The 72,089-nt window shown below is 45.0% G+C and overlaps 1 protein-coding gene across 1 annotated transcript; it reads left to right on the top strand.

The window, feature by feature from the left end:
- Window positions 1–22,129: 22,129 nt before the first annotated feature.
- On the top strand, window positions 22,130–30,497 carry LOC121291313 (E3 ubiquitin-protein ligase TRIM39-like). Its single transcript, XM_041212385.1, has 4 exons — window positions 22,130–22,176; window positions 22,361–22,405; window positions 29,610–29,635; window positions 29,905–30,497. Exons 1-4 carry the CDS (start codon window positions 22,130–22,132, stop codon window positions 30,495–30,497), a joined length of 711 nt encoding a protein of 236 aa, XP_041068319.1.
- Window positions 30,498–72,089: the final 41,592 nt, after the last annotated feature.

Below are 72,089 nucleotides of genomic sequence, written 5' to 3'. Positions count from 1 at the left end.
TTCCCTTACCTGAGGCCACTCTCCCATTTCTGCGAGCAAGCCCTAGCCCTGCAGCTGTTGAAAAACCACCCATGCCTTTTGGCTAATCTGGTAGGTAGAGACCTGCCTGTGAGCCCCTTGAAAAGTGATATGGTGCTGTTGACGAAGCCTGGTGCTGCTAAGTGCGAGTGCTGCCCGAAGCAAGGTAGGCAAACAAACCTTGAAGTCTCAAGCAAAGTGCAGCCCACCAAGTGCCAGCCTTATTTATACTGCTGTGAAACATGTCGGTGTGTTTTCTGGCTGACCTGGGCGGACAATCCAGCATGGGGGGAGATTCCGGCGGTCTGGCCTTATAATGATATGTAGATGTATTAGAATGAGGTCCCCAGTGTCCGATGGCGGGAAACACAGCCCACCATTGCTGGCTGAGCAGACAATCGTAACCTGCTTCCATGACGTTGGGAAACCGATTTTTGGCCATCATCACGTTGCCTGCTCATGCCACCAACATACACGACGGCAGCGGGCACGGAAAATTCCACCCCACATCTCGAATATTGTGTGCAGTTTTGGTCTCCTTATTTAAGGATGGACGTAAATGCGTTGGAAGCAGTTCAGAGGAGGTTTACCAGTTTAATACCTGGAATGAGTGAGTTGTCTTATGAGGAAAGGTTCAACAGACTGGGCTTGTTTCCATTGGAGTTTAGAAGAGTGAGGGGTGGACGTTGAAAGGATGTTTCCTCTTGTGGGTGAGTCCAGAACTAGGCGGTGCTGTTTTAAAATTAGGTGTTGCCCTTTTAAGGCAGAGATGAGGGGAGATTTTTTCTCTGAGGGTTGTGTGACTTTGGAATTGTCTGCCTCAGAAGTGGCGGAGATGTGGTCATTGATTATTTTTAAGGCAGAGCTAGATAGATTCTTGTTAGACAAGGGAATCACTGGCCACGCTAGCTTTCAAGGGGCTATGGTACATATTGAAGCACTCATGCCAGTGTGAAAGGACCTTAGCTAGGTGGCTCTAACAGGGAAAACATCCATCATTAGCTATCACTTGTGCGTCTAAAGATGAAGCTACATCCGGACAGCGCCAGCTCTCATGCATGATTAATGCAGAGGACCCATCATGATATTGAGCCCAAGGATGTCATCGGACATCGGGATGCAGTGATGCAGTGATCTGTTACACTACAGCATTGGCGCAAACCTGACAGTAATGTTACATCTCACTTACAGAGAGTGGTTCAGCAGTTGATTATTGACAAAAACCCATTACGCTGCCTTTATCAGACACCTCCCAAGTTTACGTCCTCCGTTGCCATGGCAGCTGGGAGAGACGTGGCCCAATCGGTTTCAACACAACATTCAGTGACAACTTCTTCCCCTCATAGATGCTGATGACACTCAGGAGATGTACCAGAGCATCACTTTCATAAGCTTTACGGTCCTCCACATTGTCCATATCTCACAGGTCAATATTTGCTATAAAGCCTAAGACACTGATTGCACAATCACATCATGAAATCAATATCGATTAGCGTTCTGTAACCTAACATAGTCAAGGAGCGCTAGGCAGCCGTTCAGGAGCAAAGCAACATCCTCAGAGCTCAATGGCCAGTATCATCAGGATGAGCACACATCACTGACATTCCACACTCATTCCCATCTAGCAGACATCTCAAATATCACTCAGTGAAAACAACTCCCGTCACTCATCATCATGCAAACTAACAAAGGAGTAATGCTCAGCCTTAGTAATATTCAGCTTTAAAAGTGTAAACAAAATAACACCGTAGGGAGGCATGAAAGACTATGGTGCTCAATGAAAATTAAAACTTTAACTAAAACCACACAGTAATAAAATGAAGGCCGTTGCAATGTTACCTGGGTGAAAAGACACAATGTGGCTTGTGATAAGGACTTACAACATGCACAAAGAACAGACTTCAGTGCCACTGAATCAGGATAGTCACTAACCTAGCAAGAACAATTCTCATGAGGTCACATAATGTGCATTGTCCAACCTTCATTCTCATATTGGAATTGCTTTTGTTCATGTGAAACTAAAGATTGACTGAGGTATGATTTAGTTAGACTACATTGAAGTGAGGAACAAGATGGGAGATCATTGGGGGTGAGGTAGCATCTGGCATCCTTGAATGAACGTGGGGCATTGCATCACATTGAAGAGCCATTCAGTACCCGAGACTTTGAGGGATAAAAGCAAAATGTATTTACAAAGGTGAAAAGTATATATAGTGATTGTGCTCTCAGAACTTATTAATTTTTCTTACTCTACCATTATGTCTGGGTACATTCTCAACATCCACAGAAGAGGTGAAGGCAGCCTGCTGATTGCTATGTCCTGTTGTCTGAAATTCCTTTGGCAGGTCTCCTTTGATGGCCTGAGGCCTGGAGTGCCCAGTCTGCTAAGGGTCTCCTGCACAGGGTCAGGTGCACCCTCCTCGGCCTGACCTGCTGGAGTTGGTGGGGTCACAGGCAGACAGGATTTGAAGCAGCAGAACCATCTTGGCAACTCATGGGTGGATGGGCCGGCGGAATCTGACCGACGCTCCTACTCCCTTTGAGTGCCCGAAGGCCACTCCCTGGTTCCCTGAGAACAAGGAGCACCTGGAGGGAGATTGAGGTGACCCCATTCCTGCCTCACCTTGCCACTGCTGGAACACAGTCATGACTGGAGCAATGGAGTGCAGGTCCGAGCAAAAATCTGGCAAAAACTATGCATTTGTAACAATCCCAGCTGAGGTTACCAATGGACAAGCCTGATCCCAGAGTGGAACCCAGCTTGATAGATCCTAACTTTTATTTGTTTGTTTAGGTACGTGGAGAGTGGCTACTGAACAGAGTCACAGGGGTCAGCTGATGAACTTTTAACAAAAGAATAATACATTTATTCAACAAGAAAAGATTAACTATATTACAATATTCATCACCCACAACTATACCTTTACAGATGTATATAGATTTGTAAGGATGGCACAAGTTACAAAAGCTAACTTATACTCTAATATACACAGAAGCTACCGAGTCCATGTAAACATATTCCAACTTGTGGTCAGATGCACCATACTCTGAAACCAAGTGACAGATGCCACCTTAACCAGATGCTATGGATCCATCATCAACTCCTCCCCAGATGTTTGTTATACTATGAGCCAACCAGTCTCACTGAATTCCATCCTTCACATGAGGGTTTCCAATTTCTACTCTCCAAGGCCTTGCCTTGGAATCTTCTCCCAAACTGATGCTTTCTCTCTGATGCCTTCAGCAAGGGTTCACTTCCAGGATTTTAAACTCTCCTTCTGATGTTCCTCTTTCCTGGGTCACCACATGCATTCAAGCTGTCTTTCACACACTCTGTCTCTCTGACTCAGCCCTCAACAGTACGCCAATGCTTCACATGCCCATAGCAAAGAGTTACAGGCCTTCAGCTGTCTCTTTGGACCTTCTTGCCTCTTGCAAACTGTTCTCACTTTAAATCTGTTTTCTTTAAATCTAAAGCTTGGAACCTTTCTCTCTGCCCCTCACTCTTACCTTCACTTAACAGGACTTTTTCCCAGGTCCTGGGAAAAGGACCTGGCCCACCTGTCCTTCCTTTGACTAGAAGGTTTTCTTTGGACTTTCTCTTCTTCCACTCCCCTGGATTTTTGGGGTTTTCCTTAGCTTGGGACTTGCTAACTGTCCCCTTTTAGGCTGCTTTTGCTTTACAGCTGTCTTCAAACAAACTGAACTTAAACAACTTCCAAAATAAAACTGGTGTTTCTCATCTTGTGTGTGTGTCTGTGGGAGGGTCCTGCATCTCTGGGCCCCTGTTGCTAGGCAGTAGCCCAATTCTTCTACCCTTATATGATCACCTTTACTTTATAGGGGTCATAAAACTCCTCATTAGAAATGCAAGCACCCTTTTAAAGTGAACTAAAACTCTATTTGACCTTTCTTAACACAGGTACAGAAATACAAATCAAACTTAGACTTTAAAGCTAAAACTCATTCCTAACACCCACAAATACAAAGATAACTTACTTAAACTATTTCTTATTTCCTAACAGCCTTCTGCTGGATCTGGGTCTCCAAAGTGGCAGCCACCCTTCGAATGGAGACCTTATGCGCTGGCATGCCGGAGCCATGACATCAGAGAGAATGTGGATGGACTCCTCCATCCTTTGATCCAGTCTGTTACTGTCATATGATGTTGTTTGTGCCTGCATGCCATTGTAGTGTAAAGGTGCTCGACAGAGCAAGAGTTAACATGGGACTGGAGAATAGCACTGCCTGCAGTATGATGTATGGAGTCACAAGGCAGTGACTGAGAGAACAGTCTAGACAAAACCTGTGCAGCACAATGCATGGCAGCAGTAACTGGGATTTGTACATAATTAAAGACTAACAATAAAGGGTACATGTTTAAACATACAAATCTCAAGATTATATGAGAGGCATACAGTGAGAGACACCACTGCTGGCCTCTAACTACTCTGCCTGGTGTGACCCTGCCTGACTCTGCATTTCCAACATTTGCCTTACAGCCAATTCCAGAGGCTTATCATCGGACCCGGACTCTGCAGAGGCCTGGTCTCCAGCAGTCCGCTTAGTGTCATAAACGTCGGCTGTAACTGCCTCCGCCTGGTGTGGACTCGTGTTCATGAGGTGATTACCAGATTGTGAATTTAAGCCTCCCCTAGAACTAGGACCCAATGAGGTGTGGGTATGTGCACTAGTGGAGGGTGCAGCTGAGTGTAATGAGGGGTCTTCTACAAATGGGTCCTCAGCATCCTCATCTGAGGCAGACTGGGTGCTGGGCTGAGGCACTGCTGGGGTCTCTTGCTTTGCCTTTTCTTGCTGGTATCTAGAATACAAAGAAGACAGAATTAGTTATTGATTAGGCAGGTTCCTACACCATAGATCACTCACAGTCAGTGTCCACACGTGGCCAATACCAGATGCATCCTCACTGGTTTGTTGGGGGAGGTCAAACCTGCCTTCCATGCAGGAAAGAGCTCAGTGGCCTCCTTTTCGAAGGTAGAGACGTCCCTCAACTCGGGGGGGGGGGGCCCCATCCATCCTTGGCTGTCTCCCTCTTGTTGTGGGCTATCTTGCTCTGCATACAGACAGATGGATTGACTGTGAGCACTATGGATGAAAGAGCAGTTCAGAAGCATGCATGCCTGCTGTGTGTGCTGAGCCCTCCCCAATTAGGGCTAAAGACGCTGTTTGTTCACAATCTTACATGAGATGGTGATGTTAAAGTGGCTGGCAGACAATCAGTGCTGATTTTCCACCTTCTGGTAATTCATGACATCCCTGTGGACTCTAAACCTTAGCATGCCTGATGCCCTTTAAGAGCGAGAGTTTGGAATGAGCAGAAGTTTTGCTTATCCAGGCAGAGCGCATCCAATTATTCATTCTCTTCATGCACTGCAGGTCCTTTTTTGTTTAGAATGGACACTGACCTGCCTAGTGACCTCCTCTTAGCCCGCCAAGGTCAGGTGGGAGGGCCTCCCGCTCCCATCTCTCAGAAACAGGACCTCCCATCTTTCCTGGACGGCCTGGAGAAGAATATCCAAGGAAGCCTCGTTGAACTGTGGAGCAGATGGTTTGCTTCTTTTAGTTGTCAATGGTTTGACTCATCAGTACACACCTGGCCTGCAGTGAGTGAATGTGTGTGCAGGTGCTGTTTAACTATGGCATCAGGACCTTTGACCCCATGAGGTAACGGCAGAGCAGGCAAATCGCTGCCCACCCCATCACAAGATTCAATGAGCTGCTCACTGATACATAATTAATAAGCTGAAAAGCAGGCCAATAGGTGCGAAAACCTGCCCTACCACCCAGCGGGAACCACGCCAATTTTTCTGCCCACCCTTAGACCCAAAGCGGAAAATTCCACCCCTTATTTTGAAACTGTGCCCTCTAGTTCTAGATCCCTGGAGGGGAAACATCCTCTCAGCATCTACCCTGTCCTCAGAATCTTATATGTTTCAATAATAATCTATCATTCTTCTAAACACCAATGAGTATAGGTCCAACCTATAACCTTTCCTCAAAAGACAACCCCTTCTTTCTGGGAATGAACCTAGTGAACCTATCCTGAACTGCATCCACTGCTTAAATAAAGCTCTATAACAATGACCACTGCTTCAGTGCAAAAACAAATAAGCTAAATTCCTTTTAATTACATTGGATTTCAGGATTTTGATGTAGTATTTTGGGATCAGATCCAGATTTCAGTTTGCTTTTCTGTGAAAACACGTTTGCACCCCCCCACCGCCCCCCCCACCCCCCTCATGACATGTAAAAAGTATTAGTTACAATGGGAGAGCAGCAGGATTCCCAAACTAACATGAGCTTGTTCTGACTTAAGCAGCTGCTACAGGCTTTATTCTGCCAGTTGTAAAATTAGAGGAGAAAAGAGTTGCTTTTCTTGTGGTGAATTTTGAAATGTTTGAAGACGAAAGTGACATGAGGTCAAATCATTTATTTTCTAGTTTTTTTTAATTATTCATTTGTGGGGTATAGGTGTCACTGGAAAGTCCAGCATTTATTACCCATCCTTAGTTACCCTTGAGAAGATAATGATGATGAATATTCTTGAACTATTCCAGTCCATTTTATGTAGGTACACCCACAATGCTGTTAGGAAGGGAGAGCTAGGATTTAGACTCAGAGACAGTGAGGGAAAGGTGATGGCATTCCAAATACAGATGGAGAGTGTCATAGAGAAGTTGGTGTTTCCATACACCTGCTGGCTTGTCCTTCTAGGCAGTAGAGGGTCACAGGTTTTGAAAATGCTGTTGACAGACCTTGATAATTGCTGCAGTACATCTTGTAGATGGTACACACACTAACACCATTTGCCGGTGGCGGAGACAGTGAAGGTTCAAGGTAGTGAATGGGATGCCAATCAAGTAGGCAGCTTTGCCCTGGATGGTGTTGATCTGGATGCTGTGGATCTGGAGTTGTGTGTAGGCCCAACCAAGTAAGGATGGCAGATCAACATCCTGAGGGTTACAATTGACCAGAAACTAAACTAGACTAGCCATATCACAGAATCACACAGAATCACAGTGCAGAAGAGGCTCTTCGGCCCATCGCAGTCTTCACCGACACGTGAGAAACACCTGACCTACCTATCTAATCCCATTTACCAGCACTTGGCCCATAGCCTTGAATGTTATGACGTGCCAAGTGCTCATCCAGGTACTTTTTAAAGGATGTGAGACAACCCGCCTCCACCTCCCTCCCAGGCAGCGCATTCCAGACCGTCACCACCCTCTGGGTAAAAAAGTTTTTCCTCACATCCCCCATATATAAATACTGTGGCTACAAGAGCAGATCAGAGGCTAGGAAACCTGCAGTGAATAACTCACCTCCTGACTCCCCAAAGCCTGTCCACCTTCTACAAGGCATAAGTCAGGAGTGTTATTGAATATTCTCCACTTGCCTGGATGAGTGCACCTCCAACACTCAAGGAGCTTGACACCATCCAGGACAAAGCAGCCCACTTGATTGGCACTCCATCCACATTCACTGCCTCCACCACTGACGTACAGTGTTTACCATCTACAAGCTGCGCTACAGAAACTCACCAAGGATCCTTAGGCAGCACCTTCCAAACCCATGACCACTACCATCCAGAAGGATAAGAGCAGCAGACACATGGGAACACCACTGCCTGGAAATTGCCCTCAAGCTGCTCATCATCCTGATTTGGAAATATATCGCCATTCCTTCACCATCGCTGGGTCAAAATCCTGGAACTCCCTCCTTAACAGCACTGTGGGTGTACCTACACCACATGGACACAGTGCTTCAAGAAAGTGGCTCACCACCACCTTCTCAAGGGCAATTAGGGATGGGCAATAAATACTGGCCTAGCCAGTGATGCCTACATTCCGTGAAAAAAAAAGTGGTATTACTAATTCAATATGCACTTGACCGCGTGTAGCTCAGTCTAACAAAATAAGCCATACAGATTTCATTTTTTAAACCAGTAAGGAATTAGTTTTATTACTAAAATTCACTCAGGTAGGGAGATTAAAAAGGTAAAAAATATGTCCCCAATTCCACAACACACACGCATACATGCAAAAAAAAATAGGGTGGAGGAGGATAGGGTGATAAAACTTAAAGTTCACAATTTAAAGAAATATACGATCAAACATTCCTTTAATGATTGGTGGTTCCAGTTTAAAATGCAGCCGTTTAAGCTGAGTTTTCTCCTGGAGATAGTGGTGTAGAGGTGAAGACTTGGAGACAGTTTTAATCTCCTTATTTAACGAAGGATGTAAATGCATTAGTAGCAGTTCAGAGAAGGTTGACTAAACCTATACCAGGAATGGGCAGGTTGTCTTATGAGAAAAGGTTGTACAGGCTCAGCTTTTATCTGCTGGAGTTTAGAAGAGTAAAAGGCGACTTGATTGAAACATATAATATCCTGAGGGGTCTTGACAGGGTGGATGTGAATCTGAAATAAGGGGTCACTGTTTAGAAATAAGGGACCGCTCATTTAAGACAGAGATGAGGAGAAATTTTTCCTCTGAGGGTAGTGAGTGTTTGGAACTCTTTTCCTCCAAAGGTGGTGGAAGCAGGGTCTTTGAATGTTTTCAAGGCAGAGGTAGATAGATTCTTGATATACCAAGGGGGTGAAAAGTTATCAGGGATAGGTGGGAGGTTACAGTCAGATCAGCCATGACCTTATTAAATCGAAGGGCAAAGTGACCTACTCCTAATCATAACTAATGTTTGTATATCCTTTAAAAACTCAATTTGCAGCAGGTATGCTTCCAGTCGGTTATAGAAAAAAGGGTGCAGCTTTGGAGGGAGATCTCGGAGAGGAGGAGGGTAGGGCTGTTGCTTCTTCTGTCCTTGGATCAATCTCTCATGAATTTTCAAGATGGTTTTCTCACAGCGCAGTGTTGGTTCCTGTGATGGTTTCTCTCCCTATTCTCTGATTTTAGCCATTCATGCTGCCTTTTTCCATACTTGGGAGTAAAGATGGCTGCTGTCATATGACTAACTTTCAGACTGCACAGTCATTGTCTACTCTGGCAGTGGGGTTCTCTCTCCCCCTTTGTTAGAACCTCTATAGATCAGTGGTGGTCTTCAACAGTCGATTAATTCCTTGTTTTTCTTTATTCTTTCAGTACCCAAAACACACCTTGCCCAGTTAACCCCGTAAAGGTCCTCCTCATTAACTTCTGGGGACTTGTGTAAAATTGGAAGAGCTATCCTACAGAATAGTCAATAAACAGCCAGATACAGTCATATTCACTAAATTATGTCCTACAGTCAGTGTCCCAATGCTCCATCATCATCTGTGTGTATTTCCTGTCTGACAAGCAGAACAGACCCAGCAGAGGTCACTGACAAGGCCAGCATTTATTGCCCATCCCCAAGTTGTTTGGTCTATTGTGTCTGTTGATGCAGGTGGTTGTAACTATAGAGCAACAGTTTCTCAATAATCCAAATCATAAATGATCATGACACAGTACAGGGGATGTTTAAGATGAAAAAAACAGGTAGATCTAGTTGTAATGAGGGAATAGGTCCAATTCTGGCCAATGGAGAGTTTTCCAGAGCCTTTTTCCACATAAATGTCCTTTTTTTGACACACCCCATACTGGGTCAGAGATGTGGGATCATGGCAGAAGTTACACTGAGAGAATAGTATTGGGTCAATGGACCAATAGATCAGCCATGATCTTATAGAATAGGCGAGAGGGGCCTAATGACTAACTCCTGTTCCTAATTCATATGTTCATATGGACCTTTTTTCCTCTTCCCAGCTTTTGTTATTATTTGTTAGAATCTTGGAAAAACCATCAAATTTATAATTTTAACCTTGTAAGATAATCACCATTAATAAATTCTGCAAGCAAGTGAGAGAAAACAACTGGTGAAACCAGGGCAGGGTAAACCGGATAAAATAGCTTCCGCAAAGAGTGAGGAATAACTGATACATAGATGTCTCTGTACACACAACTTGTGAAAAGATCGAGAACAAGAGGACACAGATTGAAAATAATTGGCAGAAGAAGCAAAAGCAATACGAGAAAAAAGACTTTTTCACACAGCGGGAGTGGGATTTTCCTGCTGCCCACCACTGAGGGGGTTGTCCGGTCCTGATGAAAGTCAGTGGGCTTTTAGCTGGGCCGCCGAATCTCCCATGGCAGGTCTCGTCATGATGGAGCCAGGAAATCCCGGCCCAGTAAGGTCTGGAATGCACTGCCTAAGAGTGTGGTGGAGGCAGGTTCAAGCATTCAAAAGGGAACTAAACTGTTATTTGAAAAGGAAGAATGTGTAGGGTTATGGGGAGAAAGCAGGAGAGTGGCTGGAGGTGAATTGGTCATTTACCTGCAGCAGCTCCATCTAATGGCTTTTAGTGATACTGCAGCAACATTGTTCTATTAATTAGATCAAATTCTTAACAAAAACAGAAAGTGCTGGAAAAATGCTCAGCAGATCTGGTCTTTGGAGCGACAAGCAGAAATGATGTCTCGAGTCAAATATAACTTCAGATGATTTCGAGTATCCGCAGTATTGTGCTTTCATTACCATAGATCTTTTATTTAATTTATTCATGGATGTAGGGATTGCTGTCTGGGCCTGCATTTATTTCCCATCCCTAATTGCCCTTGAGAAAGTGGTGGTGAGCTGCCTTCTTGAACTGCTGCAGTCCATGTGGTGTAGGTACAGCCACAGTACTGTTCCAGGATTTTGACCCAGCAACAGTGAAGGAATGGTGATATATTTCCAAGTCAAGATTGTGAGTGGCTTGGAGGGAAACTTCCAGGTGGTGGTGTTCCCATGTGTCCACTGCCCTTGTCCTTCCAGATGGTAGTGGTCGTGGGTTTGGAAGGTGCTGTCTAAGACGCCTTGGTGAGTTGCTCCAGTGCATCTTGTGTTCGTCGCTGGAGGGAGTGAATGTTTGTGGAAGGGTGCCAAGCAAATGGGCGACTTTGTCCTGGGGATGGTCTCGAACTTCTTGAGTGTTGTTGGAGCTGCACTCATCCAGGCAGTTGGAGTGTATTCCATCACACTCCTGACTTGTGCCTTGTAGATTGTGGACAGGCTTTGGGGAGGCAGGTAATGAGTTACTCACTAGAGGATTCCCAGCCTCTGACTGGCTCTTGTAGCCACAGTATTTATATGGCTAGTCCAGTTCAGTTTCAGCTGAATGGTATCCCCCCAGGATGTTGATAGTGTGGGAGTCAGCGATGATAATACCACTGAATGTCATTGAAATCTATCAAATTGTTAGATTGTATATAGTTCACTTGAGGCAGCAACACTAGTCAGCAAAACAGTAAACCTAAAACCACAAACTGCCTATGGATTTATTTTTAACTGAGTAATTCCTCAGCATCTTTATGTTATTTGGTAAGAACAGGAGGCCAATCAGGCCCTCGAATTTATTTTGATGCTCAATGCGATCAGTCAGTCTCATTTACTGCTTAAAGGCGTTATCAAAACTTTAGCCACTACTATCCGATGATAGGCTCTGCAGGTTTACTCTGTATCGATGTTTAATTAAGCTGTGAGTCGGAACATTTTTTTGAAAATAAAAATCTTATTTTGCATGGAGCAACACCGCCATCTGCAGGCCGAGATCGGAATCCACAGATTTATTTTTTCTAGCATTACCGGTTCTGGTCACTTGGCGGTGCTAGAATACCGTAATTCTTTTTCGAATTTTTGGGAAATGATTCTGTTGACTGGTTTCTTAACTTGCAATAACTGGCGAAGGGTTCATTACTGTTTGTACCAGTGAATGGTTCCATTTGTCTGTGTAGATATTAGGAATGGGCAGCAATTGCTGGCTTTGTCATTGACACCCACCTGTTCTGAACTGCCGCCATGCCCTGAGATTGGGTTCATCTGTCTCAGACACTAGGCATGGGATTTGGTTCTTAGACAGACTGTAGAGATACTCTAGTATCTGCTTAACAATTGCTTATCAGTACTACTTCTAAAAAGGTTACAGAGTGGGCATGTAGCTCTTAGGCATGACTCCAACTTCTCTCTTGAGAGTCTAATTCATGACTGACTTGTGTCAGTGATACATCATCATCTATGTCATCTATTAGCATATTCCATTTGTTAACCCTACATACTACACGTTAACCCTTTATACTACACCACCCCCCACCAAGTATATTATCCTACTTTTTAACAACAACATGAAACTATGCCTTTAACTTATTTACATTGCATTTCTATAACTCCTTTTTTACAATTACAGATTTGCCTCAACTTCATATCCCACTCTTCCCCTCCCCAAGTCACAGTGCTGGGGGATTCAATCTCCCACAGTGTTCTTGGCCCTTAGGGGAGACAGCTTGGAGACATAAAAGCTTTCTCCTGCATCAGGTAGGAAGGACATCACCACCTGCAGAATAGGACAACACTATCATCATTGCTGTCAGCATTGCTGGGAAGCTGAGTGTAGGCTTTGGGATAACTGAATGGCAAGGACAAGAAAGACTTTGCAACAAAAGACTGTTTCAAATGAGTAAACTGAAGAGAATTGACCTTTAGACCCTCTGGGACTAGAGGAGGAGAACTCAAGACATTGAGGAACTTGTTGGTCCCTCGAAGGACTCTGGGAAGGACCTTCAGAAGAGGAATGATCTTCAAATCCAGGGAAAATTATCACAGCTGGATCATCGACTGCTGGATCGAAGACTGAAAAGGCTTTGAAGATCAGAGATTTCGATGAATTTAGATGATGAAGGAAAAAACAATCAGTAAGTCTGTCAGGAAAAGAAGAAGAGGTGATATCCCAGTGATTTTCCGGGAGAGCCGTCTACTTTCTGTCGGCTGTGGTAAGAGAGCCACGCTTCTCTCTGTTCCACTATGGGCAATGGGAAGATCCACTCAGAATATGGAGACAAGACAGCCTCATCTTCTGTAATGAGAGGAATTTCTTGTAGATAATCAACTCTGGAACAAGATTGCTGTACAGGATTCTGCAGCTTCAGAAGTGTAAAGATTCTGCTGCAGCTTCTGTGCTGACCTCCAGCTCTGAAGAGAAGACGACTTTCATCTGGGACTGAAGTGTGGGTGGCAATTGACTTTCACCCTGGGCAGGCACCAGCTCTCTAACAATGTGATCCTCTATGGATCTGAGCTGGACTCAGGCAAAGCATTCTCTGTGGAAGATTCTTCATGAGCAACAGGAGATAAAGTATGAATACATCAATAGATTCAGTGGAACTAAAATCTGAATGCTGCTCAGCCACCGAAAACACAGCCAATTCTTCTAAAAGGACAACAGAGACATTATAAGGTCCACCCAACAGCCAGGGAGGTGAATCATCCTTTAGGATTTCAACCTCCAGGAGATCACACAATACTGCAAGGGATTCTTCCTCATCACTCTCGAGGAAGATCCAATTCAGGTCCAGTGGGTCTTCATGGGGACGGTCACTGTCTGCTGCAGTGTCTCCTATATCCGCCACCTCTGACCTTACTTCATGAAGACCTGAGCGATTCATAACTTCAATCTCTACCCTGGGCCTAGTGGATGGTGTCTCTGTGAAAGAAAGGAACTTACTGCTCAGTGTAGAAACTTTCTCAGCTTCTGAAGGCTAAATTTCCATGGCTTCAAAATAAAAGGTTGAAGATTGTTGCATGAAGGACAGTGAGTTTTTCAAATGATGAACATTGTCTGGTTTTTCTAGGATTGCTAGAAGTATTACATTGCCACTCAATAACTAGGATGTGTGCTGATTGTGAAGGACATGGAGAGAATGAATGATTTGACACCCCTTGTAGCTGAGAGGGGCAATAATCCTGCCTCTAATTGGAAGGTCACTGCCACCTGGACCTTGTAACTTGATGTCTAATGGGTGAAGGGTCATTGGCTGAAGCCAGTCAAGGTCATTTGTAAATATATCAACAGCTGCTCCAATATCCAAATTTAAAGTAGTAATATACAGTAGTAAAGTAGTATTGGGGTTTATAGTAGTAAAGTAGTATTGAAGCCTTGGACTTGGACCGTAACTGATCAGTAGTCTGGATTACTATCTACGTCCTCTAGGAACTCTGTAGGGTCATCAGTTCCTCGACTTTCCATTTCTTGGAAGGAATGTGTTTTGTAAATATTCGCTGGTTTGTGACTTCGATTTGTAAAGGACATTTTTTAAATTTTTGTTGGACTGTGACTTTAAGATTGGACTGTGGCTTTAAAAACCTACAGCGGCTGCAATTTAAAAAAACATGTTCCCTGAAGCAGGAAGAGAAAATCTTCACTGTTGCTACTTCTTGGAACAGCATGTGCCAGGTTGGATGATGGTCTCAGAAAGGTCATGGTTTAAGAGAGAACTGCCTAGCAACAGCGTTTGATTGGCTGCTGACCAGGTGACCAGGATTTTGTGATAGCAGTAGCCAGGAGGAGGATCCCAACCTGCCAAGAGGGAAGACCGAAAAACCTCTCTCCTGTGTTTTTGGCAAAACTCCAATAATTCTGCCATAGTAATTAGCTGGCTATTCCTCACATCTCCGTATCCTGTTTTTTGAGGACACCTGTCAAGAGAAAAGGGGAGAAATCACGAGTAGAGACAGTAAGTAGGTTTTCAATCAGTAAACTACAGACTGGAGGTGCTGAAAGATCACCTCGTGTTAGCAATACAAGTCTGCAAGGAACTTGGAAGACTTCAAGAAAAATCAACACATCTAATCCTGTACTCCGGATTAGTGTTATTGAACAGTTTTTACCACTTCCTTAAAATGCTTGTTCTGTGTGTCTTATGTGTGTGTGTGTGTGTGTGTGTGTGTGGGTGGAGGGGTTAAAAAGGGGTGGAGTAAGTTATAGAGTTAAGAGTTCGCCGTTCATATCTCTTCCTTTTGTCATTGGTTAAGAACAATTTGTTTAATAAACAGTTATTTACTTGTTAAATTTACAAACCTGGCACTTGTATTCTGTTAATCTAAATTAAATTAAATTACACTGTTCGGTAAAATTGGGGCAATTTGGTGGTCTGATTAAACTTTCTCACATTTGTCACGCCTCGGGCAGCAGTGGGGCTTGACACTACAGCGCACTATCCCCAGTGAGTCGTGATAGATCAAAATTGCTGGATTAGCAGAAACGCTTGAAATGTCCAGTTTTGCCACACTGAAGCATTCCACGCCCCCTGCTGGGCAGTCTTGTTCTCTATGCTGGGTTTTCACACCACAACGCAAGCATCTCAAAATGGCCGCCAGTGTGGAGGTTCCTGTCCTTATGGTTTGATTGGCGGCCTTTCAAAAGGGGGGGAGTTGGAAGGGGTAGGGCCGCTGCCCATGGGCCCACCCAATCTATGAAGTCATGTGAAGCCTTGGTGTTGTCATGAGTTATAGACCGATTAAATGCTCCAAGCTTGGCCTGTCTCACATTCTGAATCGCTTGACCCAATGTAAGATCATCTTTGGTCTGCAGAAAGTCAGAGAGTTTCTCATTTTGAACACCCCTGATTATGTGATCACAGATTAGCTCGTCCTTCAGTGCCCCATATCTGCAAAAACTAACAAGGCGATCTGGGTTGTCAGGAATAATTTAGTCGATGCCCTAGGTCATTGTGAGTGCTGGGTAAAACGTGCCCTTCCAATTACTAAATTTTTGCTTTGGTTTCAAAGGCTTTAATATTGCAATTAAGATCTGTGATGGACTTCTGTACACTCTGCTTTAGGAGGGCACCGTCTGCTATTGGACCTACTGCATAAAGAAAAGAACTAACTTGGAGTTTTGTCTCTTTTTCATGAAGCCCTGATGCTGCTTGGTACCAGAGAAATTGGTGTTTCCATAACTTCCCCTGCTGGTCTCTCTGTGATCCCTCGAGACAGTCAAACGGGCAGGACAAGGGCAGGGATTGCTCACCACCTACGGTCATTGTTACCTCTCTCCACGATGCTTCCTTCCACCACCAAAATTTCTCAAGCTGCTTTCAAAGGTTTCTTCACTCTGAGGTTCCTTCAATAACACTAAAGTGTGTTTTTACATCGACATCTCCATCGCTGCCACCATGTTCTGAGTTTGGGTCCTTCTGTCTTGGACTCTAGGCATGGGACTTGGTTCTTAGACAGACTGTAGGCATACTCTGATGACTGATTAACACTTGTTTATTAGTACCACATCTAAACAGGTTACAGAGTAGGCAGGTTGCTCCTAGGCATGATTCCAACCTCTCTCTCTTGAGAGTCTAAGACATGGCTGATGAGTGTCAGTGCTCCATCATCATTTACTTTATACATTAGCATATCCTATATGTTAACCCTTTCTACTACACTGCCCACTTACTCCCCACCCACTCACGCACCCACCCACCCATTCACTCACTTACTCGCTCATCCACCCACCCACCATCTCCCACACTCACCTGCTCACCCATGCGCTCACCAGCTCCTTGACTCACTCATTCACCCACCTGCTCGCTCACCCACTAACCCACCCACCAGTTCACCCACCCACCCACTTGCTCGCTCACCCACTGACCCACCCACCCACTTAGCTGCCCAACCACTTGCTTACTCACCCACTCACTCACCCACTGACCACCCAACCACTGACCCGTCCACGTGTTCACCCACCCAGCCATTCACTCACCCACCTGCTGAAAACCTTTGAGACATTTAAAAACTTACCTGAATACAGCAGCTGATGTAGTAAAAGGGGGCATGTCCTCTGTGCTACTTCTCTTTGCCGGTGTTTCCTGTCGGTGTCTGTGCTCATCCATTGCTGCTGCAGCCAGGATCGGAAGTCCCAGCTGGAAGTGCCTCAAACAGGGTAAGTGTGCAGAGATCTTCATGGACAGCAGCAATGCGCACAGTGTCACCGCTGATCGGAAAATCAGGCCCATTGGGTCTTCTTGCCCTCAGTGAAGTGAGTCTTCATCTCATCATCTCCTTTAACCAGCTGCTGCTGGAGAAGAAACAGAGTGTAGTTTCTACAATCCACCCCAGGGGACCACAACCCATTTCTGCTGGATGTTGAATGGTTTGCACTGCCTTCCGGGCATGTCCACAGTAACTTTCCTGGTGCCCAGCTGGCAAAAAAGCTGAGGTGGCAGGGCATGGTGCCATCCCTGTGTCAGGAGAGAAGGCTGCATGATCAATGGCAGAGGCATTCATCGGAAAGGAAGGATCGTCCTTATGGAAGAAGGATGTGTCCGAATAAAAGCACCTGGAGGTGGTATTCCTGGATATTCCAGGACAAATCCGGCTCCTTATACAGAAGAAGAATGTGGAGGTGGAGACCTCTAGAGGCAGGGAGGTCTCCGCCATCTGCACTCACCCAGAAGGAAAGGGAGGGACCACACCTGAAAAAAGGAGGATCATTCTGCATTGGAGTATCTCTCTACGGGAGAGGAACTGGTGTGCTAATGATGGATCAAATTTCCCACATTCCTTCACACCAGCAGCAGGGGCTGTCCTCTCTTCCAGAATGTAGGATTAACCCCAATGCTCAGGCTGCATATCACTGGGGAGAGGGTTTAAGCCTTTGGAAGAGTCATGTATGATGAGAATTTATCACCGCTTGTAACCATCAAGGCTGGGTGTTTGAATGGACAAAGCTACCAAGGCTGAGTCTGCCCTGTTGGCACCAGACATCACCCAGGAATGTCTTGACTAATCGATGATGATGATCATGATTGGTCATTTGCTGGTGGTGGTGGGGAAGGGGAGGGGCTATGGTGCCATGTGCCTTGTTGGGATTGGGGATGGTCTTGCTCCAAGTTTTGCCATCCAGCCGAGGCCCTGAGTTACATTGTCCAGGGGCAAGGGAGGGCCCGAGACCATTGCTGCCCCAAGACCAGATCTCCTGCAAGACCCTAAAGAAAACGTCTCCATCAAAGATTCTAGTGGGGTTAGCGGTGGGGAGGTGTGGAGAGAGCTGGGTGGGGAAGGGTTGGAGCCCCTTGTTGAGGCAGAACCACTTGAAGTGTCCAATCAACTCACTGCACTCTGTGTGATGGGCCGATGGGCCACAGGGGATGATAACATGAAGGATGATGGTGACTCGGTACTGGGAATGATTCCGGGACCATTGCCAGTGAGGACAGTGAATTCCCTAATGCCCTGAACAGAGCCCTCCCTCACCATCAAGGAATTCCCAAAGTTTCCTTGGAGCTGCCGATATCATTGATGACTGTTACTCATTGCTCTTTCGGTCAATCCACACACATCATCAAGGCATTGGACAAAGGCCAGCATGTTGACCAGGTTGGGCTGTGTTGGCTGATGTAGTTTCTCACTGAACTGCAATGGGAATGGGTCAGGTTATGGCCCCACTCCAGCATCACATTAGGCAGAGGCTGCACTAGATTCTACAATCACCCTCAATATTAACAACAGCAGAGAGACCCACAGCAGGTTCAGTCTCCAATCCTTTGGGAAGGGAAGTATGCAGTGTGTGGTCTGCAAGCTAACATGTCATTAATCCTTTTAATGTATAATCACTTTTTAACCATGTAACTGTTTCTTTATTTCTTTTACATTAATTAATGTAGACCGGTTGTGATGTAGTCCTGTGTGCAGAGTTTGTCTCATAGTGTAAAATGGAACATCGAGGTGAAAGGAGAACCACAACCAAAGACACTTGAAGAACTGCTTTGTGGGTATGAAGACTCATGGCAGGATGGGTAATTTAGCCAAGACAAAACCTTGCTAGAATTAACAAGTCCTGAAAAATGAATTAAACTGCAGAAGTTCTTGCATCAGGACAAAAATACAGACCTTCCCCCTTTAGAGCTAATAAACATGCCTCCTGCGCTCGAGCTTTGGAGATTGATAACAGTGTTCGAGATAACAATGTGGAGTCAGGCTGGCTCTGTTACTTCAAGCGAGAACCTTAAAATTCCTGAGAGGGGTCCATATAGAACACATCTGGACAAGGAACTATGGACTCACTGTCTTATATTGGAAAGGATAATTAAAACCAGGTATTACCTTATATGGCACAGGGCCATTGCGAAAAAGGTATAAAAAACGAACCCACAGCGACATTATTGCTGCAGTGGTTAGAGTGACCAGATCACTCACTCAGAAGTCACATGTGGAGGGTTCATCAGGGGATTGACCACTGAGACGGACTGGGGCTCACAGGAAAGATAAGCAACTGGTATTATTGTGAGTATGTACTATTGTTTAGTGGTTTAATAAAGATGTACCACATAAAGTGGAAACTATATCCAAGTTGTTGTGTGCCATTGATACCAGAGTAGAGGTAAGAACTTTTAAAAAAGGTAGACCCATCCCCTTCCCATAGTACCTTTTCCATGCAAATGCAGGAGATGTAACAACTGCCATTTTAGCTGCTCTCTCCTCATTGTCCAAAGACCCAAACACTCTTTCCAGATGAAGCAGTGATTTACATGTACTTCTTTCAATCTAGTCTACAGTATTCACTGCTCACAATGTGGTCTTCCCTACACCGAGGAGACCACATGCAGATTGGGAGATCACTTTGCAGAACACTCCATTCAGTCCGGACGGATGAACCTGATCTTCCAGTGACCTGTCAATTTAATTCTCCACCTTACTCTTACTCTGATATCTCTGACCATGGTCTGCTGGATTGCTCTAGTGAAGCTCAATGTAAGCTTAAGGAATAGGACCTCATCTTTTGATTAGGTACCTTACAGCCTTCAGGACTCAACATTCAGTTCCAAACCCTAATTTTTTACCCCATTTTATTTCCTTATCTTTGCAAATTCCGGTATTTCTTTTAATTTTTCTTTCAGTCAGTAGCGCACAAAAGACACGTCTTTTGTTTCCTTGAGATAAAAACAAAAAACTGCGGATGCTGGAAATCCAAAACAAAAACAGAATTACCTGGAAAAACTTAGCAGGTCTGGCAGCATTGGCGGAGAAGAAAAGAGTTGACATTTCGAATCCTCATGACCCTTCAACAGAACTGATCTTTCTTTACAAGGAGAGGGAAATATAAGCTGGTTTAAGGTGTGGGGGGTGGAGGGGGGCGGGGGTGTTAGGATAGGAGCAGAACATCAAAAGATGTCACAGACAAAAGAACAAAAGAACACAGAGGTGTTGAAGTTGGTGATATTATCTAAACGAATGTGCTAATTCAGAATGGATGGTAGGGCACTCAAGGTATAGCTCTATGGGGGGTGGGGGAGCATAAAAGATTTAAAAATAATGGAAATAGGTGAGAAAAGAAAAATCTATATAAATTATTGGAAAAGAGAAAAAAAAACAAAAGGAAGGGTGAAGAAACAGAAAGGGGGTGGGGATGGAGGAGGGAGCTCAAGACCTAAAGTTGTTGAATTCAATATTCAGTCTGGAAGGCTGTAGAGTGCCTAGTCAGAAGATGAGGTGCTGTTCCTCTAGTTTGCGTTGGGCTTCACTGGAACAATGCAGCAGGCCAAGGACAGACATGTGGGCAAGAGAGCAGGGTGGAGTGTTAAAATGGCAAGCGACAGGGAGGTTTGGGTTATTCTTGCAGACAGACCGCAGGTGTTCTGCAAAGCGGTCACCCAGTTTACGTTTGGTCTCTCCAATGTAGAGGAGACTGCATTGGGAGCAACGAATACAGTAGACTAAGTTGGGGGAAATGCAAGTGAAATGCTGCTTCACTTGAAAGGAGTGTTTGGGCCCTTGGACGGTGAGGAGAGAGGAAGTGAAGGGGCAGGTGTTACATCTTTTGCATGGGCATGGGGAGGTGCCATAGGTGGAGGTTGAGGAGTAGGGGGTGATGGAGGAGTGGACCAGGGTGTCCTGGAGGGAACGATCCCTATGGAATGCCGCCGGGGGGGTGAAGGGAAGATGTGTTTGGTGGTGGCATCATGCTGGAGTTGGCGGAAATGGCGGAGGATGATCCTTTGAATGCGGAGGCTGGTGGGGTGATAAGTGAGGACAAGGGGGACCCTATCATGTTTCTGGGAGGGAGGAGAAGGCATGAGGGCGGATGCGCGGGAGATGGGCCGGACACGGTTGAAGGCCCTGTCAACGACCGTGGGTGGAAAACCTCGGTTAAGGAAGAAGGAGGACATGTCAGAGGAACTGTTTTTGAAGGTAGCATCATCGGAACAGATGCGACGGAGGCGAAGGAACTGAGAGAATGGGATGGAGTCCTTACAGGATGTGGGGTGTGAGGAGCTGTAGTCGAGGTAGCTGTGGGAGTCGGTAGGCTTGTAATGGATATTGGTGGACAGTCTATCACCAGAGATTGAGACAGAGAGGTCAAGGAAGGGAAGGGAAGCATCGAGATGGACCATGTGAAGCTGAGAGGGGTGGAAATGGGAAGTAAAATTGATAAATTTTTCTAGGTCCAGACGAGAGCATAAAGCAGCACTGGTACAGTCATCGATGTCCTGGAGAAAGAGTTGTGGAGGGGGGGAACCCGAGTAAGAAAAGAACAAGGAATGTTTTGCATACACCACAAAAAGACACAGGCATAACTGGGGCCCATGCAGGTACTCATAACCACCCTCATTATTTGGTGGAAGTGAGACACATTAAAGGAGAAGTTATTCAGTGAGAGAACAAGTTCAGCCAGACGGAGAGCGGTGGTGGATGGGGATTGTTCAAGCTTCCGTTCAAGGAAGGAGTGGAGTGTCCTCAAAGTATCCTAGTGGGGAATGGAGGAGTAGAGACACTGGACGTCCATTGTGAAGAGGAGGCATTTAGGGTCAGGAAAATGGAAATTGTTGATATAACGTAGGGCATCAGAGGAATCACAAATTTGGTGGGAAGAGATTGGACTAGGGGGAGAGAGAATGGAGTCAAGATAGGAAGAAATGAAATCCATGGGTAGGAACAGGCTGACATGATGGTCTGTTGGGACAGTCCTGTTTGTGGATTTTGGGAAGGAGGTAGGAGCGGGTTGTTTGGGGTTGAGAGACTATGAGGTTGGAAGCTGTGGTGGGAAGATGTACAGAGGAGATGAGGTCAATGACAGTCCTGAAAACAATGACTTGATGTTCAGTGGTGGGGCCATGGTCAAGGGGAAGTTGGAAAAAGTGTTTGAGAGTTGGTGCTCAGCCTCTGCGAGGTAAAGGTCAGTACATCAGACAACAACAGCACCACCCTTGTCGGCGGGTTTGATAACAAGGTCAACGTTAGACCTGAGAGAACGGAGTGCAGCAAGTTCAGAAGGAGACAGGTTGGAATGGGTGAGAGGAACAGAGAAATTAAGATGGTTGATGTCCCGCCGGCACTTCTCAATGAAGGGATCAAGAGCAGGTAAGGGACCAGAGGGAGGGGCCCAGGTAAAGGGAGAATCCTGGAGGCGGGTGAAATGAGCTGTGGAACAGGGGGATGACTCCTTCTGAAAGAATTGAGCATGGAGATGAAGGTGACGGAAGGAAAGTTCAGCATCATGCCGAGCCCAAAATTCATTGAGGTGAATTGAATTCACTCTTTACAGATCTGTTGGAAAAAGGCGGAAAATCTTCGATCAGGTTGTGGAAAAGTAAGAGGTGAGTCTCAAATATTTTTTAATTTCGGGGAAAGGGTCCATTCCCAGTGGGATTGGGTGGTTTTTACTCAGGCTGAAAGGCCCTGCTCAAATACAAGGAATTAATCGGGGACCTGCTGGAGACTGTCCAGTGAAAAGTTGAAAACTTTCTAAAATGTCTCTAATCACCTTCACAGAGTCTGGAACTGGCTCCTATCAGTACAAGGGGACTGGAGGGAGAGGGAATTTTACACATTAAACCGTCAGAGTCAAACACCGCGACCAGGAAGAGAGACGGAAATAAAAAGGAGGAACATAATCTTGTGTCAGCCATTACATGAAACTTTACTCACTGATGTTAATATTTAAAGTCAAATAATTCAACCCTGTAGATAGTTGTGGCGCCTCCTTTCTTGAAATAAATCATGAATTAAAAAGTTTCTCTTGTGTTAAAACCATCCTCCAATGACATTCTCTCTCAGCAGTGACTTCAGGTGCCTGGGCCCGAAACTCTGGAGTTCCCTCCCTAAACCTCTCCACTTCACTCTCCTCCTTCAGTATGGTTCTGAAAACCTCTCATTTTGACTAAGCTTTTGCTCAATTAACCTGATATTGCTTCCCTGCTTTTGCGTTCAATACTTCCATTTATGAAGCCCAAGATTCCATATGCTTTTCTAACTATTCTCTCAATATGGCCTGCTACCTCCAGAGATCGATGGACATGAGCCCTTGTCCCTTTTCCCCTTCACACTCTGTAGAATTGTACCATTGAGTCTATATTGCCTCTCCTTATCCCTTCTGGCAAAATGCATCACGTCACATTTCTGTGTATTAAATTCAGCCTGTCACTTGTCTGCCTGTTGTGTTTGTGTATCCCGTTGCAGGTGATTCCAGTAATCTCCACTGTTTGCCACATCTGTTTTGGAATCATTGGCAAATTTTGAAATTTTACTCCTGTCTTCCAATATACAAGTCATTTCTATATATCAAAAAAGAGTAGAATTTGCTCCAACCATGCTAACTTTTTCCACTTTCATTACCTCCTCAAAGACTCAGCATTGGCTCATTACAAGCAGAACCTTAATTACACTATCCTGCCAAAGTTCCCACCTAACACGCCACTGGGGCTAATATTATATCTCCTTCCCATCTCACTCACTAGCAGCCCCTCCAACTTTCCTACCACTGTTGACTCTGTAGACTCTGCCAGTGAGTTATCTCTCACTGCCTCTCTTTGCATCTCTCTCAGAATGTCAGAAAATCACTTCTGAACAAGGCCCTTGTCATCCTTGAGCTTTTTGTGGATGATTGCATGGACCTCATGCCCTGGATGGAAACCTGCCTGAGGTGTGATGACACCTTCCCCCGAAGTGAATTCTATACATCTGGCTATACTTCCAAAACTTGCCTCACCAAGACGAGTAATTTTCTCACCAAGAACCTTCACTGCTTTCCTCTCTCAGCCTCTGCACCAAACAACTTATCCTCCTCCTGATGAAAGGTCATCAGCCTGAAATGTTAACTTTGCTTCTCTCCACAGATGCTGTCAGGCTGGCTGACAGGTGGTTCCAGCTTTTTCTGTTTTAATTTCTCACCATTGGTGATTCTCACCTCCATCTTAACTCATCATGGCCTCTCTCCTCTTAAATTCACGGCCATCTTATCCTCCCTTAATCTCATCTTTATACGAAGAGAAGATTGAGAGTTGACTTGATCCTCCTCCTCCTTTAACTACTATGCCCTAAGAGGGTGCTGACCACCATGGACTTCCATTGGATTGGTCCATGATCATGCTTGGCAAGGTACTGCAGTGGTTTGCCATTGCCTCCTGCAGTATGGCTGAACAGGAAACTACCGCTTTTACTTGTTACTGTCAGGCATACTGGAAGGATTTGCAGGCTGATAATCAACCTGTTGGCCACGTTATGAATGCATCTTCTGTGGCCATCGAGGTAACTTGATAGAAGTCTGTCATATTATGAAGGGGTTCAATAGTTAAAAGTGGAGAGGATATTTCCATGTGTGGGACAGTCCAAAATTAGGGGCTAGAAATACAAGATAATCACGAATAAATCCAGCGTAGAATTTGTGAGAAACTTCTTTCCTTAGTGAGTGGTGAGAATGTGGATCTCACTTCCACATGTGAAATGGCTGAGGTGAATAGCATAGATGCATTGAAGGGGAGGCTAGAAAAATACATGGGAGAGAAAGGAATAAAAGGATTTTTTTTAGGGTGAGATGCGTAAATAGAGTGAGAGGAGGCTTGTGTGGAGCATAACCGCTGGTATAGCCTGGTTGGGCTGAATGGCCTGTTTCTCTGCTGTAAATTCTATTCAGTAGCATGTTTTTGTGGTGAAGGTACATTTTGGGAACGCAGTTCTGTTTTCCTGGTCACCGATCTCTACTCATTAAACCTAAGCAACAATTGGGGACTTATTTTCTCTTTCTCTGTCCTCGAAACAGTTGTATTGGCACCAGTGACATTCCAATATCTCTCCCAAGTGCCCATTATTAATGTTTAACCCTTGATTGTGAATGTTGGCAGACTCTTCAGCCAGACAGGCATCACAGCCAAGCCTGATCTTGTCTTCAGCTTGTGAACCTACAGTATGGTTTAATGGTAAAGACCAGGAATGTGAGTGATTGCCGATATTTCTCCTCGTAATGTGAGGCAGTGAAATATTTTGGTCCCTGTCCTGGCTCAGATCAATTAACATGAGAAGTCGGGGATCAAACTGGGGACTGTTCTGGTCTGTATATTCACTGGATAAACTTGTTGGGCCATCGTAAGAGTGGGTTTATTGTTGATAGTTTTGAGCATTTATTCTCATACAGCAATATTAGACCAGTATGAGAACAAGAGAGGCTGGGACAGCAGCAGGAGTTTGTAATAATGATTTTAAGCCTCTCTCTCACTTTAACAATTTTGCTATATAACAAATACACGTGGAGTGGTTTTGGGGATGAGGTACTTTATGGAGGGAGAAGGGGAGGATTTCACTCACATACATCTGGAGGAACAGGGAATGATTAATCACAACATTGCCGAAGTGTCTCAAACAGCACATGGCATCAAAAGCCCAATCCTATTGCCTGACAAATCTTTTCAGGGGAAAATAGGGGTCAGGATGAAAAGAAGGAATTTTATACTATTGATAGTGCTGGCATTTGTACATTTTGTATAACTAGTCTATCCTTTTACTATCTGACCAAATCACTCAATTTCATCTCATAGCAGCAAATATAATTGCATTAGAAGCAGCTCAGAGAAGGATAACTTTACTGATTCCTGGGATGAAGGGATTAGTTTATGAGCAAAGGTTGAGCCTATAGTTGGAGTTTAGAAGAACGAGAGGTGATCTTATTGAAACATATAAGTTCTGAGGGACTTGACAGGGTGGATGCTGAGAGGATGTTTCCCCTTGGGGGAAGTGTAGAACTATGGGAAATAGTTAAAAAATTAAGGGTCTCCCATTTAAGACTGAGATGAGGAGCATTTTTTTCACTCAAGGGGGTCATTGTCTGTGGAGTTCCCTTCCCCAGAAAGCAGTGGAGGCAGGGTCATTGAATATATTCAAGACTGAGTGAGATTTTTGTTTTGAAAAGAAGTCCAGGGTTTTGGGGTGGGTGGGGGAGGTGTTGTGTGCTGGGGGCAGATAGGAAAGTGGAGTTGAGGCCACAATGAGATCAGCCATGATCTTATCGAATGGCAGAGCAGGCTCGAGGGGTTGGATGGCTTACTGCTGCGCCTAATTCATGTGTTCTTGTGTAATAATACTTATGTAGCAACTTTAACATAGAAAAGACTCTAAGGCACGTCGGAGGAGCATTTTAAAACAAAGAATGATATGAAGCCGCAGAAGACGATATTGGAACAGGTGGCCAAAAGCTTGTTTAAAGAGGTAATTTTTAAGGAGAATCTTAAAGGAGGAAGGCAAGATGGAGAGGTGAAGAGTTGTAGGGATGGTATTCCAGGGTTTAGATCAGCTTTTTATTCCTACATTTTTAGCAAAACCAAATTCAAATTTTCAAACTGCCATGGTAAGATTTGAATCCCATTCTCTGGATTAGTCTAAGCTATTTAATGACTAGACCAATATCATAACCATTACCCATACCCTCTTCTCTAGTACTTAGCCAATAATTCTCTCAACCTCAAAGTGAAATGGTCCTGAGTGACTTTGCTTCATAATGCTAACTTTGTAAGTCTTAACTCATGTGCCTTGGTATTTGAACCTTTCACTATAGTGGGCAAGGTGCCTGGATGAGTTTTATCAATTTCCTTTTTCATTTTAAAAAGTTTAAATTGCATCACCTCAAATTCACCCCATTCCAAGGAAAACAACTTCTTCAGTGTGAATTCCTGATACCTTCTGACGATGAAGTGTTGATTTTTTCTCCTGTTATTGGATCTTGTTATCTATAACTTTATTGATTTCAGCCACCCCAACTTGCCATTTAATAACTTGGGTTTTGATAAGACTTAACCAATTAAGGCAAAAGCAAGACTCTGGATAGTAAATTTTAAAGAACTTTATTAAGGGAAAGAAGGATACTTAGCTAAAACGTTTTACAACTTTATGAGGGTGATCAGTCCATAGGAGCACAGCCTTCCTAGAACGTTATTTTGTTATTCATTCACAGGATGTAGGCTTTGCTGGCTGGGCCAGCATTTATTGCCCATCCCTAGTTGTCCTTGAGAAGGTGTTTGGAGATGCCTTTATGAACTGCTGCAGTCCATGTGGTGTAGTTACACCCACAGTGCTGTTAGGAAGGGAGTTCCAGGATTTTGACCCAGCGACAGTGAAGGAATGGTGATATATTTCCAAGTCAGGATGGTGACTGACATGGAGGGCAACTTCCAGGTGGTGGTGTTCCCATCTATTTGCTGCCTTTGTCCTTCTAGATGGTAGTGGTCTTGGGTTTGGAAGCTGCTGTCGATGCAGCCTTGGTGAATTCCTGCAGTGCATCTTGTAGATGGTACACACTGCTGCTACTGTGCATCGATGGCGGAGGGCGTGAATGTTTGTGGATGTGGTGCCGATCAAGCGGGCTGCTTTGTCCTGGACGGTGTCAAGCTTTTTGAGTGTTGTGGGAGATGCACTCATCCAGGCAAGTGGTGAGTATTCCAGCACACTCCTGACTTGTGCCTTGTAGATGGTAGACAGGTTTTGGTAAGTTAGGTGATTTATTCAACAAGCAGCACTTGTTTAGCAATAATCTACTCACTGACGCCCAGTTTGGGTTCCGCCAGGGCCTCTCAGCTCCTGACCTCATTACAGCCTTGGTTCAAACATGGACAAAAGAGCTGAACTCCAGAGGTGAAGTGGAAGTGACTGTTCCTGACATCAAGGCAGTATTTGACAAGTGTGGCATCAAGGAGCCCCAGCAAAACTGGACTCAATGGGAATCAGGGGAACACTCTTTGCTGGTTGGAGTCATACCTAGCACAAAGGAAGATGGTTATGGTTGTTGGTGGTCAGTCATCTCAGCTGCAGAGCACAATTCCTAGCCTCTGACCTGCTCTTATAGCCACAGTATTTATAAGGCTAGTCCAGTTCAATTTCTGATCAATGGTAACCCCCAGCATGTTGATAGTGTGGATTCAGTGAGGGTAATGCTATTGAACATCAAAGGGAGATGGTTGGATATTCTCTTGTTGGATATGGTCATTGCCTGGCACTTGAGGCATGAATGTTACTTGCCACTTGTCAGCCCAAGCCTAGATATTGTCCAGGTCTTGCTGCATTTGGATATGGACTGCTTTAGCATCTGAGGAGTCGCGGGTGTTGAACATTGTGCATTCATCAGCGAACATCCCCATTTCTGACCTTCTGATGGGAGGAAGGTCATTGATGAAGCAACTGAAGATGGTTGAGCCGAGGACACTACCCTGAGAAACACCTGCAATGATGTCCTGGAGCTGAGATGACTGACCTCCAACAGCCACAACCATCATCCTTTGTGCTTCCAGCCAGCAGAGAGTGTTCCCCCTGATTCCCATTGAGTCCAGTTTTGCTGGGACTCCTTGATTGTTCAGCTTCAATTAGAAATTGGAACTCCTGAACATTTTAAAGATGCTACTCTCAGGATATGGACAATGCTAATGGAGGCCACATGTATTGCCAATCCCTGATTACCTTAAGGAAATTAAGAGTTAATGACATAGTGTGGACTACAGTCTCATGAAGGACACGATGAACCACGTGAATATTTACGACAATCCAGCAGCTTTCATGGTCAGGCTTTTCTGATGCTGGTTCACACATTAACAGATTGAATGAATTCAGTTTCATACCTTGTCACAGTGGGATTTGAATTCTCAGCATGATTTTAACCTAATCCTAGAGCAGGGAAACTCCACCACCCCCCCGCCCCCCGGGTACAGGCAGACCCCCATGTCCCCCGGGCACAGCCGACTCTACGTAGCCCCGGGTACGGGCCAACTCACACGTCCCCCCCACCCTGGGCACAGGCCGACCACCACGTACCCCCCCCGAGCACAGGTGCCCATCTGGAGTAGAGATCGATCCCTTAGCAGAGGCAACCCCCCCCGTGCCTCCCACACCTGAGCAGAGGCCAAGCCACCTGTGCACCCCCGACTGAGCTGTGTTGATCCCCGAGAAGAAGCCGAACCCCCCGCCGCGCCCCCACCAAGCAGAGGCTGAATACCCTCTCGCTTCAAGGCAGGGGCCAAATGCCGACCTTACCCTGAGTAGACACCAAACCTGCTCACTTCCCCAAGCAAAAGCCACCTCCTGCAGAACCCCCACTAAGCAGGAGCCGAACCCCCCGCTGCGCCCCCTCCCCGAGCAGAGGCCGACACCGACCCACTGAGCAGAAGCCGAGCACCCCCCCCCCCCCGTGCCTCTGCCCTGATCAGAGAGCATCACTCTCAGCCCCACAAGCAAAGGCAGGCCCTCTCCGCCCACCCCGTTCCCTACCTCGAGCAGAGGCTGAAACCCCAGTACCCCCCGCCCCCCTCAGCAGAGGCCAATCCTGTTGCTGCCCCCCACCCAGCCCCCCAGCAGAGGCCTAACCTCCCTGGTGCCCCCCCAGGCAGAGGCTGAACATCCATGCGCCCCCGCCCCGAGCAGAGACCAACCCTCAAAGCCCCCTGAGCCGGGACCAACACCCCCCCACCCCAGTGACTCTCTCCTCCCCGATCCCCAGTGACTCTCTCCTCCCCGATCCCCAGTGACTCTCTCCTCCCCGATCCCCAGCGAGTCTCTCCCCCGATCCCCAGTGACTCTCTCCTCCCCGATCCCCAGCGAGTCTCTCCCCCGATCCCCGGCGAGTCTCTCCCCCGATCCCCGGCGAGTCTCTCCCCCGATCCCCGGCGACTCTCTCCCCCGATCCCCAGTGAGTCTCTCCCCCGATCCCCAGTGAGTCTCTCCCCCGATCCCCAGTGAGTCTCTCCCCCGATCCCCAGTGAGTCTCTCCCCCGATCCCCAGTGAGTCTCTCCCCCGATCCCCAGTGAGTCTCTCTCTAATTCTCTGCTTTTCTCTCGCAGTCTCTGTGAACCTGGATGTGGAAACAGCGAGTCCCTGGCTCGAGGTGTCTGAGGATCTGAAGAGTTTGAGACGGACCCGGACCTGGAGGAGTCTCCCTGACACCGGGAAGAGGTTTACAGACTGGCTCTGTCCCTGTGTCCTGGGATCAGAGGGATTCACATCGGGGAGACATTACTGGGAGGTGGAGGGGAATCGGCGCTGGAGACTGGGAGTAGCCGCAGAGTCTGTGGAGAGGAAGGACAGGGTCAGTCTGAGCCCGGAGACTGGATTCTGGATCATTGAGCGGGTTGGGGATGAATTTTATATAAAATCCTCTCCTGAATCCCGTCTCCCTGTCGGTCAGATCCCCGGGAAGGTGGGAGTTTATCTCAGTTATGAGTCTGGGACAGTTTCATTTTACAGCGCGGACACCAAGTCCCATCTCCACAGCTTCACTGGGAATAAATTCACTGAGAAACTTTATCCTTTCTTCTGCACTTGGAATGAAAACCAGATTCTGAGAATCTGCTTCGGTTCTGATTGGATCCGGAAAAGGGGCGGGGCCTCGGGGGGGGGTCGCATCACCCCTGACGTCACTACGACGACCCCGTGATTAGGGTCACAGGTCAGGGTTTGGGTGTTAGAAACCATCATTGATAACAGGTTGTCAATAAATGTGTCATTTAATTTCCAAATTGTAAAATCCCAATCAGACTGTAAATAAAACCAATACAAATATCAATGTCAGAGGATTAAAATAAAATGTAAATTAAATATCTTGTGTGTCTCCTTCCTTCATTTACTCCCTGCTTCAGTCAGTCAAACCGCCCAGTCCCATCCTCCATCTCTTCACCTGTTTCCCAGTCTGTAGCCGGAATTTCTTCTGTGTTTCCATTTCTCACACTGAGTTCTTATTGGGAAATTGTTCAAAATGTTCAAGCAACCCCAGGTTAGCAGTGTGGCCCATCCAGGACCCTCCACCCTTTCCCGTCCCTCAAACCCAATTCCGTTTTCTAATCCCAATCCCGGCCATGTATTCACCATACCACCCTAAACCTTCCTCTCTCTGATGCTGAATGTCCAGTACTCAGCAAAGGTCTTGGTTTCATACCCTTACATCCTCACCTTAATGAATTCCAGGCTCGGCATGATGCTGAACTCTTCTTCCGCTTCTTTTGTCTCCGTGCTCACTTCTTTGGACAGGAGTCCTCCCACTGTTCAACGGATCCTTTCACCTGCCTCCAGTATTCTCCCTCCACCTGGACCCCTCCCTGTGACCTCTTACTTGCCCTTAATCTTTTCATTGAGAACTGTGTGTGTGACATCGGCTGTCTCAATTTCTCTGCTCCTCTCACCCATTCTAACCTGTCTCCTTCAGAAGTTGCTGCACTCTGTTCTCTCAGATCCAACCCTGACTTTGTTGTCAAATCTGCTGACAAGCATGGTGCTGTTGTTGTCTGGTGCACTGACCTCTACCTCGCAGAGGCTGAGTGCCAACTCTCAGACGCTTCCACCTACCTCCCTCTGGACCATGACCCCACCACCGAACATCAAGCCATTGTTTCCAGGGCTGTCACTTACCTCATCTCCTCTGGAGATCTTCCCTCCACAGTTTCCAACCTCAGTCTCCCAACCTCGGGCAGCCCACTCCTACCTCCTCCCCAAAATCCACAAATGGGACTGTCTAGGTCCACTGATCGTGCCAGCCTGTTTCTGCCACACGGAACTCATTTCTTCCAATCTTGACTCCATTCTTCCCTTGTCCAATCTCTTCCCACTTATATCCGTGATTCCTCTGATGCCCTTCATCATATCAACAATTTCCAGTTCCCTGGCCCTAATCACCTCCTCTTCACCATGGATGTCCAATCCCTCGACACCTCCACTCCCCACCAGGATGGTCTGAAGGCTCTCGGCTTCTCCCTTGAACAGAGACCTGAACAATCCCCATCCACTACTACTCTCCTCCGTCTGGCTGAACTTGTTCTCTCACTGAACAATTTCTCCTTAAACTTGTCTCACTTCCTCCAAATAAAAGGTGTGACTATGGGTACCCACAAGGGCCCCGGCTATGCCTGTCTCTTTATGAGGTATGTGGAACATTCCTTGTTCCAGTCCTACTCAGGCCCCCTCCCACAACTCTTTCTCCAGTACATCAATGATTGTTTGGGAGCCGCTTCATGCTCTCGCCTGGACCTGGTATATTTTATCAATTTTGCTTCCAATTTCCACCCCTCCATCACTCTCACATGGTCCATCTCCGACACTTCCTTTCCCATCCTTGACCTCTCTGTCTCAATTTCTGTTGATAGATTGTCCACCAATATACATTACAAGCCTACCGACTCCCACAGCTTCCTCGACTACAGCTCCTCACACCCTGCTTCCATCCAATTCTCTCAGTTCCTTTGCCTCCAGCATATCTGTTTTCAATGATGCCACTTTCCAAAACAGTGCTTCTGACATGTCTTCCTTCTTCCTTAACCGACATTTCCCACCCACTATGGTTGACAGGGCCCTCAAATGTATCTGACCCATCTCCCCCACCTCTGCCCTCACACCTTCCTCTCCCTCCCAGAACCATGATAGGGTCCCCCTTGTCCTCACTTTTCGCCCCACCAGCCTCCGTATTCAAATGATCATCCTCCGCCATTTCCGCCAACTCCAGCATGATGCCACCACCAAACACATCTTCCCTCCTACCCCCCCCACCCGTCGGCATTCTGTAGGGATCATTCCCTCCGGGACACCCGGGCCACTCCTCCATCATCCCTAACACTTCAACCCCCACCTATGGCACCTTCCCATGTAATCACAGAAGCAGTGCTTCACTTGCACTTCCTTCAATTTAATCTACTGCATTTGTTGCTCCCAATGCGGTTTCCTCTACATTGGAGAGACCAAACGCAGACTGGGTTACCACTTTGCGTAACACCTTTGGTCTGTCCGCAAGCATGACCCTGACCTCCCTGTTGCTTGTCATTTCAACACACCACCCTGCTCTGATGCCCACATGTCCTTCCTTGGCCTGCTGCAATGTTCCAGTGAAGCTCAAAGCAAACTGGAGGAACAGCACCTCCTTGTGATTAAGCACTTTACAGCCTTCCGGACTTAACATTGAGTTCAACAACTTCAGACCATGAACTCTCTCCTCCACCCCCACCCCTTTTTGATTTCTCTTTTTTCTATATTAATTTGTATTTTATCATTTTTATTGACCTTTTTTCCCACTTACTTTTTTCTCACTTAATTTTATTATTATTTTAAAAATTTATTTCCTCTTTTATTCATTGTTTTATCCCCAGCTTTTAGTCTATTTTCGATCTTTTATCCCACCACTGTTCCCTCCCCACACCCCCACTCGGGCCATCTCTCACTTGCTCATGTTGTTCTTTCCGAAGTGCTTACCCTGGTCTGGCTATTACCACATTCTGCTTTCTACCCTTAATGTCACCACTAGCACCTCCTTTAGCCAGTCCCACCACCATTAACAACCCTTTGACCTTTTGTCCATGACATCTTTTGCAATCTCTCCTTAGCCTACACCTATCACTGGACTTCTATCCAACTCCACCTGACCCACCCCTCTTAAACAGTATAAATTTCATTACTTTTCTAATTCCCTTTAGTTCTGAAGAAGAGTCATACGGGCTCAAAACATTAACTCTGTCTTTCTTTCCACAGAGAGGAGATTCACATTCCAGCATCCGCAGTATTTTGCTTTTAATAGAGAGGATAAAAAAACGCCCTCATGGTTAATAAGTGGGAACATTGGTGGATAGTTAGAATATGAGTGAAAGTAAAATTAGATAGCGCAACACCACCACCACCTGGCTCAGAGTGGTATTGCAGGAATAAAATTAGATTTTTAAAACCAGTGCAGCAGCGCCACCTATTGGCCTCTGGTGATACTGCAACATGTTGCCCGCTCTATTCATCAATTTACTAATAAAAACAGAAAGTGCTGGGAAAATGCTCAGCAGATCCAGTCTGTGGAGAGAGAAAGAGTTGACGTCCCGAGTCGGATATGATTCTTTTTCAGATAATTTCCATCATCCGCAGTATTTTGCTTTTCTTACGACAGATCAAATTGTTAGATTGTATAAATGTCGTTTACCTGGTGTCAGCAACGCAATAAACCTAAAACCCCCACAAACTATCTAAGATCTATTTTTAACCTAATAATTTCTCAGAATCCTTACGTTATTTATTAAGAACAGGAGGAGGCCATTCAGCTCCTCGAATTTATTTCGATTCTCAATAAGACCACACAGCTTCTTTTGCTGCTGCATCAAACGCGATATCAGGACTTCAGTCACGACTTATCTGATGACAGCTCCCCAGGGTTCCTGTGTATCGCTCAGATAAAAGCCAAAAACTGCGGATGCTGGAATTCCAAAACAAAAATACCTGGAAAAACTCAGCAGGTCTGGCAACATCTGCGGAGAGGAACACAGTTAACGTTTCGAGTCCGAATGCCTGTGTATCGCTGTTTATTTAGGCAGATGAACAAAAACGCTTCGTTAACATAAAAATCCTATTTTCATGGAGCAACACTGCCATCTGCTGGCCGCGATCGGAACTCCGGGACAGCTTTCGTTTCCCTGCATTACCGAGTATGGTCACCAGGTGATGATAAAGGACCGTCATTTTTTTCCATTGAAGGACTATTCTGCTCACTGATTTCCTAACTTTCAACAACTAGTGCGAGGTTTGTGCAAGTGAATGGCACCATCAGCCTGTATATCAGCATTTGGTATTGCAAAGAAAGAAAAGAATATTCTTCAGATGCTGGAAATACAATAAAAAAACAAAATGCAGGAAAAGCTCAGCAGGAGAAAAATAAAACCCTCCCCTCCCCACTGCACCTTTCCATGTAAGCGTGGGAGATACAATACCTTTGTTTACCTCCTCCCTTCCCACCATCCAAGACTCCAAATTTTCCTTCCAGTGATTTCCTGTACTTTTCAATTTAGTACACTATATTCACTGCTCATGATGTTTCCCACTGGGGATACCAAATGCAGATTGCTAAATATGGAACAGCTCTGTTCAGTGTGAGTGTGATCATGAGCCTGTGATTTTAATCCTGACACAATCTCATTCTGACCTTTCAGTTTGTAGCTTCTTGCAGTGTTTCGATGAAGCTGAGCGTAAGTTTGAGGGACAGTATTTCATCTTTCGGTTAGGTATTTTACAGCCTCCCAGACCTCAACATAGAGATCAACAATTTTAGATCATAACTGCAGACAGAGGCTGTGGGTGATGATTCTGTAATTCCCATTTGCACCCCCTTTAGATGAATTTTCCGTTTCTTTAATTGTCCCATTACCATCTCATTTTGCTTTGCACCATCATCCCTTTTGGCATTTAATCCGTCCTACCTTCCACCCTATCACAGATCTTCCCTTTTGTTCCTCTCCCTTCTCTTTCCCTGCCTCAGTGTACAGGGGAGATGGTGGCCTAGCAGTATAATCACTGTATTTGTAATCCAAAGACCCCAGCTTCTAATGCTTTGGAAACCTGGGTTCAAATCCCACCATGGCAGCTGGTGGAATTTAAATTCAATTGTGGATCTCATGTTCAGAGAAGTGGTCACACTGTAGATTAGGAGCATGGAGGCAGAAAGAGAATGGGTGATTGCCAGGCAGCCCAAGGGAACAGTGCAGGAGTACGGTAAGGTCCTGCTTACTAATCGGTTTTCCATTTTGGTTACTGGTGAGGGGGCTGGTTCCTCGGAGGAGTCCAGTCAGAGCCAGGTTTGTGGCATCATGAGTGGCTCAGCTGTACAGGAGTGGAGGAGGAAGAGTGTAATAGTGATAGGGGATTCATTAGTTAGGGGAACAAACAGGTATTTTTGCCCCTGTAGATGTGACTCCAGGATGGTATGTTGCCTCCCTGGTGCCAGGGTCAAGGGTGTCACTGAACGGCTGCAGGTCATTCTTCTGGGGGAGGGTGATCAGCCAGAAGCCGGGGTCCACATTGGTACCAATGACTTGGTAGGAAGGCGGATGTGGCCCTGCAATCAGAATTTAGGGAGCGGGGGTCAAAAATTAGCAAGCAAGAACTCAGATGTAGTGATCTCTGAATCACTCCCAGTGTCACATGCAAGTGATTACAGAAATAGAAGGATAAGGCAGATGAATGTGTGGCTGGAACAATGGTGCAGGAGGGAGGGCTTTAGATTCCTGGGACACAGGGACTGGCTCTAGGGAATGGGCACCTGTACAAGCTGGATGGGTTGCTCCTGAGCAGAGCTGGGACTGAGTTCCTTGCAGGTCATTTTGCTAGTGCTGTTGGGAGGACTTTAATTTAACTCAACAGGGGTGTGGGAACCAGGACAGTACTCAAGAGGAATACCAGGTTGCACAAAATACTGGGAGAGGCAGGTAGCACTAATATGGAGAATAGTAAGTTAGTAGGTGGAGTAGAGTCATGAAGTCTAAATCAGGGTTACTGTGCATGTATGTGAATGTACGGAGTGTAGTAAATAAGATTGGGCAGTTACAGGTGCAGATTGCCATGCGGAAATATGATGTTGTGGTGATAACAGAGACCTGACTCAAAGAAGGGCAGGACTGGGTGTTGAATATTCCTGGGTTCAAGGTGTTCTGAAAAGATAGGAAAGGAGGCGGTGTGGTGGTATTGGTTAAGGAGAGCATCACAGTGCTGGAGAAAGAGGATGTCCCAGAGTGCTCAAGGATAGAATCAATTTGGCAAGAGCAAAGGAACAAATAGGGCACAATTACATTGCTTGTGGGAAGGATGTAGAGGAGGAAATCTGCAGGGAAATTACAGAGAGATGCAAACATTATAGATTAGTTGTAATGGGTGAGTTTAATTACTTGAATGTAGACTGGGGCAGTGGTAGCGTTAAAGATGGATAGGGGCAAGTGTTCCTAGATTGTGTTCAGGAAGAATTTTTTACAGCAGTGTGTGTCCAGTCCAACAAGAAAGGATGTACTGTTGGACCTGATTCTTGGAAATGAGGTGGACCAAGCACATTAAATGTCAATGGGGGAACATTTAGGAGACAGTGATCATTGTAGCGTCAGGTTCAGGATTATAGTAGAAAAGGATAACATGTAGTCCAGAGTAAGAATAATTAACTTGAGAGCAGACGTCAAGGGGGCAAGAATAGACCTGGGCTGGATAGGCTGGAAACAAAGGTTGGGGGGAGAAACTGTAGCTAAATAATGGGGAAGAAAGAAGAAATGGTTCAGGCACAGTCAAGGTATATTCCCTCAAAAGAAAAAGGTAGGACAAACAAATCCAGGGCTCCCTGGATGAAAAAGGAGATACAAATTAAGATAATGAAGAAGTGTGCTTATGACAGGTGTCAGGTAGAAAATACAACTGAGAACCATGCAGAATACAGAAGGTTCATTGGGGGGGTGAAAAAGCAAAGAAGAGAAACAAAGAGAGATTATGAGAAAAGACTGGCAGCCAACATAAAGGGTGAATCCCAAACTCGACATAAGCAGGACAAAGAAGAAGGTTTTACATAGTCAGTATGAGGAGCTTGGCACCAAGCTAAGAAGACGAACCTCAAAGGTACTAATCCTAATTGGCATAGGACAAATCAGATTAGGGAGATGGATGTGTGGCTCAAGGTGTGACAGGAGTGGGTTCCGGTTCATGGGGCACTGGCACCAGTACTGGGGAAAGTGGGATCTGTACTGTTGGGATGGTTTACACCTGAAACATATTGGGACCAGTGTTCCTGCGAGCCACATAAGTAGAGAATAGACTTTAAACTAAATCATGGGCACAAGGGATAGAATTTGGGAAGATGTGGTAAATTAAAGAGTAGAGATAAGGCAAAGGATAAAGGAATTATTACAGGAAATGAAAAATAGACTATGACAGGAAGGGATAGAGAGTTCAAATCTAACTGTAAATCAACAGATGAGGCTAGAGGTTATAAAAAGAATAAAAGAATAAAACTAAGGGCTTTGTATCTGAATCCTTGAAGCATTCGAACCAAACCAATGAACGGAGAGCGCACATAGAAATTAATAAAAATGATTTGATAGTCATCACAGAGACATGGCTGCAGGAGGATATGGACTTGGGCCTGAATAGTAAAGGGTACAAGACATTTAGGAAAGACAGGAAGTGAGGAAAAGGTGGAGGGGTGAACTAATAGGACCACAGACAATAGAGAGGGACGACCTCTGTTCAGGGAACCGGTTTGGGTAGAAATGAAAAATAGTAAAGGCAAGAAGTCACTTGTGGGAGTTGTGGTACAGGGCCCCTAACAGTAACCACATGGTAGAATGGAGCCTGAAGAAAGAAATAAAGGGAGCTTTTCAGAAAGACATGTCAATAATCATGGGAGATTTTAATCTACATATCAACTGGAAAAGTCAGATGGGCAAAGATAGCCTAGAAGAGGAGTTCATAGAATGTTTCCGGGATAGTTTCTGAGAACAGCATGTTCTGGAGCCGTTCATCTCTGTTCATCTGTTTTGTTTTGAATGCTTCATGCATTTAGGTACAGACTCTTTAGTTTTATCCTATACTAGACCCGGTTTTGTGCAATGAGATGGGATTGATCCATGATCTCATAGTGAAGGTGTCCCTAGGTAGCAGCGACCATAATATGCCTGCGTTTTACATTCTGTTTGAGGGAGAGGGGAGTGAGTTGAAGACTATGCTTTAAACTTAATTAAGGGCAATTATGAGGGCAAGAAAGCAGAGCTGGCGAACGTGAATTGGCAAATTAGATTAAGAGATAGGACAATGTGGCAGTGGCAAACATTTAAGGGGATATTTCAGAATACACAGAACAGATACATTCCAAGAAAAAGTCCGAGGGATGGACACACCATCTGTGGTTAACTAGAAACATTAAAGATAGTAGCGAACTTAAAGAAAAAGTATATAATTGTGTGAAGATCGGTGGAAGGCCCAAAGATTGGACAGAACATTAGGAACAGTAAAGAATGACTAAAACTTTAAAAAAGAGAGAAAAATTAGAGTACGGGAGAAAGCTAGCCAGAAATATAAAAACTGATAGTATGAGTTCCTATAAATATTTTAAAAAGAAACGAGTTAACAAAGTGGGCGTTGGTCCTATAGAAAGTGAGTCTGGAGAATTGATAATGGAAAACAAGGAAATGACAGATGAATTGAACAGGTATTTTGCATCATTCTTCACCATAGAGGATACAATTAAGTGTAGAACCAAAGAAAAGTTACAGATGGAGGCTATTCGGCCCATCTTGTCTATGCCAGCCCGAGGACACCCAGGTGCCCTTCCTAATCCCAACTTCTTGCACCCGGCCCATAGCCCTGCAGCTTACAGCACTTAAAGTGCAGATCCATGTACTTTTTAAAAGAGTTTTCCACTGTTTTATCCTCCAGCAGTGCTGTCCAGTCCACCTCAGTCAAATCCCTTCTCATTTCTGCAAAATTTGACTTCCCCCAGTTCAAGACTTTTACTCCTGCCTTATCTCTATCCTTTTCCATGGTAATGTTAAATCTAACAGAATTGAGATCACTGTCCCCAATATGGTCGCCAACTGTCACTTCATCCACCTGCCCTTCTTCGTTCCCCAAGACTAGATTTAGCATCTCCTCTCATTGGGTTTGTCACTAATTGGTTGAAAAAATTTTCCTGGACACACTGCATGAATTTTTCTCCCTCGGTGCCCCTTACATTGTCTGAATCCCAGTTGATATTAGAATAGTTGAAATCTGCTACTATTATTGCCCTCTTGTTCTTGCAAGCAGAAATTTGCCTACATATTTGTTCTTCTATCTCCCTTTCAATATTTGGGGGTCTATAGTATACTCCCAGTAGTGGAGTTTCTAAGCTCAATCCTTAAAGCCTCGTTTGTTAACCCATTTAGTATATCATCCCTTCTCACATCTGGAATTGATTCTTTAACCATTAGTGCTACCCCCCCCTCCTTTTTTATCTCCTACACTATCATGTTTGAAGACTCTATAACCAGGGATATTAAGTTGCCAGTTCTGTCCCTCCTTTAGCCAGCTCTCCATTATAACAATGATATCCTGCTGCCATGTGTCTACCTGTGCCGGGGACATGTCTACTTTGTACAATTAGTACAATTACTAACTCATCTACCTTGTTTGTAATACTCCTTGCATTGAAGTATAGACAGTTTAACCTCATCAATTTCCCTTGCTGGACACTTTGTAAACTTTGCTTCTCCTGTAACTCCATGTAACATCCCAGAAGCAGCTATAAATCAGGAAATGGAATGGAGGGAGGAACTCAGGAAAATTACAAACATCAAAGAAGTACTGAGTAAATTGTTGGAGCTGTGGGCTGACAAGTGCTTGGGTCCTGATAGACTTCATTCCAGGGTCTTAAAAGAAGTGGCTAGTGATTTAGTTGACACATTGGTTTTAATTTTCCGAAACTTCCTAGATTCGGGAAAGGTTTCATTAGACTGGAAGATAGCAAATGTACTATTCAAAAAGGGAGGGAGACAGGAAGTGGGAAACTACAGGCCTGTTACCTTAACATCTATCATAGGGGAAATGTTAGAAACTATTATTAAAGAAGCCATAGCAGGGCACTTGGGTAAGTTTAAGGTAATCGGGCAAAGTCAACATGTTTTTGTGAAAGGGAAATCATGTTTAACCAACTTATTGTAGTTCCTTGAGGAAGTAAGAGGTGCTGTTGATAAAGGGGAACCAGTGGATGTACTGAACTTCGATTTCCAGAAGGCATTTGATAAAGTGCCACATCAAAGGTTATTGTGGAAAATAAAAGCTCATGGTATGTGGGTAACATATTGGCACGGATAGAAGATTGTCTGGTTAACAGGGAGCAGAGAGTAGGTATAAATGGGTCTTTTTCAGGTTAGCAAGATGTAACGGGTGGTGTGCCACAGGGATCAGTGCTGGGGCCTCAACTGTTTACAATTGGTATAAATGACTTGGATGAAGGGATGGATGGGATGGTTGCCAAATTTGTTGATGACACAAAAATAGGTAGTAAAGTAAATTGTGAAGGGGCCGTAAGAAGGCTACAAAAAGATATAGATAGGTTAAGTCAGTGGGCAAAGGTCTGGCATATGGAGTATAATGTGGGAAAATGTAAAATTGTCGATTTTGGCAGGTAAAATAGAATAGAGGCATAGAGGTGAAAGATTGCAGAGCTCTGTGATGCAGGGGGATCTGGGTGTCTTAGTCCACAAATCACTATTATGCAGGTACAGCAAGCTTTTATTTGTTCATGGGATATGAGCTTCACTGGTTTGGCCAGCATTTATTACCCATCCCTGATTGCCCTTGTTCAGAAGGCAATTTAAGAGTTAGTCTCAATGCTGTGGTTCTGGAGTCACATGTAGGCCAGACTGGCAGATTTCCTTTCCTACTGAACCAGATGGGTTTTTATGACAATAGGCAATGGTTTCAGGGCCATCATTAGACCTTAAGTTCAAGATTTTTATTGGATTGAAATTCTATCACCTACTATGGTGGGATTTGAACCCAGGTCCCCAGAGCATCACACTACCTTTTGTGATAACCAGTCTAGTGCCAACCTCACTATGCTATTGTAAATACAATGCTAGCATTTATTGCGAGGAGAATTGAATACAAAAGTAAGAAGGTTATGCTTCAGTTACACAGAGCACTGGTGAGACCACATCTAGAGTACTGTGTACAGTATTGGTCACCTCATTTAAGGAAGGATGTAAATGTGTTGGAAGCAGTTCAGAGAGGGTTTACCAGACCAAAACTTGGAATGGGTGGGCTGCCTTGTGAGGAAAGTTTGGACAGATTAGGATTGTATCCGCTGGAGTTTAGAAAAGTAAGAGGTGACTTGACTGAAACATATAAGATCCCGAGGGTGGATGTAGAGAGGATATTTCCTCTTGTGGGAGAATCTAGAACTGGGAGTCACTGTTTAAAAATAAGGGGTTGCCCATTTAAAATGGTTGTGGCAAAATTTTTTCTCTCAGAGTGCCGTGAGTCTTTGGAACCCTCTTTCTGAAAAAATGGCGGAAGCAAAGCCTTTGAATGTTTTTAAGGCAGAGGTGGATAGATTCTTGATAAGAAAGGGGGTGATAGGTTATCGGGGGGTAGGCGGGATGCAGATTTGAGGTTGCTGTCAGATCAGCCATGATCTTATTAAATGGTGGAGCAGGCTCAAGAGGCTGAATGGCCTACTCCTGTTCGTTGTTCATATGTTCGTATGGCTGAGGTGTTAAATGAATATTTTGCTTCTGTCTTTACCAAGGAAGCAGATGCTACCAAGGCCATGGTGACAGAGGAGGAAATTCTGTCACTAGAAGAGTTCAAAATTGATAAGGAAGAAGTGTTGGATAAACTGTAGGTACTTAAGTTTGACAAAGGACCAGACGCAATGCATCCAAGGATATTGAAGAAAGTGAGAGTGGACATTGTAGGGGCATTGGCCACAATCTTTCAGTCTTCCCTAGACTCAGGGGAAGTGCCAGAGGGCTGGAGAATTGGAAACATTACACCCTTATTTAAAATGGGTTGCAAAGATAAGTCCAGCAATTATACACCAACAGTTTAACTTCAGCTCCAACAACTCATCGACACCAACACCCATCTAGGACCCTCCACCCCTGCCCGTCCCTCTGTCCCCACCCCATCTTCCAATTCCAACCCCAGCCGTGTATTCACTATACCCCCTGACCTTCCCCTCTCCGATGCTGAACGTTCAGTGCTCAGCAAAGGATTTAGTTTCATACCCTTACGCCCTCACCTCAATGAATTTCGGGCTCGGCACGATGCTGAACTCTTCTTCCGCTGTCTTCGTCTCCGGGCTCACTTCTTTGGGCAGGAGTCCTCTCCCAGTACAATGGATCCTTTTACCCATCTCCAATATTCTCCCTCCACCTGGACCCCTCCCTCTGGATTCTTACCTTCTCTTGATCTTTTCATTGAGAACTGTCGGCGCGACATTAGTCGTCTCAATTTCTCTGCTCCTCTCACCCATTCTAACCTGTCTCTCTCTGAACTTACTGCACTCCATTCTCTCAGGTCCAACCCTGACATTGTCATCAAACCCACTGACAAGGGTGGTGCTGTTGTTGTCTGGCGCACTGACCTCTACCTCGCGGAGGCTGAGCGTCAACTGCAGACTCTTCCTCCTACCTCTCCCTGGACCATGACCCCACCACTGAACATCAAGCCATTGCTTCCAGGACTGTCACTGACCTCATCTCCTCTGGGGATCTTCCTCCCACAGCTTCCAACCTGATAGTCGACCAACCTCGGACTTCTATCTCCTACCCAAAATCCACAAACAGAACTGCCCTGGTAGACCGATCATCTCAGCTTGCTCCTGCCCCACAGAACTCATTTCTCGTTATCTTGACTCCCTTCTCTCTCCACTTGTCCAGTCCCTTCCCACCTACATCCGTGATTCCTCTGACACCTTACGTCACATCAACAATTTCCAGTTCCCTGGCCCCAACTGCTTCCTCTTCACCATGGACGTCCAAACCCTCTACACCTCCATCCCCCACCAGGATGGTCTGAGGGCCCTTAGCTTCTTCCTCGAACAGAGGCCCGAACAATCCCCATCCACCACTACTCTCCTCCGTCTGGCTGAACTTGTTCTCACACTGAACAATTTCTCCTTCAACTCCTCTCACTTCCTCCAAATAAAAGGTGTGGCTATGGGTACCCGCATGGGCCCCAGCTATGCCTGTCTCTTTATGGGGTATGTGGAACATTCCTTGTTGCAGTCCTACTCCGGCCCCCTTCCACAACTCTTTCTCCGGTACATCGATGATTACTTCGGTGCTGCTTCATGCTCTCGTCGGGACTTGGAAAAATTTATTAATTTTGCTTCCAATCTCCACCCCTCCATCATTTTCACATGGTCCATCTCTGACACTTCCCTTCCATTCCTTGACCTCTCTTTCTCAATCTCAGGTGATAGACTGTCCACCAATATCCATTACAAACCCACCGACTCCCACAGCTACCTCGACTACAGCTCCTCACACCCCACTTCCTGTAAGGACTCCATCCCATTCTCTCAGTTCCTTCGCCTCTGTCACATCTGTTCCGATGATGCTACCTTCAAAAACAGTTCCTCTGACATGTCCTCCTTCTTCCTTAACCGAGGTTTTCCACCCACGGTCGTTGACAGGGCCCTCAACCGTGTCCGGCCCATCTCCCGCACATCCGCCCTCACGCCTTCTCCTCCCTCCCAGAAACATGATAGGGTCCTCCTTGTCCTCACTTATCACCCCACCAGCCTCCGCGTTCAAAGGATCATCCTCCGCCATTTCCGCCAACTCCAGCATGATGCCACCACCAAACACATCTTCCCTTCATCCCCCCTATCGGCATTCCGTAGGGATCGCTCCCTCCGGGACACCCTGGTCCACTCCTCCGTCACCCCCTACTCCTCAACCCCCTCCTATGGCACCACCCCATGCCCACGCAAAAGATGCAACACCTGCCCTTTCAATTCCTCTCTCCTCACCGTCCAAGGACCCAAACACTCCTTTCAAGTGAAGCAGCATTTCACTTGCATTTCCCACAACTTTGTCTACTGCATTCGTTGCTCCCAATGTGGTCTCCTCTACATTGGAGAGACCAAACGTAAACTGGGCGACCGCTTTGCAGAACACCTGCGGTCTGTCCGCAAGAATGACCCAAAGCTCCCTGTCGCTTGCCATTTTAACACTCCACCCTGCTCTCTTGCCCACATGTCTGTCCTTGGCTTGCTGCATTGTTCCAGTGAAGCCCAACGCAAACTGGAGGAACAACACCTCATCTTCCGACTAGGCAATTTACAGCCTTCTGGACTGAATATTGAATTCCACAACTTTAGGTCGTGAGCTCCCCCCTCCCCCATCCCAACCCCCTTTCTGTTTCCCCCTTCCTTTTTTTTTTTCCAATAAATTATAAAATCTTTTATGCTCTCCCCACCCCCACTAGAGCTGTACCTTGAGTGCCCTACCATCCATTCTTAATTAGCACATTCGTTTAGATAATATCACCAACTTTAACTTTAACACCTATGTGTTCTTTTGTTCTATTGTTGTTGACATCTTTTGATGATCTGCTTCTATCACTGCTTGTTTGTCTCTACAACCACACCCCCCCCCCCACTTCTCTCTCAAACTCTCTCTCCGCCCCCCCCCCCCCCCCCCCCCCACCCCCACACACACACCTTAAACCAGCTTATATTTCAACTCTTTCTTGGACTCGAACTCAAGTTCTGTCGAAGGGTAATGAGGACTCGAAACGTCAACTCTTTTCTTCTCCGCCGATGCTGCCAGACCTGCTGAGTTTTTCCAGGTAATTCTGTTTTTGTTTTGGATTTCCAGCATCTGCAGTTTTTTTGTTTTTATATTAGTTTAACTTCAGTGGTGGGGAATTTCTAGAGGAAATTATTTTGGATAGAATTAGTCCTCACATGGAAAAATGCGCTTCGCTAAGAAAGGGCCAACATGGATTTATAAAGGGAAAATCGTGTTTAATTGACTTGCTAGATATTTTTGAAGAGATAACAGAGAAGGTTGATGAGGGTAATCCTGTTGATGTGGTGTACGTGGACTTTCGATACAATGCCACACAACAGACTTGTGAGAAAAGTTATAGCCCATGAAATAAAAGGGAGAGTAGCAACATGGATACAAAATTGGTTGAGTAGTAGGAAACAGAGGGTAATGGTCAATGGTTATTTTTCATGCTGGAGGAAGGTTATAACTGAGTTCCCCAGGGGTCAGTATTGGGACACTTGCTTTTCCTGGTATATACCCATGATCTAGATCTTGGTGTGCAGGGGACAGTTTCAAAATTTGTGGATGATACAAGACTTGGAAGCATTGTAAACTGTGAAGAGGACATTATAGAACTTCAAAAGGACATAGACAAGTTGGTGGAGTGGGCAGATAGGTGGCAGATGAAGCTTAATGCAGAGAAGTGTGAAGTGATTCATTTTAGTAGGAAGGACATGGAAAGACAATATAAATTAAGGGGTACAATTCTTAAGGGTGTGCAGGAGCAGAGAGACCTGGGTATACGTGTGCACAGATCATTGAAGGTGGCAGGACAAGTGGAGAGAGAAGTTAAGAAAGCATACAGTATCCTAGACTTTATTAAAGGGACATAGAGTACAAAAGCAGGTAGATTATGCTGAACTTATATAAGACAGTAGTTAGACCTTAGTTGGAGTATTGTGTACAGTTCTGGGTGCCACACTATCGGAAAGATGTAATCGCATTGGAGAGAGTGCAGAAGAGTTTTGCAAGAATGGTTCCAGGGATGAGAAATGTGAGTTTTGAAGATAGATTGGAGAGGCTGGGACTGTTCTCCTTGGAGAAGAGAAGGCTAAGAAGACCTTTGATAAAGGTGTTCAAAAAAAGCAAATGAGATGTGAGAAAAATCTTTTTCACGAGTGGTTCAGTCTGGAATGCACTCTTGGAAGTGTGGGGGAGGCGGGTTCAACCGAGGGATTCAAGACAGTACTAGATGAATACAAGAAATGTGCAGGGTTACAGGGAAAAGGCAGGAGAATGGCAGTAAAGCCAGGATGCTCATATGGAGAGCTGGTGCTGACTCAATGGGCCGAATGGCCTCCTTCTGCACCGTAACAATCCTGTGATTCTGTGAAAGCCTGTTTCATCTTCAACTTTTTTTCAGTTTTGAAAATTTTATCACAGACATGAAACGTTAACTCTGGTTCTCTCTTCACAGAAGCTACCTGTCCTGCTGAATATTTGCAGCATTTTCTGTTTTTATTTCGGATTTCCAGCATCCGCGGTATTTTGCTTTTGTGACAGCGCTATCTGTTGGATGTTATCGGTACTGCAGGTTAACGGGCCGCAGTACCGTTTTCCGTCAGCCGGTGGCGGTGTTGTACCGTGTTAAAAAAATCAATATGCAGCACTCAGTCTGTGGACAATTTATTGATCGCAGTACTGTTCACTTTCAGCAGGTGGTAATGTTGCACCGATTATTTTCCAACGCTTCTGTAAAAAGTTAACGAGAAACCAGCCCATTAACTTCCGATCTCCGGGGGGTTGGGGGGGGGGGGGGTTTGGAGGGCGGTAGGTCGTGCGCTGGAGGTCCGCCAGAAGATGCACTGGGGCCTCCCCTGGAAGTTCCCGCGCAAGAACTGCACGGACTTGCCCGGGAAATTCAAACCTCCGATGGGCAAATACCCTGCGCTGGGAACCATCCGATAGTCCGCTTTAAATCGGAGCCTTCGGATGGTTCTGACCATCTTAGCAGGAAAAGTTAGAAGAGTTAAAATCACTTCTAACTCCTGGGTAACTGTAGTACTGACCGTCCCAAAACCCCACTAGACCCTTCTGACTACCCCTTCATCCCCCCCTCCAACTACCCCCTGACTAACCCAACCCTCCGACTACCCTCCCCACCCTCTGACTAACGCCCCACTCCCCCAACTACATCCCGTTCGCCCAAATACCCACCTCATGCCCACCCTCTGGCAGTGTCCTCACCCCCCACCTACCCTCCCCGTCTCCCCGATTAATCCCCTCACCCCCGACTACTTCCCACATCCCCAATTACTCCCCTCACCCCCGATTACTCCCCTCACCCCCGATTACTCCCCACACCCCCAATTACTCCCCTCACTCCCAACTACTCCCCACATCCCCAGCTACTCTCCCGACTTCCCGGGTCACCCGACGCCCCCAACCCATCCAACCCTGCACCCCCCCACCCCCACTGACCACCCAACCACCTGATCTTCCAACCAATCCTGCCCCCCACTGACCCCCAACACCCCCAGTTCTACCCCCCGCCCCACAACGACCCCATCCTAACTACTTACCTTCTCCATGGCTTCTCTCAGTGGCTGTGACCTTTAAGCTTACCTGCTTTAATACAGTGAGTGCTGTAAAAAGAGGCTGTGGCTTCCTTTCCCCTGACTGCTGCACTTGACTGAGAGGATTCCTGATCAGCTCCATTGCACATCCCCTGTCTCCAGCCCTGCCTCAGCTCATCGGCTCAAACCCTTAATGACCCTCTTTGGATTCGGCTATTCCTTCAGATGCCAAGGGCCTGAGCACTGTGAAGAGCACAGAGAAACAGTATAAAATAAAGGGTACAATTGTAAAGGGGGTGCAGGAGCAGAGAGACCTGGGTGTATGTGCATAAATCATTGAAGGTGGCAGAACAGGTTGATTGAGTTATTAACAGAGCATACAGTAAATTGGACTTTATTAACAGGGGCATAGAGTGTGAAGGCAAGGAAGTAATGTTAAATAAAGTAAATTACTGCGGAAATCTGAAAATAAACAAAAAATGCTGTAAAACTCTACAGGTCTGGCAGCATCTGTGGAGAGAAAAACAGAGTTAACGTTTTGAGTCCGTATGACTCTTTTTCAGAGCTAAAGAGGAGTAGAAATGTGATAAATTTTATACTGTTTAAGAGGGGGTGGGGCAGGTGGAGCAAAATAGAAGGACAGAGAATAAGTGGGAGATAAGGAGCGATTTGACAAAGATGTCATGGACACAAGACAAAGGGAGTGTTAATGGTAGTGTAAAGATAAGATAGCAGAATGTGTTAATAGCAGACTAAAAAGGGGGTAAGATGGAGGAAAGAGTTCATGGTCTAATATTGCTGAACTCAGTATTAAGCCCAGAAGGCTGTAAAGTGCCTAGTCGGAAGATGAGGTGCTGTTCCTCCAGTTTGCGTTGAGCTTCACTGGAACAATGCAGCAGGCCAAGGACAGACATGTGGGCATGAGAGCAGGGTGGAGTGTTAAAATGGCAAGCGACAGAAAGGTCTGGGTCATGCTTGCGGACAGACTGAAGGTGTTCCACAAAACGGTCACCCAGTCTGCGCTTAGTCTCCCCAATGTAGAGGAGACTGCGTTGGGAGCGGAGAATACACTAGACCAAATTGAAGGAGGTGCAAGTGAAGCACTGAAAGAAGTGTTTGGGCCCTTGGACGGTGAGGAGGGAGGGGGTACAGGGGCAGGTGTTGCACCTTCTGTGATTGCATGGGAAGGTGCTATGGGAAGGGGGTGGGGAGTTGGGGGTGATGGACGAGTGGACCAGGGTGTCACAGAGGGAACGGTCTCTATGGGATGCTGACAGTGGGTTGAGGGGAAGATGTCTTTGGTAGTGGCATCATGCTGGAGTTGGTGGAAATGGCAGAGGGTGATCCTTTACATATGGAGGCTGGTGGGGTGAAAAGTGAGGACAAGGGGGTCCCTATCATTGTTTTGGGAGGGAGGGGAAGGGGTGAGGGTAGAGGTGCAGGAGATGGGTCAGACATGGTTGAGGGCTCGGTTAACCATAGTGTGGGGAATCACTTGGTAAGGAAAAAGGAAGACATGTCAGAAGCACCATTTTGGAAAGTAGCATCATCTGAACAGATGTGACGGAGGCGAAAGGACTGAGAGAATGGGATGGAGTCTTTACAGGAAGCAGGGTATGAGGAGCTGTAGTTGAGGTAGTTGTGGGAATTGGTGGGCTTGAAATGAACATTGGTAGACAGTTTATCACCAGAAATGGAGACAGAGAGGTCAATGAAGGGAAGGGAAGTGTTGAGATGGACCATGTGAAGCTGAGAGATGGATGGAAATTGGAAGTAAAATTGATAAATTTTTCCAGTTCCAGACAAGAGCATGAAGCAGCACTGGTACAGTCATCGATGTCCTGAAGAAAGAGTTGTGGGGGGGACCTGAGTAGGACTAGAACAAGGAATGTTTCACATATGCCACAAAAATACAGGCAAAACTGGGGCCCATGCAGGTACCCATAGCCACACCTTCTTTTTGGAGGAAGTGAGACACAGTAGAGGAGAAGTTGTTCATTGAGAGAACAAGTTCAGCCAGCTGGAGGAGAGTGGTGATGGATGGGGATTGTTCAGGCCTCCGTTCAAGGAGGAAGTGAAGAGCCCTCAAAGTGTCCTAGTGGGGGATGGAGGTGTAGAGGGACTGGACACCCATAGTAAAGAGGAAGCAATTAGGGACAGGAAACTGGAAATTGTTGATATAACGTAGGGCGTCAGAGGAATCGTGAATGTAGATGGGAAGAGACTGGACTAGGGGAGAGAGAATGGTGTCAAGATAGAAAGAAATGAAATCCATGGGTGGGAACAGGCTGACATGATTGTCTACTGGGACAGTCCTGTTTGTGGATTTTGGGAAGGAGGTAGGAACGGGCTGTGCGGGGTTGAGAGACTATGAGGTTGGAAGCTATGGTGGGAAGATGTCCAGAGGAGATGAGATCAATGACAGTCCTGAAAACAATGACTTGATGTTCAGTGGTGGGGCCATTGTCCAAGGGGAGGTTGGAAGAAGTGCCTGAGAGTTGACACTCAGCCTCTGCGAGGTAGAGGTCAGTAAGCCAGACAACAACAGCACCACCCTTGTCGGCAGGTTTGATAACAAAGTCAGGGTTGGACCTGAGAGAACGGAGTGCAGCAAGTTCAGAAGGAGACAAGTTGGAGTGGGTGAGAGGAGCAGAGAAATTAAGATGGCTGATGTCACGCCGACGCTTCTCAATGAAGAGATCAAGAGCAGGTAAGAGACCAGAGGGAGGGGCCCAGGTAGAGGGAGAATTCTGGAGGCGGGTGAAATGACCTGTGGAATGAGGGGAGGGACTCCTGCCCAAAGAGATGAAGGGGACGGGAGGAAAGTTCAGCATCGTACCGAGCCCGAAATTCATTGAGATGAATTGAGTTTACTCTTTACAGATCTGTTGGAAAAAGGTGGAAAATCTTTGATCAGATTGTGGGACAGCGAGGGGTGAGTCCCAAATACCCTTTAATTTCGGGGTAGGGTCCATTCCCAGTGGGATTGGGTGCTTTACATTCACGCTGAAAGGTCCCGATCAAACACAAGGAATTGATCGGGGACCTGCTGGAGACTGTCCAGTGAAAAGTTGGAAACTTTCTAAAATGTCTCTAATCACCTTCACAGAGTCTGGAACTGGCTCCTATCAGTATAAGGGGACGGGAGGGAGAGGGAATTTTACACATTAAACCGTCAGAGACAAACTCAGCGACCAGGAAGAGAGACGGAAATAAAAAGGAGGAACATAATCTTGTGTCAGCCATTACATGAAACTTTACTCACTGATGTTAATATTTAAAGTCAAATAATTCAACCCTGTAGATAGTTGTGACGCCTCCTTTCTTGAAATAAATCATGAATTAAAAAGTTTCTCTTGTGTTAAAACCATCCTCCAATGACATTCTCTCTCAGCAGTGACTTCAGCTGCCTGGGCCCTAAACTCTGGAGTTCCCTCCCTAAACCTCTCTACTTCACTCTCCTCCTTCAGTATGGTTCTGAAAACCTCTTACTTTGTCAAAGTGTTTGCTCAATTGACCTGATATTTCTTCCCTGCTTTTGCGCTCAATACCTCCATTTATGAAGCCCAAGATTCCATGTGCTTTTCTAACTATTCTCTCAATATGGCCTGCTACCTCCAGAGATCGATGGACATGAACCCTTGTCCCACCCCTTGTCCCTCTGCCCTTCACAATCTGTAGAATTGTACCATTGAGTCCATATTGCCTCTCCCTATTCCTTCTGGCAAAATGCATCACCTCACACTTCTGTGTATTAAATTCAACCTGTCACTTGTATGCCTGTTGTGCTTATGTATCCCATTGCAGGTGATTCCAGTAATCTCCACTGTTTGCCACATCTTCTTTGGAATTATTGACAAATTTTGAAATTTTACTCTTGTTTTCCAATATACAAGTCATTTCTATATATCAAAAAAGAGTAGAATTTGCTCCAATCATGTCAACATTTTCCACTTTCATTACCTCCTCAAAGACTCAGCATTGGCTCATTGCAAGCAGAACCTTAATTGCCCTACCCTCTCTTGCCGAAGTTCCCATCTAACACGCCACTGGGGCTAATCTTATATCTCCTTCCCATCGCCTGCCCCCTCCTCCTCCTCCCCCACCACTGTTGACCCCGTGGACTCTGCCAGTGGATTATCTCTCACTGCCTCTCTTTGCATCTCCCTCAGGATGTCAGAAAATCACTTCTGAACAAGGCCCTAGTCATCCTTGAGCTTTTTTTTTGTGGATGATTGCATCGACATCATGCCCTCTATGGAAACCTGGCTGAGGTGTGATGAAACCTTCCCCTGAAGTGAATTCTACACATCTAGTTATACTTCCAACACTTTCCTCACCAAGACTTTGCAATGCTAGTGTGGCTTTTTTCACCAAATCACACCTTGGCCTGATTCTCTCTTCCTCTGGTACTTTCTCCTCCTTTGAGCATCTCGCTCCTGATTTAAAATCCTCATTTTGTACTGTCGTCCGGAGTAATTTTTCTCACCTTCACTGCTTTCCTCTCTCAACCTCTGCACCAAACAACTTATCCTCCTCCTGATGAAAGGTCATCAGCCTGAAATGTTGACTTTGCTTCTCTCTCCACAGATGCTGTCAGGCTGGCTGACAGGTGGTTCCAGCTTTTTCTGTTTTAATTTCTCACCATTGGTGATTCTCACCTCCATCTTAACTCATCATGGCCTCTCTCCTCTTAAACTCACGGCCATCTTATCCTCCCTTAATCTCATCTTCATGCAACGAGAAGATTGAGAGTTGACTTGATCCTCCTCCTCCATCAGTTACCATCCCCTAAGAGGGTGCTGACCACCATGGACTTCCATTGGATTGGTCCATGATCATGCTTGGCAAGGTACTGCAGTGGTTTGCCATTGCCTCCTGAAGTATGGCTGACCAGGAAACTCCCGCTTTTACTTGTTACTGTCAGGCATATTGGAAGGATTTGCAGGCTGATAATCAACCTGTTGGCCACGTTATGAATGCATCTTCCGTGGCCATCAAGGTAACTTGATAGAAGTCTATAATATTATGAAGGGTTCAATAGGTAGAAGTGGAGAGGATATTTCCATGTGTGGGACAATCCAAAATTAGGGGCTAGATACAAGATAATCACAAATAAATCCAGTGTAGAATTTGTGAGAAATTTCTTTCCTTAGTGAGTGGTGAGAATGTGGACATCACTTCCACATGTGAAATGGCTGAGGTGAATAGCAGAGATGCATTGAAGGGGAGGCTAGATAAATACATGGGAGAGAAAGGAATAAAAGGATTTTTTTAGGGTGAGATGCATAAATAGAGTGAGAGGAGGCTTGTGTGGAGCATAACCACTGGTATAGCCTGGTTGGGCTGAATGGCCTGTTTCTCTGCTGTAAATTGTATTCAGTAGCATGTTTTTGTGGTGAAGGTACATCTTGGGAACACAGTTCTGTTTTCCTGGTCAATGATCTCTACTCATTAAACCTAAGCAACGATTGGGGATTTATTTTCTCTTTGTCCTCGAAACAGTTGTATTGGCACCAGTGACACTCCAATATCTCACCCAAGTGCCCATTATTAATGTGTAACCCTTGATTGTGAATGTTGGCAGACTCTTCAGCCAGACAGGCATCACAGCCAAGCCTGATCTTGTCTTCAGCTTGTGAACCTACAGTATGGTTTAATGGTAAAGACCAGGAATGTGAGTGATTGCCGATATTTCTCCTCGTAAAGTGAGGCAGTGAAGTATTTTAGTCCCTGTCCTGGCTCAGATCAATTAACATGAGAAGTTGGGGATCAAACTGGGGACTGTTGGTCTGTATATTCACTGGATAAACTTGTTGGGCCATCACAGGACTGTATTTATTGTTGATAGTTTTGAGCATTTGTTCTCTTACAGCAATATTAGAACAGTATGAGACCATGAGAGAGGCTGGGACAGCAGCAGGAGTTTGTAATAATGATTTTAAGCCTCTTTCTCGCTTTAACAATTTTGCTTTATTACAAAGACGAGTGTATTGTATAGGGATGAGGTACCTTATGGAGGGAGAAGGGGAGGATTTCACTCACATACATCTGGAGGAACAGGGGATGATTAATCACAAAATTGCCGAAGTGTCCTAAACAGCACATGTCGTCAAAAACCCAATCCTATTGCCTGACAAATCTTTTCAGGGGAAAATGTGGGACAGGGTGAAAGGAAAGAATTTTATACTATTGATAGTGCTGGCATGTGTACATTTTGCATAACAAGTCTATCTTTTTACTGTCTTACCAAATCACTCAATTTCATCTCAAAGCAGCAAAAATAATTGCATTAGAAGCAGCTCAGGGAAGGATAACTTTACTGATTCCTGGGATGAAGAGATTAGTTTATGAGCAAAGGTTGAGCCTTGAGTTGGAGTTTAGAAGAACGAGAGGTGATCTTATTGAAACATATAAGTTCTGAGGGACTTGACAGGGTGGATGCTGAGAGGATGTTTCCCCTTGGGGGAAGTGTCGAAGCAGGGGAAATTGTTAAAAAATGAAGGGTCTCCCTTTTAAGACTGAGATGAGGAGTGTTTTTATTCCTCTCAGAGTGTCATTAGTCTGTGGAATTCCCTTCCCCAGAGAGCAGTGGAGGCAGGGTCATTGAATATATTCAAGACTGAGTGAGATTTTTGTTTGACAAAGGAGTCCAGGGTTTTGGGGCTGTGGGGGGTGGGGTGGGGGTGGGGGGGTGGTGGGTGGGGGGGCGGTGCTGGGTGCAGATGGGAAAGTGGAGTTGAGGCCACATTGAGATCAGCCATGAACTTATTGAATGGCAGAGCAGGCTTGAGGGGTTGGATGGCTTACTCCTGCTCCTAATTCATATGTTCTTGTGTAATAATATTTATGTAGCAACTTTAAGGCATTTCAGAGGAGCATTATAAAACAAAGAATGACACTGAGCCACAGAAGGGGATATTGGAACAGGTGACCAAAAGCTTGATTAAGGAGGTAATTTTGAAGCAGAATCTTAAAAGAGGAAGCCAAGATGGAGAGGTGGAGAGTTGTAGGGAGGGTATTCCCACATTTTTAGCAAAACCAAATTCAGATTCTCAAACTGCCATGGTAAGATTTGAATCCCATTCTCTGGATTATTAATGCAAGCCACTAGATTTCTAGACCAATATTGTAACCATTACCCATACCCTCTTCTCTGGTACTTAGTCAATAATTCTCTGAACCTTAAAGTGAAATGGTCCTGAGTGACTTTGCTTTGTAATGCTAACTTTCTAAGTCTTAACTCATGTGCTTTGGTATTTGAACCTTTCACTATAGTGGGTGAGGTGCCTGGATGAATTTTATCAATTTCCTTTTTCGTTTTAAAAAGATTAAATTGCATCACCTCAAATTCACCCCATTTCTAAGGAAAACAACTTCTTCAGTGTGAATTCCTGATACCTTCTGACGATGAAGTGTTGATTTTTTCTCCTGTTATCTGATCTTGCTATCTATAACTTTATTGATTTCAGCCACACCAACTTGCCATTTAATAACTTGGGTTTCGATAAGACTTAACCAATTAAGGCAAAAGCAAGACTCTGGACAGTAAATTTTAAAGAAGTTTAGTCAAGGAAAAAAGTATACTTAACAACAACTTTTTACAACTTGATGAGGGTGATCAGTCCTTTGGAGCACAGCCTTCTCAGAACTTTATTTTGTTTTTCATTCACAGGATGTAGGCTTTGCTGGCTGGGCCAGCATTTATTGCCCATCCCTAGTTGTCCTTGAGAAGGTAGTGGTGAGATGCCTTCATGAACTGCTGCAGTCCATGTGGTGTAGGTACACCCACAGTGCTGTTAGGAAGGGAGTTCCAGGATTTTGATCCAGCGACAGTGAAGCAACGGCGATATATTTCCAAGTCAAGATGGCGGGTGGCTTGGAGGGGAATTTCTAGGTGGTGGTGTTCCCATGCATCTGCTGCCCTTGTCTTTCTAGATGGTGGTGGTCATGGGTTTGGAAGGTGCTATCGAAGGAGCTTGGTGAATTCCTTAAGTGCATCTTGTAAATGGCACACACTGCTGTGACTGTACGCTAGTGGTGGAGGGAGTGAATGTTTGTGGATGTGGTGCCAATCAAGCAGGCTGCTTTGTCCTGAATGGTGTCAAGCTTTTTGAGTGTTGTGGGAGTTGCACTCATCCTGGCAAGTGGGGCGTATTCAATCACACTCCTGACTTGTGCCTTGTAGATGGTGGACAGGCTTTTGGGAGTCAGGAGGTGAGTTATTCATTGCAGGATTCCTAGCATCTGATCCACTCTTGTAGCCACAATATTTATATGGCTAGTCCAGTTCAGTTTCTGGTCAATGGTAACCTCAAGGATGTTGATGGTGGGGATTCAGTGATGGTAATGCCAATGAAGGTTGAGGGGTGATGGTTAAATTCTCTCTTGTCGGAGATGTCACTGCCTGCACTTGTGCGGAGGAAATGTTGCTTTCCACTTGTCAGCCCAAGCCTGGATAATGTCCAGGTCTTGCTGCATTTGGACATGGACTACTTCAGTATCTCAGTAGTTGATGCTGAACATTGTGTAATCATCAGTGAACATCTCCACTTCTGACCTTATGATGGAAAGAAGGTCATTGATGAAGCAGCTGAAGGTGACTGGGTCTAGGACGCTACCTGAGGAACTCCTGCAGTGATATCCTGGAACTGAGATGATTAAGCTTGAACAACCACAACCATCTTAGTTTGTGCTAGTTATGACTCCAACCACAGGAGAGTTTTCCCCCTTATTCCCATTGTCTCCAGTTTTGCTACAGCTCCCTGATGCCACACTCGGTCAACTGTGGCCTTGATGTCAAGGGCAGTCACTTTCACCTCACCTCAGGAGTCCATCTCTTTTGTACATGTTTGGAACAAGGCTGTAATGAGGTCAGAAACCCAAACCGAGCGTCAGCGAACAGGTTATTGCTAAGCAAGTGCTGCTTGATTGCACCGTTGAAGACCACTTTCATCATTTATTGATGATTGAGAGTAGACTGATGGGGCAGCAATTGGCCAGGTTGTATCTGTCCTGCTTTTTGTGTACAGGAGATACTTAGGCAATTTTCCATATTGCTGAGTAGATGCCAGTGTTGTAGCTGTACTGAAACAGCTTGGTTAGGGGCGCGGTGAGTTGTGGAGCATAGGTCTTCAGCACTATTGCCGGAATATTGCCAGGGTCCCTAGTCTTTGCAGTAGCCAGTGCCTTCAGCTAGTTCTAGACATCACATGGACTAAACTGAATTGGCTGAAGACTGGCATCTGTGATGCTGTAGACTTCTGGAGGAGGCTGAGATGGATCATCCAGCTGCCAAGTCTTTTTGAAATCTATCCCATTTAGCATGTTGACAGTGCCACACAATACAATGGAGGGTGTCTCAATGTGCAGATGGGACTTCGTCTCCACAAGGACAATGCGATGAAAATAGCCAAAAAATGGTCAAGGCAAACCAAAATCTAACCATCCAGGTCTACTTACAGGGGCTAGCAGACTCCACTGTGCTCCAAATGAGTTTGCACCCATTTTTTATATCAGACAGGATAACTTTTTGTGATTTGTTTTTTAGCCCGCTGCAAATGTAACCTTGTATCTTGACTTTTTCCTGCAGCTTAACACAATGATAATGATTTTTCAACTTTGTTCACCATAATACTCCTGGATCTATTTCCTGATCCTTATTTCTCTGCCTAAGGTAAGTTTTCAAACTGCATGACTTTTTAATTAATATTTAGAAAAAGATAAACTTATTGAAGAACGTGGACAAGACACAGTAGGGAATGTCAGCCCTGAGATTATACTGTGGGACATTGCCATACTTCTCTGAAATTCTACACTTCATTATTTTACTAGAATTGTTATTTCAAATGGGTTACACATCAGCTAAAAATAGCAGTTTGCTAAATGATGTGGGGATGGAGATTGTGGAAGTGTTTCCCATAATCTTTCAATCTTCTATCGATATGGGGGAGGTGCCAGAGGATTGGAGAGTGGTAAATGTGACACCCTTATTCAAGGAAGTGTATGAGGACAGGTCCTATTAACTACAGACCAGTTAGTTTAACGTCATTAGTGTGTAAAGTTTTGGAAACAATAATCAGGGGAACAAAATAGCTGCTTGGGAAGGTTTGAGTTGATTAAGGAGAGTCAACATGGATTTGTAAAAGGCAGATCATGTTTGAATAATTTAATTTTTTGATGAAGTAACAGAGCAGGAGAAGGGACATAAAGGTGGATTCTAAAAGCTTCTTTAGGTCTGTGAAAAGGAAAAGATTAGCTCGGACAAATGTGGGTCCATTACAAGTGGAGACAGGAGACTTTATAGTGGAGAACAGGAAAGTGGTGCAGAAACTAAACAGTTACTTTACATCTGCCTTAACAGAAGAATATACAGAAAAAATTCCCAGAACAACTGGGTGACGAAGGACTTCCGAAACTGTGGAACTAAAAGTAATTAGTATCAGTGAAGAGGTAGTACTTGAAAAGTTAACTGGATTGAAAGTTGAAAGATCCATGGATGAGATGAGCTTCATCCCAGGGTGTTGAAGGAGGTGGCTGGAGAGATAGTGGATGCATTGGTGGTTAACTTTCAAAATTCTATTGATCCTGGAAAGGTTCTTGCACACTGGAAAGTAGCAAATGTAATCCCACTATTTAAAAAGGGATGAAGAGGGAGAATGAAGAACTACAGACATGTTAGTTTAACATCAGTAGCAGTGAAAATGTTAGAATCTATTGCAAAGGAAGTGATAACTGGACATTTAGTAAAGAATGGTAAAATTGGACAGTTGTCATGGACTTATGAAAAAGAAATCATATTTGACAAACCTGTTGGTTTTTTTTGTGAATGTTACTTGTAGCATAGATAAAGGAGAACCAGCGGATGTTGTGCATTTGGATTTTCAGAAGACTTTTGACAAAGTCCACACAGGAGGCTAGTAAATAAAATTAGAGCACATGAGATTGGGAGAAATATGCTAATATAGATTGAGAATTGGTTAACGGGCAGAAAGCAGAGAGTAGGAATAAACGGATTATTCTCAGGATGGCAGGCTGTTACTTGTGGGGATCTATGCAAGATCCACAGCTGCTCACAATCTATGTAAGTGATTTGGATGTGGCAACCAATTGTAATATTTCCAAATTTGCTGATGGCACCAAACTGGATGGGAATGTAAGTTGTGAGGAGGATGCAAGGAGGCTTCAAGAGCACTAAGACAGACTAAGTAAATAGCCTAGAGCATAGCAGATGAAATATAACGTGGATAAGTTTAAAGTAATTCACTTTGGTAGAATAAACAGAATGGCAGAATATTTCTTAAATGGTAAGAGGTTGGGATGTGCGGGGGTCCAAAGGGACATTGGTGTTTTTGTTCATGAGTCACTAAAAGCAGGTGCAGCAAGTGATTGGAAGGCCAGTGGCATGTTGGCCTTCATCACAGGGGGATTTGAGAACAGGAGTAAGAATGTCTTGCCTCAGCTGTTTTGAGCCTTGGTCAGACCGCGGCTGGAGTGTTGCGTACAATTTTGTTCCCCTTATCTATGGAAGGATATTCTTGCCACAGAGGGAGTGCAACGGAGGTTCACCAGAATAATCCCTGGGACTGTGGGATTGTCTTATGAAGACGGATTGAGGGGACTGGGTTTGAATTCCCTAGGGCAGAATATTCCCCCCATCAGGAGCGGGCGTGTGGAGGTGCGCCTCCGCTCGGCACCCCCGATTGGGGCTGTGCTGCCATTTTACATTGGCCCGCCCAGCATGACGTCTGCAAGGAAGCGCAACGCGCTCCCTGTGCGGGTTGAGGGGGGGTGGGGATTCCCTGAGCCGAGAGTGCGCTGTTTTGTGCATGCGCGCGAAAGAGTGCACTCATCTCCCTGAGGCTAAGTGCTGCCTCAGGGAGATTGGCTCCACCTTAAAAAATGTTAAAAGCAGAAAAAAAAATTTCCCTGACATGTCCCTTCATGTGACACTGTTACATGAGTTGGGACATGTCCATCACTTTTCGTCAAACATTTATTAAATTTTAAAAAATCTACATGAAACCTCATCTCGACCATGGATGAGGCTTCATGCTTTCTCCAATGCCCGCCAGAGCTCCCGGCCTGCCTGGCAATCTTAAGGTTGGATGGGCAGGTCCATTAATTACGATAATTACTTTGTCAATGGCCTCAATAGGTTGGCGGGTGCAGAGCTGATTCAGCTGAGTCCCGCCGACCTGAAAATTGAAATGAGGCGGGCTGACGTTGGGAGTTCTGCCTGATGTCATCCCGCGTTATTTTACGTGTCGGCGAGCGGGCCCTGCCCCCCAGGCCTCATCCCCCCCAATCGCCGACCGGGAAATTCTGGTCCCAGAGTTTCGAAGAATGACCTAATAGAAACTTACAAAATTCTTACCGGGCGTGACAGGCTGGATGTAGATAAGATGTTTCCCCTGGCTTGAGAGTCTAAAACCAGGGGACAGAAGAGGTAGACCATTTAAGACTGTGTTGAGGAGACTTTTTTTCACTCAGAAAGTGGTGAATCTTTGGAATTCCCTACCTCAGAGGGTGGTGAAGCTCAATCATTGAGAATATTTATGACAGAAATTGATAGATATCTGGAGCCTAATGATGTCAAGGGATATGGAGATACCACAGGAAAGTGGCATTGAAGTAGATGATCAGCCATGATCTAATTGAACGGCAAAGCAAGCTTGATGGTCCAAGTGACCTATTCCTGGTCCTGTGTTCCTATGCTGAAGGGAAAACAATTGAATTTAAGAAAGCCTTTGACAAAGTACCACATAAAATGCTGGTTAACAAAATTGTGGCTCATTGAATAGGAGGATCAACTTTAGCTTGTATTAAAAAATTGACTTAAAGATAGAAAACATTGAGTCATGGTAAGTGGTTATTTTTCAGACTGGAGGATGGTTGACAGTGCTGTTCCATGAGGACTAGCGCTAGGACCACTGCAAATACAGAATAAAGCTTCACAATTTGCTGATATACCAAACTCTGAGGAGTTGAAAATGGTGAGGATGATACAAATTGACTGTAGCAAGACATATATAAGCCATCAAAATGGACAGACAGGTGGCAGATGGAATTCAATACAGAGAAGTGTGAGGTGATTCACTCTGGCAGAAGAGATAAGGAGGGGCGAAATAGACGTAATGACACTTTGCAGAGACAGAACGATCTTGTGATGCGTATGCATAGATCTTTGAAGATGGCAGGAAATATTGAGAAAATGATTAGCAAAGCATGTGAGATGTTGGACTTCATAAATAGAGGTATTGAGTCCAAAAGCAGGGGAGTTATGCAAAACCTTTATAAAGTTCTTATGGTAGGCCACATCTAGAGTACTGCATTCAGTTCTGATCACCACACTTTAGGAAGGATGTGAGGGTGCAGAGAAGATTTACCAGAATGGTTCTAGGGATGAGGGGTTTTAGTTACAAGTTAGGTTGGCTTGTTTCCTAAAACAAAGGAGATTGGGAGCAGAGTTGAGATGTAGAAAATTGTGTCAAGTTTGGATAATATAGACAAGGAAACTCTTTGATAAAGTGCCACATCAAAGGCTGGTGAACAAAATCGTGGCTCATTAGCTAGTGGTAAAGGGATTGGGGTACTTTAGGCAAGAGATGAAGGGGGGAAAGTGTGAGAAAGAACCTTTTTACCTAATGACTGGTAATGACCTGGAATTCGATGCTTATGAACGTGGTGGTGATTACAAAAGGAAACTGGAAGGGTGTTTGAAGGAAATAAAATTGTAGGGCTACAGGCATAGAGTGGGGAATGGGACAGACTGAACTGCTCTACTGAGGGCTGGCATAGGCTCAATGGGCTGAATGGCCTCCTCCTGTGCTTCATATGAATCTATAGGCCAGACATGCTCCTTCTGATGCTGAGCAAACTTGCCCGCCTTATAACTGCCTGCTGCAAATACAATTTTCCCTTAGGTTGTTATTTTTGTCAAAGCAGATCAGTACCTGGAGGCTACAGGAGCCACACCAGGTAAATCAGTTCATGAACCTTGGGGAGAGTCCATGTCATAATTGTAACAAAAAAGCAGATGAACAGACATCTATTTTGCCAGATGGCCTCATTTTGAAAGCCTGGCTGAGTCCGAGAACCATTATTGGATTCAACCCTTGGGAAATGTTTATACAGCTTTAAAGGGGACAACTAGCTTTGTTTCATTGGGTATTATGAGCTTGTCATAAGTTTATCTTTCTTTGAAGTGGTTTTTCAATGTCTGATTGTTTATTTGGATAAGTTTAGGAAGTGTTAAGTGCACTAAAGCTTTTTTCAATGGGGTTATTAATAGCTGTGACAGTTTTATGAATTTATAAGCGAGGCAATTTGTCAAGCAGATTTTGGCTGATTGATTTTGCTTTGTCTCCTTAGTGTTATTATATAGTTCGTGAGTTCTGTACATAGTGGATATTGGGTGAACGGATATGGGGGTGGTTGGGAGACATGAAGGGATATGGAGAGAGTATAGGGACGTGGAGGATGCATGGGGGAATGGAGGGGTTATTGGAAATGTGGGGGACATGGAGGATATACGGGGAATGGAGAACCCATGAGATATTTGAAAGAGATTAGAAAGACTTGAGACCTTTAAAAACTTACCTGAATACGGCAGATACTGTCATAAAAAGGGGGTGTGCCCTCTCTATTAATCCTCTTCACCAGTTTCCTCCTGGATCACTGCTCTGAGTGTTTGTTGAGCAGTCGGGATTAGAAGACCTGGCTGAGAGGGTGCAAAAAGATAAGCATGCAGTGATCTCCACGGTCAGCAGCAATGTGAATGGCACCACCACTGATTAGAAGATCTGGCTCTTTATGTTAATAAAGTTAATTTCAGTGCTGTTGTTATACCTCTTGAAGAAATATATCTAGAAATTATTTTTTTCAGGTGAAGTACTTCAATCAGTTCTTTCCAATGATGATAGGAAGATGCTTCAGTATTGTGTTCCTACTGACTTTTGAGACTGTACAGTCAGGTGAGCAAATCTGCAAATCTGACTGACAATTTGCTTTGGAACAAGCATATCTTCACCAGCTTAGCTTGTTGATTGTTTGAATTTTCACAATGAGAAATAGCCCAAATAAGGGCCTTTTTCCAGGGGGAAATCCACCTAATTGTCTTCCTATGTATCCTTCAATCTGCTTCAGATACATTCACTAGCATCTAGTCAAACAACTCTACATACTCTCATTACCAGAGACAGCCATGGAAAAGGGTGCACACACTAAACCTGAACTTATCCTTAACAAAAATAAAAATACCTGGAAAAACTCAGCAGGTCTGACAGCATCTGTGGAGAGAAACACAGTTAATGTTTCGAGTCTGTATGACTCTTCAACAGAACTAAGGAAAAATAGAAAAGAGGTGAAATATAAGCTGGTTTAAGGAGGGGCGGGATAAGTAGAGCTGGATAGAGGGCTAGTGATAGGTGGAGATAGCCAAAAGATGTCATAGACAAAAGGACAAAGAGGTGTTGAAGATGGTGATATTACCTAAGAAATGTGCTAACAGGTGACATTAAGGGTATAAAGCAGATCGAGCAAGGTACAGATAGCCCTAGTGGGGGTGGGGTGGGGGGAAGGGATGGAAATAGGCTAAAAGGTAGAGATAAAACAATGGATGGAAATACATTTAAAAATAATGGAAATAGGTGGGAAAAGAAAAATCTATATAAATTATTGGAAAAAAGGGGGATCGGAAAGGGGGTGGGGTTGGAGGAGAGAGTTCATGATCTAAAATTGTTGAACTCAATATTCAGTCCGGAAGGCTGTAAAGTGCCTAGTCGGAAGATGAGGTGCTGTTCCTTCAGTTTGCACTGAGCTTCACTGGAACAATGCAGCAGGCCAAGGATGGACATGTGGGCATGAGAGCAGGGTGGAGTGTTGAAATGGCAAGCGACAGGGAGGTCCGGGTCATGCTTACGGACAGACCGAAGGTTCCGCAAAGCGGTCACCCAGCCTGCGTTTGGTCTCTCCAATGTAGAGGAAACTGCATTGGGAGCAGCGAATGCAGTAGACTAAATTGAGGGAATTGCAAGTGAAATGCTGCTGCACTTGAAAGGAGTGTTTGGGCCCTTGAACGGTGAGGAGAGGGGAAGTAAAGGGGCAGGTGTTGCATCTTCTTCAGTTGCATGGGAAGATGCCGTGGGAGGGGGTTGAGGTGTAGGGGGTGATGGAGGAGTGGACAGGGTGTCCCGAAGGGAACAATCCCTGTGGAATGCTGCCGGGGGCTGTGAAGGGTAAATGTGTTTGGTGGTGGCATCATGCTGGAGTTGGCGCAAATGGCAGAGGATGATCCTTTGAATGCAGAGGTTAGTGGGGTGATAAGTGAGGACAAGGGGGACCCTATCATGGTTCTGGGATGGAGAGGAAGGTGCGAGGCCAGATGCGCGGGAGAAGGGCTGGACACGGTTGAGGGCCCTGTCAACCACCATGGGTGGAAAACCTCGGTTAAGGAAGAAGGAAGACATGTAAGAGGAACTGTGTTTGAAAGTGGCATCATCGGAACAGATGGAGGCAAAGGAACTGAGAGAATGGAATGGAGTCCTTACAGGAGGTGTGAAGAACTGTAGTGGAGGTAGCTGTTGGAGTCGTAAGGCTTATAATGAATATTGGTGCACAGTCTATCACCAGAAATTGAGACAGAGAGGTCAAGGAAGGGAAGGGAAAAGTGACAGAGATGGACCATGTGAAAATGATGGAGGGATGGAAATTGGAAGCAAAATTAATAAATTTTTCCAGGTCCTGATGAGAGCATGAAGCAGCACCGAAGCAATCATCGATGTACCGGAGAAAGAGTTGTGGGAGGGGGCCGGAGTAGGACTGGAACAAAGAATGTTCCACATACCCATAAAGAGACAGGCATAGCTGGGGCCCATGCGGGTACCCATAGCCATACCTTTTATTTGGAGGAAGTGAGAGGTGTTTAAGGAGAAATTGTTCAGTGAGAGAACAAGTTCAGCCAGACGGAGGAGAGTAGTGGTGGATGAGGATTTTTCGGGCCTTTGTTCGAGAAAGAAGTGGAGAGCCCTCAGAACATCCCGGTGGGGGATGGAAGTGTAGAGGGATTGGACGTCCATGGTGAAGAGGAGGCAGTTTTGGCCAGGGAACTGGAAATTGTTGATATGATGTAGGGCATCAGAGGAATCACGATGTAGGTGGGAAGGGACTGGATAAGGGGAGAGACAATGGAGTAAAGATAGCAAGAAATGAGTTCCGTGGGGCAGGAACAGGCTGACATGATCGGTCTGCCGGGACAGTCATGTTTGTGGATTTTGGATAGGAGGTAGAAGCAGGCCGTCCGAGGTTCGGAGACTATGAGTTTGGAAGCTGTGAAAGGAAGATCTCCAGAGGAGATGAGGTCAGTAACAGTCCTGGAAAAATGGCTTGATGTTCAGTGGTGCAGTCATGGTCCAGGAGGAGGGAGGAGGAAGTGTCTGCGAGTTGACGCTCAGCCTCTGCGAGGTAGAGGTCAGTGCACCAGACATATCCTTTCTCTTCGTAGAGACTGATACACCTGCATTTCCAGCATTTTCTGTTCTTTCAGATTTCCACCATTTGTCGTCTTTTTTCTCATTATTGTCACAGCTCTATTATTTCAAGGGTGAATAAGTTCTACCCACCTTTTCTTGAGCTCTTAATTCCCCATTGCTGCCCTGTGTATTTAAATCTTTGAACATACTGAAGATATTATCAGGGTTAAACATTTTGAAAATTTCCTTCTTAACCTTGAAGACTTTGATTAAAGAATCAAATTTTTCTTCTAGAAAAATAAATCTAACAGTGTAGCTAAATGCGCCGGCCAATTTGTACACAGTAAGGTCACATATACAGCAAATGAGTTAAATCATTAAATAATCTGTTTACGATATTTGTTGAGAGAGAAATGTGCCTCAACATTGGGAGAAATCCTGAAACTTCTTTCAATAGTGTCATGGGATCTTTCACACCCACGGGAACAGGTATACCAGACTTTGGTTTAATGTCTCATTAAAAAGACAACACCTCCAACAATACAACTCTCCCTCAGTGCTGAACTGAAGTTTCAGCCTACATTGTGAGCTCAAGAACAGAAGTGGGGCTTGAACATAGGAAAAAACAGCTTTCATTGGGCTTGTGCTTGCTGACTTCGTCAGGCTCTGGGATAAGCAATGCCTCAATGCCCAATTCACCTCCTTCTTCCCCAATCCCTCATGGCCTCACCCCTCCCTATCCCTGTTATCTCCTCCAACCTGACAACCAACATCCCTCTATTTTACTTTGAGTGCACAGGTGGTTCCTTTGAGTGCTTGGCCATGCAAGTGTAGTAATTTAAAAGGGTCAGCTGTTCTGGCCTGTGTGGTCACTTTTGGGTTACTGTGCAGCTTGAAGGGAATATTGCTCACAGCCTTCTGAGATATCTGCGATAATCTAATTGTGATCTGTCCAGCATCCCCATGTTTAATTGTTCCATCATTGGTGGCCGGCCTTCAGCCCCCTAGGCCATAATCTCTGGAATACCCTCCTTAAATCTCTCGGCCTCAATAGCTCCCTTTACTCCTTGAAAATGCTTTAAAAATGTATCTTTTTGACCAGGCTTTTGTTCATCTGCCCTAATCTGCATCATGTGGCTTGGTGACAAGTTTAGATTTATAATGCTCCTGTGATGCACCTTGGGACATTTTCTTACATTAACTGCATTATATAAACACACGTTGTTCTTGCTTAAAACATTATGAACAAAATTGAAATGAACACAGAGGGGTTCTTTGTTCAGCAATAAAGGGCTGAACTGGAATACTATTAATCTGAAAATAAGTCAGCTGAATGGCTCATCCAAAATAGTCTTCTGAGAATACCAGTAATGGAACTGAATATACTGCTTTCTGTAGCTGGGAATTGCTTCACAGCCAGTGTCAACGCCTGAAATTACTTCCATGTTATGTAGATATGTAAACACTAACTGAGTAACCCAGAAATGGTTGGACTTAAAAACAAAAAACTGCGGATGCTGGAAATCCAAAACAAAAACAGAATTACCTGGAAAAATTCAGCAGGTCTGGCAGCATCGGCGGAGAAGAAAAGAGTTGACATTTCGAGTCCTCATGACCCTTCAACAGAACTGAGTGAATCTAAGGAGAGGGGTGAGATATAAGCTGGTTTACGGTTGGGGGGGTGGGGGGGCAGTGGTGGGGCGGTGATGGGGGCGGTTGGGTGGGGGGAGAGGGAGAGAAGTGGGGGGGTAGTGTGGTTGTAGGGACAAGCAAGCAGTGATAGGAGCAGATAATCAAAAGATGTCACAGACAAAAGTACAAAAGAACACAGAGGCATTGAAGGTGGTGATAGTATCTAAACGAATGTGCTAATTAAGAATGGATGGTACGGCACTCAAGGTACAGGTCTAGTGGGGGTGGGGTGGAAAGGTTAGCAGGGCATAAAAGATTTAAAAATAATGGAAATAGGTGGGAAAAGAAAAATCTATATAAATTATTGGAAAAAAACAAAAGGAAGGGGGAAGAAACAGAAAGATAGTGGGGATGGAGGAGGGAGTTCAAGATCTAAAGTTGTTGAATTCAATGTTCAGTCCGGAAGGCTGTAAAGTGCCTGGTCAGAAGATGAGGTGCTGTTCCTCCAGTTTGCGTTGGGCTTCACTGGAACAATGCAGCAAGCCAAGGACAGACATGTGGGCAAGAGAACATGGTGGAGCGTTAAAATGGCAAGCGACAGGGAGGTTTGGGTCATTCTTGCGGACAGACCGCAGGTGTTCTGCAAAGCGGCCGCCCAGTTTACGTTTGGTCTCTCCAATGTAGAGGAGACCGCATTGGGAGCAACGAATGAAGTTGACTAAGTTGGGGGAAATGCAAGTGAAATGGGGACTTGTTGTATTAGATGCTGAGAAACTTATGGCTTGATCTGTTCACCAGCAAATCATTCAATAATTTCATGTTCCCTGTGCCATGATAATGAAGGAAAAAAACACCAGATTGTGTCCGGAAATATTGGACTTTAAAAATAAAAATGAGCTTTTAAAAAATGCACACAAGCCAGAGGCTGAAATGTTGCAGGATGACTCCCTAAGAGGTAATGGACCCCCACCCCATTGCCAGACTTCTAAAGATATTCAGGAACTAATTGCTGTCTCCAGTGGAGACAATAGGGTATAGTGGGAGATGAGTTTCATCTGGATAAACAACTTTGGAGGTAAATTGTAACACCTGAAACCGCAAGGATCCTATTGATGATTTACTTACTTTTGTTACTCATGAAAAACATTAAAATTAAGAAAGAAAGACTTCAACAATCTCTGGCCTTCTCCCCAACTACCTCAATCATTGTATCACTCTGTGCTAGGTTCTGGTCTGAGATTACTGGTCAGAATTTACCAGCTCCTCACAGAATTGTTACGGAAATCCTGCGAGCAATGCCCAGACAGGTTTCTGAATTTGCTTCCCCCTTGGAATATACAAAGAAGAGATTAAAAGTGATCTGAGAAGCTGTCCTGGCGTCTGTAAATTGGTGGGTATTCTGAGAGAGCAAGTGCTGGAAGTTTGACTCAGAAGTAAGAGCCACACACAGTACTCCTGAAAACTGCTATTTTGCAGGTATCCCGATCCCTGTCTCTCTCTACCAAAGTGAACACTACTGGAACCTCAAAACCAATTATTTGTCTACCGAAGTCAACAGTACTGGAACTTTGAAACTGACTATTCATCTATCAGAGTTAACTCTACTGGAACCTCAAAACTGACTATTCGTCAACCGAAGTCAACACTGCTGGAACCTCAAAACCAACTATTTGACTATCGAAATCAATTCTACCGGAATCTCGAATCGCAATGGCCACAACACTCAATTACCTACTCCCCACGAGTCAAGGATTGTTCTGTATACCTTCTTTTTAATATATATATTCAGTTATTTCAAGCTAAATTCTTACTTTAACCTGTATGACTGTATATGCATGCGTTTTATTTATTATTAATTGCCTTTAGTAGTTAATAAACTTACTCTTACCTTTAACTCAAGAAAGTCTGATCAAATTGGGTCCTTCAAAACCAGAATGACTGAGTCTCGGACAAAGGTATCTGTGAAAGGATTCCTTTTTAGATTAAATCTTGTTGCAACCCACAGGGCGGGGTTGGGGGGCACTGAATTAAGAAAGGGAGTCAGTTCATCCCTCCTCACCTGGGGCATAACAATTTGGGGGTGTCCCAGCCAGAGGGTGACAAATTGAGGGGTCTTGCCTGGATAAACTTTGGGGGTAAATTGTAACACCTGAAACCGCAAGGATCCTATTGATGATTTATTTATTTTTGTTACTCATGAAAAACATTAAAATTAAGAAAGAAAGACTTCAACAATCTCTGGCCTTCTCCCCAACTTCCTCAATCATTGTACCACTCTGTCCTAGGTTCTGGTCTGAGATTACTGGTCAGAATTTACCAGCTCCTCACAGAATTGTTACGGTTTAGATGGAGGCCATTCAGCCCATCATGTCTGCAACGGCTCTCTGAGCATTTTAACTTAGTGCCAATCCCCAGTCTTTTCCCCATAACCCTGCACATTGCTTCTATTTAAATAGTCATCAATGCCCTCTTGAATGCCTTAATTAAACCCACCTCCACCACACTTCCAGGCAGTGCATTCCAAAGCCCAACTACTTGCTGTGTGAATAAGTTTCTTCTCACCTCACACTTGCTTCTTTTGGAAAACACTTTAAAACTGTGCCCTCTGGTTCTTGATCCATTTATGATTGGGAACAGTTTCTCCCTGTGTACTCTGTCCAGACCCCTCATGATTTTGAAAACTTCTATCAAGTCTCCTCTTAGCCTTATTCTCTCCAAGGAAAACTGCCCCAACTTCTCCAAACTTTCCTTATAACTAAAGTGTCTCATCCTTGGAACCATTCTCGTAAACCTCTTCTGTACATTCTCCAATGCTTTCACATCCTTTCTATAGTGTGGTGCCCAGAACTGTACACAATACTCCAGCTGAGGTCTAACCAGTGTTTTATATAACCTCCCTGCTCTTCTGCTCTATGCACCTATTTATGAAGCCTAGAATACTGTATCCTTTAGTAACAGCTCTCTCTACCTGTCCTGCCATCTTTATTGTCTTATATGTACATATACACCCAAGTCTCTCTGCTCCTGCACACCCTTTAGAATAGTATCCTTTATGTATCACCTCACACTCCTGTGCACTGAACTTCATCTGCCACCTACCTGCTCACTCCACCAATGTGTCAGTGTCCCTTTGAATTTCTACACTGTCCTCCTCACGGTTTACAATCCCAAGCTTTGTGTTGTCTTCAAACTTTGAAATTGTCCCCTGCACACCAAGAACTAGATCATTTATATATTTCAGGAAAAGCAAAGATCCCTGGGGAACTCCACTACAAACCTTCTTCCAGCCCGAAAAATATCCATCAACCAGTTTCTGTTTCCTATCCCTCAGCCAATTTTGTATCCGCGTTGCTACTGTCCCTTTTATTCCATGACCTATAGCTTTCCTCATAAGTCTGTTCTGTGGCACTATATCAAACACCTTTTGGAAGTCCGTATAGACCACATCAGCGGCCTTGCCCTCATCCACCCTTTCTGTTACCTCTTCAAAAATTTCCAGCAAGTTAGCCAGACACAATTTTCATTTAACAAATCCATGCTGACTCTTCTGAATCAATCCACATTTTTCCATGTGACTATTAATTCTATCTCAAATAATTGTTTCTAGAAGTTTCCCCACCACTGAAGTTAAACAGACTGGTTTGTAATTGCAGTAGATCTTTACAACTTTTTTTGATTACGGGTGTAATGTTTGTAATTCTCCAGTCCTCCAGCACCTCCCCCAAATCCAGGGATTATTGAAAGATTATTGCCAGTGCATCTGCAATTTCCATTCTCACTTCCTTCAATATTCTTGGATGCATCTCATCCAGTCCTGGTACCTTATCAACTTTAAGTACCAACAGCTTATCCAATACCTCTTCCTTATCAATTTTAAATCTTTCTAGTGACTTAGTTTCTTCCTCTGTCTCCATGGCCTGGGCAGCAGCTGCCTCGTAGGTGAAGACAGATGCAAAGTATTCATTTAACACCTCAACAATGTCTCTTGCCTCTATGTGTAAATCCCCTTTTTGGTCCCTAATAAGCCCTCCTCCTCCTTTTACCACCCTTTTACTATTGATGTGCTTATAGAACACTTTGGGATTTCCTTTTGTTAGCTGCCAGTCTTTTTTCATAATCTTTCTTTGCATCTCATATTTGCTTTTTCGCATCCCTTCTGAACCTTCTGTATTCAGCTTGGTTCTCAATTGTATTTGCTACCTGACACCTGTCGTAAGCACACTTTTTCTTCTTTAACTTAATTTCTATCTCCTTTGTCATCCAGGGAGCTCTGGATTTATTTGTCCTATTCTTCCCTTTTGAGGGAACATACCTTGACTGTGCCCAAACCATCTCCTCTTTGAAGGTAGTCCAGTGTTCAGCTACTGTTTTTCCCACCAACCTTTGGTTCCACTCTATCCAGTCCAGCTCCATTCTTGCCCTATTGAAGTCTGCTCTGTGCCAGTTGATTATTCTTACTCTGGATTGACCAATATCATTTTCCACCGTCATCCTAAAACTAATGATAGAATGATCACTGTCCCCTAAATATTCCCCCACTGTTACTTGATTTACTTGGTACACCTCATTCCCAAGAACCAGGTTTGGCAGCGCCTCTTTTCTTGTTGCACTGGACGCATAATGCTGTAGGAAATTCTCCTGAACACAATCTAGGAACACTTCTCCCTCATTACCCCCTACACTGCCATTATCCCAGTCTATATATGGGCTATTAAAGTCCCCCATTATAACTACTCTATGATGTTTACACCTCTTTGTAATTTCCTTGCAGAGTTGTTCCTCTATATCCTTCCCACTAGCTGGTGGTCTATATATTACACCGAACAATGTAACTGCATCTTTCTTATTCCTTAGCTCTAGCCAAATCGATCCTATCCTTGAATCCTCTGACACATCCTCTTTCTCCAGTGCTGCAATACTCTCCTTAACCAGAAATGCCACTTCTTCTCCATTTTCCCCTTTCCTATCTTTTCTGAACACCTTGTTACCAGGAATATTTATCACCCAGATCTGCCCTTCCGTAAGCCAGGTCTCTGTTATCACCACAACATTATAATCCCACAAGGCAATCTGTGCCTGTAACTCCCCAAGTTTATTAAACATACTCCATGTATTGACATACATGCAGTGTAACCCTGATTGAGACTTCATTACTTGTTCCCTTACTCCGACTCCATCTATTAACTTACTATTCTCTATTTCAGTGCCATCCGCCTCTCCCAGCATTCCGTGTAACCTGGTATTACTTTCTAATATTTTTTCTGGTTCCCACACCCCTGCTGGCTTAGTTTAAACCCTCCCCAACTGCACTAGCAAAACAATCCAA

This window comes from Carcharodon carcharias, chromosome 19 (assembly GCF_017639515.1).
Source record: "Carcharodon carcharias isolate sCarCar2 chromosome 19, sCarCar2.pri, whole genome shotgun sequence".
NCBI classification, from domain to species: domain Eukaryota; kingdom Metazoa; phylum Chordata; class Chondrichthyes; order Lamniformes; family Lamnidae; genus Carcharodon; species Carcharodon carcharias.
This window is presented reverse-complemented; position numbering and strand designations above follow the sequence as displayed.

Coding starts and splice junctions, on each gene's coding strand:
- LOC121291313 (XM_041212385.1), top strand. CDS start 22,130: ATGGTTGATGTCCCGCCGGCACTTCTCAATGAAGGGATCAAGAGCAG. Junction 22,177..22,360: donor AATGAAGGGATCAAGAGCAG/GTAAGGGACCAG, acceptor CACTCTTTACAG/ATCTGTTGGAAAAAGGCGGA. Junction 29,636..29,904: donor AGTCTCTCCCCCGATCCCCA/GTGACTCTCTCC, acceptor TTTCTCTCGCAG/TCTCTGTGAACCTGGATGTG.